Consider the following 72,089-nt stretch of genomic DNA (forward strand, 5'->3'; position numbering starts at 1 on the left):
AATTTCGAAGCTCACAATTTAGTGAAGCATGGTCTTAACCTGAGAGATGTCCGTCATGTATGGTTAGGCCATCCGGAAGACCTGCATTCCGTCCCTGTAAACATTGTGACGAGTTAATAAAGCTTCGCTGGTTATCTAAAATAAGCAAGACAAAGGGAACGCACGCAATACGGTAGCGCGACATGAGCCAACCCAGGTGCGCTGGAGGTCATAAACTCGTTTTCTAGTTTTCCTTCACGTTTTTATTTTTTTTATTTCATTTTAACTTTTTTATTGTCTCAAAAAAAAATATTACAAAAATCACTCTACATAATCATTTGAAAAATGTTGATTAAGTATTTGAGAAATGTTATATATGTATGGGGAAAATGTTTATCACATATACAAAAAATTATTTAAAGTAATAATATGTTTATGAAAAAATTGATCATGTACTTCAAAATTGTTAATCAGGAATTTGAAAAGATGCTGAACAAGTATATGAAAAATGTAAATCAAGCAATTGCAAAATGTTAAATGTGTATAGAAAAAATAGTTTACCATATTGATAAATGTGCTTCCATAGGTTATAAAATAGAACATCAACTGAAACCAGAGTATACAATTATGTATTAATGAATATTCTAATTAGTAGACTTCTTAAAGATAAGGGACGAACCAGGAGATCCTTCTTGTCCACAGAACTCCTAAACCTTGCACAACCTTATGATATATTTCAATATCAACAATTTGCACAATCTTATTGCCGTCTCATCGAGAATAGAGGCTACAAAACACGTCGATTATTCTGAATCTGATCGGCGATTCAGCAAAGAGGCTGCAAAACTACCATACATATTTGCCACTATGGTAACACTACATATATAGGCCTTACCAAAATGGAAAGAAAGAAATGATGGAAAACTTGCATGTATTAATATATAGTTGAACAGAATTGTTTTCCGAAAACTAGACACGGTATCTCCAAAATTGGCATCATAAATGGCAAAGACACTAAATTTGTGATCATTTGTTGAACTTCTAGTCTGGTACATAGCAGTGTCAGTGTCATGGCCAGATCTTCTCTCAAGAAAGTGAAATCCATGTTTTACTTTCTTGCTTGATAACCTAATGTGTCGTCTTCCAGTATCAGAAGATGATGAACTGGGATATAGATAAACAAAAACAGATCAGACTATATATACATATAGTCATCTTAATAAAGATTGCAATAGTTAAAGATCAACAAAACAAATTATCTTATCCCAAAGTTCCATGTCTTGTTTCACCTGGGGATGACATCAAGCAAGTTTTTTCCTAGGGCCGAGAGCTTCTGACGCTACTCTGTATCAATGGATCAATCTTGTGGATCAATGGTACTTTTGTCTATTTCATTAGAACCCATATATAGTTGGTTTGTGTGATCAAAACATTGAACCTTGCTTCTATAATGGACATGGGCGAAAAAACGCAATTGCTTTGCGTTAGCATGATGCAGAGGAGAGGCAAAGTAACCTGCATACTATTTTTGTCTAATTGCTATCTTAGCATACAATGTATATGTGTAGTGTAATCTACAACATTAAATTGACACTGACAGATGCTCCCAAAGTTCTTAGTGTAGCATGCGTCTGACATCCGTGTTTAGAAAAAAACAAAGCGCATGACTAATCTACTTAACTAAGTTCCAAAATATCAGCACTAAAATATAGGCAACCGCACAAAGAACAGAAAATCACTGAACATACTGGTACACATTGAACTCACACAACCGAAGTTTCTACTCCTCTACATTTAAGAAAACTGACTAATGTAGATAGATCTACTGGCTGAAATGTGTAATCTACAGTGGAAATTCCACATATGGTCAGCATGCTAAATTTAGAGTAAATTCATCGCACGCAACATCCATTTGTTTATTATCTCTTATGATTCTCGACCTTTTGTTATACTAAGCAAAACATATCTTAAATTTTGAATTGGTATGTTCATTGGAAGGAACGAAAAACATCTACTATCAAGTATTATTAGAGTCAGTCTCCCCAAGTTCAGAACTACTAAATGGCAATGAAAAATGCCGATAAAATTTGTTTTTACAAAGCAAGACGATGTACCAGGAAACCTAAAAGGGGTATTTCAAAGATAATAATGTAGAAACAATGTTGGGGGGGGGGGGGAGCTATTGGGTGGGACACTAACAAAGTGAAATATATACACCATGTTTAGAAGGCACTCTTGAGTATGATTTTGCATCCAATTCATTAATGAAAGGTTGAACCATCTAAAGGCATATGGAAAACAGAAAACTATCAGGTCCAGAGTTCCTCTGATCCCGTGTGTGTGTGCTTGAGAGCGCCGTGTGTAGTCTTGCTTCTGCATAAATGATTCCAGTTATCAATCGCAGGACAGGGTTGCTTCGTATAGCTGAATCAATCAGCCATTTCTTCAGGATGGAGACCGCACCTTCCTTCAAAGCCACTCACTGTAATGATGTACAATCATTTCAGTATATCCAAAGAAATCTTAGAAAAGGGGTAAAACTAACTTGGGCGACACACATGACCACATATTTTCTATTTTTTAGTGACATCAATAAAATTTTGGTGTGGCGTGCAACAAATAAGTAAACTGCTTCAATCATGTGAAATACATTAGAAGATTTTCTCCCATGGTAGCTGCACCCAAGCTATCACTTTCATGGAATAAATGTCTACCTTTGATAGGATCAATTTGCAGTGATCCTTCCAGCTTGCACGGCCTGAATATAAAGCATGCTTGTTTGCTAGCTCCCTCTCAGGCATAAGCTTTGCCAATGAATGAGATTGTCAGTTTTTGCTGCCATGGCAAGAATACATATTTAGATGTCGCATTCCTGCCAATTAACAAATCTCGTTCCGATGGTGACGAAGCTTGCTGGAAGCAGTGTTAGTAGCGTTAGGAATAAGATGCGGGGAGAAGCACGCCAGGGACGCGCTAAAACGGAGTATGAAATTTTGCACAGTTCAATGATCAAATGGGAAGTACTGATGAACGAATTAACCTTGCATCTGTGCGAACGGTGTCAAAACCACCTGAAGAAATTAATTGGCACCAATGAACAACATACACAATCAAAATCAAAATTATTAATATTAGAGTTCGAGATGGAACTTGAGTTCACCTAAGTAAACCTTTCAACGCACATGGATTCTTCATGTACAAAGCTGCTTGTATATCAAATATGAACGTAGCAACCGAGAAGTGAGAAATATACAATTGAATTAACATCGAAATTTCTCAGCACATGGATCATGTTTTGAATCGAATGGGCTTGCTCATTCACAACATGCATCTCTCTCCATCTCCTTTTATCACTCTCTTCAAATGATTCATGCAGGTCAAGCAAAACTCTATATAGCAGGCGAGAGAACAAGATCACAAATTCAAACTTAATATACTACTATGTATTATCTGCAGCACAAAATAAATTTATTACAACTCCAAAAACATAGAAAACAACGAAAACAGACACCTATGCTGTAGAAATATGTTACCTGAGGTTTGAGGGATGAAATTAGGAGGGTTTGCATGTGAGCGAATTAGAACATGTTTTACAGCATAGTCTTAGTTCCTAATTAAACCTTATATTAGTTAACCTGCACATCTGAACATGTAATATTTAAGTTATTCAAATGGCATCTTAATTGGAGGAGGTAATAACATGCAACATGTATAGTAGACATTGTATCTCGGACTATCAAAGTAGAACTCAAGCACAACACATTGCCATTGAACCAGGGACTCAATTTTTTATGCTACCATTACTATAGATCTTTGCTTCTTTCTTATGTTTGTCGACAAGCCGACGGGCATCACAGGACAATAGGAGGTCCCCAATACTTGCTTTTCGATCTCTTTTAACAGTAAATCGGTCAATATGAGATTAGCATGTTGTGAGAAGATCAGTTTTGTTCAGTAGCTTTTTTCTCTGTTAGAGGAATCTATTTATTTGCCTTACAAATGATAAACTACACCTGACCTCACATCAATTGCCTAGTACTAATCAGCAAACCGGTCAGATGTGCGTGCATGTTTCAACAACTAAAGTCTACTTAGGCAACGATCTGACATACGACAAGCATCCCACAACTAACACGGAGTGGGTGCATACCTTAAAATTCAGAGAAAAAATTATAAGGGAGCAGTTTGTACGAATTTGGTACACAGTTTCCTTTACTTGGCGTGTATTGTGTTTTACCAAAAGAATCAATCAATTGATCTAGTAGCTAGCTTGTATGTGGCTCACCCAAAGGCATGGGCAAGCAACAAATAATTCTGGCCTCTCACAACTCAACTACTTAGGCAACTGGTCCGATCAAGTCGGCACCTAACAAATATTATAGATATACATCAGAATTTCTAGCAGAAATAGTAATGGAGCAGTCCACATACAGTTTTGTTGCAGATCTTCCTTTGCTTGGCCGGCATCACAATCCCTGATGAAATTTCAGGTTTTGGCAGGCTTGCCCTCATCTTCCAATCATGTGCTGGACCTGAGGAAAAAGAGGTGATAGGAGAGAGAACCTTGGTCACAGAAGGTGTCACCATGGATGCAGCGGTGTTCACCTCCATGTTGTCAAGCGAGAGCGAAGATTGATGCGGGCATGAGGAGGAAGGCTGGAAGTGAGCAGCGTTGGTTGCGGAATCGGCACCGAAACGCAGCCACATCCACCAAGTAGGCAGATCAAGAACCAGGCCTAGGGTTTGCGCCTGCTACCCTGTAGCCACTCCGAGGTGGATGAAGGGCAGACATGGGAAGGAATTGCGACTGCGGCGGCATGCAGCCTGCTAGCAGGCAGCGGCGTGGTTGCACTAATGCCAGAGACGGGGACCTGTGGAGGAAGCGGCGGTGGCTCCCCTTTTCACATATCCTTTTTCGTTCTCTCTGTTAGAGTTGTGTCGAATATAGTGTACAAGGTAGGTTACAGTTCGATTTATAACTGCATTGTATTTAGATAAGATATGGAGTCGTGGCCAGGACACTTGTATCCTAGGCCTCTCATATATAGCGAGGGTAGACACACGATGTAACCTATGCCAACATAATAGCACAGGCGCGCAGGGGGAGCCAGCGGCATGTGCCGGCGCTCAGGGCGGCCAGGGTGCGGTATTGTGACGGTGTCACGGTAAGGAGCGCCCGTAGTCACGCCCCAGGAATGTAGCCATGTCGATGAACCTCTTTAACAAATCTCGGTGTCGCGCTCGTGTGATTGCTAGGTCCTCGAATGATCGACGGTGTGCCTTGGATTTATTCTAAAAAGTGATATCATGAGCTAGGTTGTTGAGAGGCCGCAGAAAAGTTGATTTGGAGGAGCTGCATCGGAGATTGACATGTCGTTGAGGGATCGAAAGTTGCTGCCGCGGTGGATGGCGACTGGTTTGATCAGGTCGACAACATGATCGAGCACGAAGGTACGGCCAAGGGCGTACGTGCGCGGGTTAGAGCATCTCGAACAGCCGCCCAACCCGCAACGAGCTAAAAATAACTTTGCAGCGCGTCGATCACCTGTTTTGACGCGGCGGCCAGCGCTGGCTCCAGCAGGCGCGCTAAAATGCAGCGCTCGCGAGCAGCCGACGCTTGCCATATGTTGCATTTTGGACACATTTTGAACACAAAATGAATTTCAAACATGAAAACAAAGACATGGCATAATTTAAATCACACAAACAAGTTCATGATGACATAAAAAGTTCATGCCCACAAGTTCAAATTCATGCCCACAAGATCATCCAACCAAATTCATGCCCACAAGTTCAAATTCATGCCCACATAAAAAGTTCACAACAACGAATGGCCCATCAAGAATCAATCCTCGTCCTCGTCCTCGTCTTCATCTTCCTCTTCCTCTTCCTCTGATTCATCAACTTGTCAACCGTCTTTTGTGCGGCCGCCCACTTTTGACAATCTTGGTTGATTGTCGACCACCGGGAGCGAAGAGATTGTGCCGAGCGGTCAATTTCACTCCTGTTGTGTAGATCAAAGTGCTCCTTCATCTGGTTCCAATATGCATCTCTACTTTGATCACCTCCAACGGATGGATCCCTCGATACTTGCAACCAAGTATTGCATAGCAATATGTCTTCATCGTTGGTGTAGTTGCCTCCTCTTATTTTCGGTGCGTCGACAATGCCCTCACCATCCTCGTCCACCTCGAACTCATGGTCATCGAAATGCATGTCATTGGTTTGAGACCAATGAGAATTGTTGGAGCCAACACCCATAGTTGACATATATGCCTCATTGTTGACACTACAAAGGATATACAAGGAAGCAAATGAGCTATCTATATGTGTGCATTCAAAAAATAAAAACAACAAAAAGTTGGCGATTTTTTTACCTTTGGGGCATTTCCTCGAACACCTTGTGCGCATCGGCCACCGGCTCAACAAGTGAGCTCGCCGGCGCTTCGGTAGCCACCGCGGCCGTCACACGCCCTGCAAGTTTCTTCCTCGACGGCTTGGAGGAGCCGGAGCCGTCCGTCGTCTTGTTCTTCTTCACGGAAACCTTGCCCTTCTTCAGTCGCACCACATTTGGGAGCTTCGAGAGGGGGGCACGTGGCTTCACGGCGGGCGCCGGCGCGAGGCCACCCGCCGCCGAGGTCATTCGTGACGGCATGAAAAGGCCGTGCGCGATGTTGGTGCTTGGAGGAGTACCGACGGAGGCGACGCCAAAGCTCCCCGCAGTAGGATTTGCAGCAGCAGCGGCGGCGGCCGCGGGTGTAGGAAGGGGTGAGGGGGGGTGCCGACGAGGGCATCCATCGGGTCAGTTCGCCGACGGCGGCGCGGGGCAGGGCGAAGGTGGCGCGGTGGTGAGAGTGCGACGCGAGCGCTCGAGTGTGCGGCGTGCGAAAACGGACGCACCAAATACGCAACGCGCGGTGGCCATTCGAACATCACGTTGTACTCTATATGCCGCGCGCGCGTTTATCACACGTCTGCTGGAGCCCATTTTGCTATTGTGTGTGTGCTAAGAAGACCAATTTTACGACGCGACGCTGTTCTAACACGGCTGTTGAAGATGCTCTTAACAACAAAGAGAGCAATCCGGGGTGGCGGAATCGTGCAGCTTGTGAGCGACAGCAGATCGGAACAATCCGATGCGGCGGCTGGCTCGGACGAGGCTGGTGCTGAGTTGTAGGATTTCAAAGGCACGAGATTTGTTTTGAAAAAAGAAAAAGGACCGTGTCCTTGTACATGACGCGAAGACTGGCAGATCAAATCGGCAAAGAAAATTCCAGCGTGATAGCGTACATTGGGATTAGCAAGAACATGACAAAGCAATTAACCAGTATCGGGAGTTGAGTCAAGAGAGGAGTTGCTCACGTGAAGACCAAATAGTATGCGGTTGTTTGTGTACTCGGTTATTGCATGGAAAGCTCAGTTAATTTTTCGCAGGGTCAGCTGTACAAAGAACCATGTCGCCAATGGATACCAGGTTTGACATGAAAAAGTTTGATGGAACTGAAAATCTTAGGTTATGGCAGACAAGGGTGAAAGATTGTTGGCGCAAATACATGCTTGAAGACGTTGTAGGAAGTCATGCAAGCTAAGATGGAGTTATCATGTGATGAATGGGAATTCGTGGAAGATGATTTGCGAGCCTGGAGTGTGTCATACAATTGGACAAGTTCGGGTAGGTCGGACTGAACAGTCTGGCGGATCGACGCAAGTCGGTTGATACAGAAGATGGTGAGCGTGATGCTGATGGTGACCAGCTTCTGGGCGTGGAAACATGCGGCGCGGGCTCTAGGGCTTGTGTGGATTCGACAAAACTATGGCGCGGGGTTGATTCAAGATGGTGTCCACACGGAGCTTGAAGTCGACGGGGCGCAGGGGTGGACTGATCATCTACCATGGAGTCATGTTGAAGGTGGAGCTGGAGTCTGGAGGACTTCACTCGGGAAAAAAGCGAGTGACGCACAATTCGGACTGGATCCCAGTGGTCTGATGGAAGCATGAAACTCGTCATCGGTCGGTGATGATCGATGGTACTCTGCAGTGGGGGTTGAGTGGTGTGTGTTCTCGACCCTTGAGACTCAACCGGGACAGCGGAGGCTCGACGCGATAATAGCGGCGAGGCGTGCGGTACGCATGGGACATGGAGACGGGCCCAGGGCTCTGGTGGTCAAACATGTTGTGAGACAAACTGCGAATTTAACTCGAGATGACTACAAGCAATGGTGAAATTTCTTCAAGTTTCATACGGATGGTCAAGGAAGAGCGGTGATGTTGAATTCAGGTAACTCTTATGTGCGACGCCCAATATGAGTTGTTCACTTTCACGCAGGTCAGTGATCGATGTGTGATGGTGTTGGATACTCTGAAAGTTAGGAGCGCAATTAGAGTAATGTGGAGCTTAATTTCGTTCGAGCGTTGACTATGGCCAGGAAAAGAAGGAACTACAAGTTGTAGGTGGAGTCACATGGAGTCTTTGGAGTAGCAGCGGTACTCATGGGATAAGCTCAAGTCCAATGTACATGAAAGTTTGACGCATGGACGAATTCAATGTGGTGGAGAATATTCTCCAAGGTGAAATTTGTTAGAGTTGTGTCGAATATAGTGTACAAGGTAGGTTACAGTTGGACTTGTAGTTGTATTGTGTTTAAATAGGATATGGAGTCGTGTCCAGGACACTTGTATCCTAGGCCTCTCATATATAGCGGGGGTAGACACACGATGTAACCTATGCCTACATAATAGCACAGGCGCGCAGGGGCAGCCGGTGGCGTGTGCCAGCGCCGAGGGCGGCCAGGGTGCGGTATTGTGACGGTGTCACGGGGAGGAGCGCCCATAGTCACGCCCCGGGGATGCAGCCATGTCGGTGAACCTTGTTAACAAATCTCGGTGTCGTGCTCGTGTGATTGTTTAATCCTCGGATGATCGATGGTGTGCTTCGGATTTATTCTAACACTCTCTTCCTGTCTCTCAAAGGTAGAAGAAAGGAAACGACGGCCCCGTTAAGCGGTAAATCAACAGAAGTAGTAAAAAAATTAAGAAATAACAATAAAATGCGCAGGAATACGTGGCAGTCACGAGAGAGGCCTCGCCTAGAGGAGTAAAACTCCCCGAGAGTCATGACGTCGATGCGAGTGGTGGCAGCAGTGATGAGCGGCTCATACTCGCTGTCGATGCAGTGATGACGACGGTGATGGTGTCGTCGTCTTGCATGGGACGACTGGCGACAGTGAGTTTATCTGCGTTGGCGCAGATCTTGGCGAAGTAGTCAACCATGGAGAGGTTGCCCTTCCTGAAATTCGCCATGTCCAGCTTGATCTGCACAACACTGGCATGACATTGGGTGGAGTACATCTCCTCAAGATGTGCCCAGATGGCGCGAGAGGTGTCAAACCGGATGACTTGATGCAGAACGCCATCGGTGAGGGAGGCAAGGAGATAGTTGAGAACAATTTGGTCCTGCTGGTACCAAGTGGTGTACTCCCGGTTGGCAGCACACACATCCTTGTCGTCCGGCGGTAGGAAGCGCGCCGGAGTGGGTAAGGTGCCGTCGATGTAGCCTGTGACATTGGCGATGCGAAGGGGGGGGAAGAACCTGAGCCTTTCACATCAGATAGTTGGAGGAGGAAAGTTTGGCAGTAACGAGGCTAGCAAAGGGAGGAGGAACCATCGCAGCAGTAGGCGAAACCAGCGCCAGGATAGGAAGGGTAGCAACGGCGGAGGAGGTCATGGCAGAAGCAGAAGTAGACCCCTTCGGTAGATGGCCTCATACCATGTTAGGACGAGAGAGATTGGATTGGAACGGCTCAACCTTCAGGGGTGCCGCCGATCAGTTTATATAGGGGTGCTCTAGGGCACAAGGGTTGTTACAACAGAAAATCAGGGGATACTAACCACCTATACAATATCTAGTGTTTAACAAAAGCCACTTACTTCAGGATTAAGAAAGTGTTCTGCTCGCCAAATCTCAAGAAAAGTGTGGAAGAGTTTGTGAATCAGTGCCCTGTTTGTGAGATCACTGAAGTGGAACACATACAGCCTCCGGGGCTACTTCAATCTTCTCTCGTTCCTGACATGGCCCACAATGGATTTCATCACTGCACTCTCAAATAGCGAGGAGGTCATATTGGTGGTAGTGGACAGACTGACCAAATACTCTAACTTTATTCCCTTGGCTCATCCCTACAAAATACCCACTATTTTTTATGCTCTCATGGACAATATGATCAAACTACATGGTGTTCCTATCTGCATTATCTCTCACAGGGATATTATCTTCACTGCCACATTGTACCAGGAACTTTTCAAGTGTTTCAATGTGGAGATCAGGTTTAGCACGGCCTCTCACCCAAAAACGGATGGCCAAACCTAACGTGTAAATCAATGCCTCGAAGCTGTTGAAATTAGTAGTGGGCTTTAGGCTCATTAGAGAATTTCAGAAATCTCCAAGGGCCCATGTAGGTGGTGGCATGACAAGGTGGTGGTGGGAAGTTTACTCCCACCCCGCTAGTGGAGAAGAAATTGAACCCCTTTATAAGGGTCTCTCTTCTACATGCTATTGGAGAGTGAGAAGAGAAAAGGCCCTCGCGCACTCCTCCTCCGCCGCTCGCCTCGACGCGGGTTGCAGGAATGAGCCGAGTCGAGCCGAGCTCATACCTATATAAGCAGGGCTAACGCCAACCCTAGCCGTCACGAGAATCAGATCACATCTTCCTCACGCGCTCGTTCCTTTGCTGCTGCCGCCGACGACTCCGTCCCATTCCCCGCGTACACGGTCGACGGGAGAGCAGGCCTCCGAAACCCCGCCTCTCCGGTTCCTGTACGGGAGAGAGGCGATTAGGTTTTTGGGGAGCGATCACGCGACTGCTCACCTCCGTCCGTCTGCTTCGTCTACGTCCACGTCATTCTCGTCATAGCCATGGCTGAACCATCCGATGTCAATCGTCTCGCCCTTGAAGCTGAGAAGAAGGCGACAGAGGATGCTGCTGCTACGGCTGCATCCGCCGCCAACGCCGCTGCTACGGCCAACTGGCCTACTGGAGAGTATAACTCGTTTATCTTACTCCTGTTAGTTTCAATCCTAACAGTACTACTTGCATGCATAGATGTATCAACTATATGCGTAGTATGTGCTAGTTTAGTTCATGATCAGTATGTCATTAGTCTAGTCAATGCCATGCTAGTTATTATCTCGCGGTTTAATCTACTCGGAAAATTGCCTATTTACTCAACAATCCAAAAACCTAATTTGTGTACGAATTTTTCGAGTAATGGTTTTGCTGCTGTACTAAAACCGAATAAGTTTACCGGTACCTATTTCAAGCGTTGGCAAACTAAAACCGCCTTATGGCTCACGGCTATGAACGTGTTCTACGCCATCTGAGTATTGAGCAGAACTCGAGAGCAAAGGACTCCAATGGAAAAAGCGGTTGAAAGCTCTTCTGTTGCCAATATGGTACATCAGAGGAACTTCAATTCCCACAAGCCCAAGGGAAAGAATTATGTCCAACAGAATACCGACTTCAAGAAAAAGGGAAAGAAGACCTTCAAGAAGAATAAGAAGTGAGAGGGCTGATTTACTTGTGGTTCAGATGAACATTGGGCGAACAAGTGCCCAAACAAGTACAAGAAACCGGCGCAGGACTCCAAGTCTGCCAGTATGATTGTGGGCAACAATGAAAGTGGTGCATATGGTACGGTAATTTATTTACTGTATTTTCAGTTTGTCAGTCCACCGACTGGTGGGTGGACACGGGTGCAAATATTCGTGGGTGTGCTGACATCTCATTGTTCTCTTCTTATCAGGCCACAGTTCGCGGATCCGTATTGATGGGGAATGGAGAGAGTGCTTCTGTTCTTGGTGTTGGCACGGTCGATCTGAAGTTTACTCCAGGAAGGATCGTGCAGCTGAAGAACGTGCAGCATGTCCCCGCCATCAAAAAGAATCTCGTTAGTGGCTCCCTTTTGTGTAGAGAAGGGTTTAAGTTGGTCTTCGAGTCTAATAAAGTAGTTGTTACAAAATATGGACTTTTTGTTGGAAAAGATTATGTATGCGGAGGTCTGTTCTACCTTTCCCTTGTAGATTTTTGTAATAAAGTCGTGAACAATATTCATTCGAGTGTTAATGAATCTGAAGTTTGGCATTCACGTCTTTGTCACATAAGTTTCGGTGTTATGTCACGGCTAGCAAAACTGAATTTAATCCCGAGTTTCACTTTAGCCAAAGGTTCTAAGTGTCATTCGTGTGTGCAAGCAAAGCAACCTCGCAAGCCTCACAAGGCTGCAGAGGAAAGACACTTGGCACCATTAGAACTCATACATTCTGATCTTTGTGAGATGAATGGTGTGTTGACTAAAGGTGGAAAGAAATATTTCATGACATTGATAGATGATTCCACTAGATGTTGCTATGTGTATCTGTTAAATACTAAAGATGAGGCTCTACACTACTCTAGAATCTATAAGGCAGAAATTGAGAATCAACTTGAAAAGAAAATTAAACGAGTCCGGTCTGATCGTGGTGGAGAGTACTTCTCAAATGAGTTTGATTCTTTTTGTGCGGAACACAAAATTATTCATGAAAGGACGCCTCCCTATTCACCCCAGTCAAACGGGGTTGCCGAACGGAAAAACCGTACTCTAACTGATTTGGTTAACGCCATGTTAGATACATCGGGTTTATCCAAGGCATGGTTGGGGGAGGCTATATTGACCGCGTGTCATGTCCTGAATAAGGTTCCTACAAAAGATAATGAGGTCACTCCCTATGAGGAGTGGGTCGAAGAGAAGGACGACGCTCTCGTACTTACGTACTTGGGGCTGCTTGGGGAAAGTCAACGTGCCGATCCCCAAGAAGCGTAAGCTTGGACCAAAGACTGTGGACTGCGTTAATTTGGGATACGGTAAGAATAGCGTATGCTATAGATTTCTAGTAGTGAAATCTGAGGTACCTGACGTGAAGGTTGGTACAATTATGGAGTCGATGGATGCTACATTCTTTGAGGTATTTTTCCCATGAGAGATATGCAAAGCACTTCTAGACAGGAATCTGAGGAAACTCCTGAGCCTGCCATTCCTATCGAATATTATGAACAAACACATGATGATAATCCTGAGGAGGATGACAAGGAAACCCTTGGTAGGGGCAAGAGACAAAGGACTGCAAAGACCTTTGGTGATGATTTCTTCGTATACCTCGTGGATGATAATCCCACTTCTATTTGAGAAGCGTATGCTTCTCCAGATGCTGATTACTCGAAAGTTGCGGTCCGTAGCGAGATGGATTCCATCATGGCTAATGGGACATGGGAAATTACTGATCATCCCTATGGTTGTAAACCACTGGGATGCAAGTGGGTGTTCAAAAGGAAGCTTAGGCCCGATGATACAATTGAAAAGTACAAGGCTAGGCTCGTGGCTAAGGATTATGCCCAGAAAGAAGAAGAAGATTTCTTTGACACTTATTCACATGTGGCCAGACTGACCACCATTCGAGTACTACTCTCGTTGGTAGCCTCGCATGGTCTTCTTGTTCATCAAATGTACGTTAAGACGGCTTTCCTGAACGGAGAACTAGACGAGGAAATATATATGCAACAGCCATATGGCTTTGTGATAGATGGCCAGGAAGGAAAAGTGTGTAAGTCGTTGAAATCTTTATATGGCCTGAAGCAAACACCTAAGCAATGGCATGATAAGTTTGATACAACTCTGACATCTGTTGGCTTCGCTGTTAATGAAGCTGATAAATGTGTATACTATCGCCATGGTGGGGGCGAAGGAATTATACTGTGCTTGTATGTTGATGATATACTGATATTTGGAACCAACCTCAAGGTGATTGAAGAGGTTAAGTCCTTTATGTCTCAAAACTTTGAGATGAAGGACCTTGGAGTGGCTGATGTTAACTTGAACATCAAGCTCCTCAGAGATGATGAGGGTGGGATTACACTTCTGCAATCCCACTATGTTGAGAAGATTTTGAGTCGCTTTGGACATTCAGACTGCAAAATTTATCAAACACCATATGATCCTAGTGTGCTGATTCGCAAGTTCAAAGGCACATCTATAGATCAATTGAGATTCTCTCAAATTATCGGTTCGCTTATGTACCTAGCTAGCGCAACGAGGCCTGACATCGCGTTTGCTTTGAGAAAACTTAGCCAGTTTGTTGCCAATCCGGGCGATGTTCATCGGCGTGTTGTTCAAAGAATTATGCGCTACCTGAAAGGTACTGTCAACCACAGACTTCACTATATGGGATACCCATCGGTACTTGAAGGGTATAGTGATGCGAATTGGATCTCTGATGTTGATGAGATGAAGGCCACTACTGGGTATATGTTTACTCTTGGGGGTGGTGCTGTTTCCTGGAAGTCTTGCAAGCAAACGATCTTAACGAGATCGACAATGGAAGCAGAATTAACAACATTAGAGACTTCTGGTGTCGAAGCAGAATTTCTTCGAGATCTTTTGATGGACTTACATGTGGTTGAGAAGCCGGTTCCGGCTATCCTTATGAACTGCGATAATCAGACAGTTATTGTCAAAGTGAAGAGTTCAAAGGACAATATGAAGTCCAACAAACATATAAGAATGAGATTGAAGTCTGTCAGACGTTTGAGAAACTCTGGAGTGATAGAATTGGATTACATCCAAACGGCTAAGAATCTGGCAGATCCCTTTACTAAAGGGCTATCACGCGTTGTGATAGATAGTGCATCGAGGGAGATGGGTATGAGACCCACATGAGTTGCCATGACAGTAACCCAACCTATATGATCGGAGATCCCGTGAAGTAGGACCTAAGAAAACAAGCCAGTGGTGAACTGAGGAGAGTAACTTTACTAACCCACTCCGTTGGAGATGCAATGCACTCGGATACTGTATGGTAGGATGACTACTGTCTTAATGTGTTCTAAAGCTTATGTGTAAGCAAGATGTTGCCCTACAGAGCAATCTTTGGAGGAACACACATATATGAGCCTGACTGTTAGTCACAGTCTATGAGAGTGAGGTGATCTTTAGTAAACTCATGAATAGGCTAAGAGTGTTACTAATATGCTCCACCCGAGGGGTCAGCCTTCGGTAGCCTAGTACTAGTAAGACTTGTGGTGAAGCTTCTTTACGTCAAACTGACAATTCAAGGCATAGTCCATTGTTCAGTTGTAAAGGGGTGTAGCTGCTTGTTCTAGGTGAAGCTTAACCTTAACAGGTCTTCACTGAAATGTTGGTATATTAAAACAGTGATTGGAACGAGGGAACACGATGTGCCCTTGAGATCTGGTGGGGGATTGTTGAAATTAGTAGTGAGATTTAGGCCCATAAGAGAATTTCAGAAATCTCCAAGGGTCCATGTAGGTGGTGGCATGACAAGGTGGTGGTGGGAAGTTTAGTCCCACCCTGCTAGTGGAGAAGAAATTGAACCCCTTTATAAGGGTCTCTCTTATACATGCTATTGGAGAGTGAGAAGAGAAGAGGCTCTCACGCACTCCTCCTCCGCCGCCCGCCTCGCCACGACGTGTCGTGGGTTGCGGGAATGAGCCGAGCCGAGCTCATACCTACGCGATTATTTTTGCCAGTCAGGATCGAAGAATACGTAATGGATGCGCCACGATCTGAGACGTCAGATCGTGGGTTGTTACCGACTTGGACGTGGGTTCATCCCACGTCTCTCCACCCGGTCACCTATATAAGCAGGGCTAACGCCAACCCTAGCCGTCACGAGAATCGGAGCACATCTGCCTCACGCGCTCGTTCCTTTGCTGCTGCTGCCGCCGGCGACTCCGTCCCGTTCACCACGTACCCGGTCGACGGAAGAGCAGGCCTCCGAAACCCCGCCTCTCCGGTTCCTGTACGGGAGAGGTGCGATTAGGTTTTTGGGGAGAGATCACGCGTGTGCTCACCTCCGTTCGTCTGCTTCGTCTACATCCACGGCGTCCTCGTCATCGCCATGGCCGAACCATCTGAGGCCGATCGTCTCGTCCTTGAAGCTGAGAAGAAGGCGACAGAGGATGCTGCTGCTACGGCGGCATCCGCCGCAAACGCCGCTGCTACGGCCAGCTGGCCTACTGGAGGGTATAACTCGTTTATCCCACTCCTGTTCGTTTCAATCCTAACAGTAGTACTTGCATGCATAGATGTATTAACTATATGCATATTATGTGCTAGATTAGTTCATGATGAGTATGTCATTAGTCTAGTCACTGCCATGCTAGTTATTATCTCGTGGATTAATCTATTAGGAAAATTGTCTATTTACTCAATAGAAACTTATCTCCGAGGAATGGTTTTCCAAGAACCCCAAAAGCGGATGAAATGGTTGCCTCTAGCTGAACTGTTGTACAACACAAGCTATCATTCGTCTCTCAAGTGCACCCCTTTCCGGGCCTGTATGGATACAAACCCCCCACAAATATGTGAGTTTGCTCAGCCCAATCCTTTGTCTCCTGAAGCAGCTCTTACTATTTCCGAGAGAGAACAAATGATACAAAAACTGAGAGCTAACATGGAGCACGATCAAAGCAGGATCAAACACTTTGCAGACATGAAAAGGACTGATAGATCCTTCAATGTGGGAGACCTGGTTTTCCTGAAGATTCAACCTTATAGAGAAAATGCCTTTGGACTCAGGGGTTCTCTGAAACTCAGACCCAAATTTTATGGCCATTACAAGATCACTAAAAGAGTTGTTCTGTGGCATATAAACTGCTAATACCGAAGGGAACTAACATCCATCCAGTTTTCCACATTAGCCAACTAAAGAAACACGTGGGACATCAAGCAGTTTTCCACTTGTGACTCCTGATGGATACATCAAGACTGTACCGGTTGTTGTGTTAGACAGAAGAGTGATCCAACGGAAATTTTGGCACCAGACGATGCAACGTGGGAAGATGCCACATTCTTGAACAACACCTTTCCGAGTTACAAGCTTTTCCGCCTCAAGGGCGAGGCGCCGGTTATGGCGGCGACATTATGAGGACCAAGGCCAAGGCGTATCTGAAGAAGACAGCTCCTGTCGAAACCATATTCAGTTATCCAACGGCTAGAGGAAAGAGGACTCGGAAAGGAATATCAACGGCTCGGATCGTCCTCACCGTTTTACCTTCAAACTGTCATTGTTACTTATAGTAGCATATGTTGTGTTGTTTTACCGCGCTGACCTGTAAATCCAGTATTTGGCCCCTCCGATCGATCTGAATACGGGTACCCTCTTGTAAGAGCTACCAGTTATGGTGAAATTCCCTATCAATTTCCACTGTGTTTGATCCATCGGTTGATTCCCAAGTTCCCGGTAGTTCGATTCTTACACCACCGGACTGTATCGGGTCGGTGGTTGCCCCGCGGTTGAATAAAAATGCAACAAGTCCAACTAAAAAAATATATGTGTGATTACATATGCATTTGCATTACATATTATCAGGGTCGGGCCCACAGTTGTGCGGAGTGTGCGGCCCGCACAGGGCCCTTAATTTTGAGGGGCCCCAAATTTTTTTTATGTCCATGTATGTATTTTTTAGTTTTCCTGGGTTTGGGTAAGTATTGGCCGTGGGAATTGGGCTGCTACCTGCTGGCGCGCGACTCCCCTGCGTGTGAGTCAGGGCCTCGAGCGTTTTGGGCCGCTGATCGTTGCCTAGATTCCTCGATCGATTCGTTCAAAAAAAAGATGCCTCGATTGGTGGATGCCAGCCGTCAGGTTGGTACTTCATCTTTTCTTAAAAATTAAAAAGCTGATATGTTCGATCAGAACCACGAAACTGAAGGACGGTTTAGTTTTGTCCAATCGATCGACGGTCGCCTCCATTGACACACCCGGTCGACATGGGTACACGGCGCATCCTTCTGCGGTCTTGCTCCTCGCTCCTGCTGCTGTCATCGAGACTCCCAAATTCGGTGCGACGGAGGATGGACGACACAACAACAGATACATACATATATAGGATAAGGAGATGTAGTACGATAATTTTGACATTGCAAATACAATAAAGTTTCTAATTTCTATTTTTTAGTTCACTTTTCATAGTGATCATTAGAGATATAGGTTCTTGCATGATTGCCCCCTCAATTAAACATCACAGCATAGCAGTTCGACCGAACAGGGCACTAGGTGAATTAGATGGCTTGTTTAATTATCAAATATTAACATGTAATCTTCAATTGATATCTGTTGCGGTATCACTTGAGTTTTATTTTATTTACCTTTTTTACATCTTGTGTTTTAAAACTACATATTTAAGTAATCATGGGGAAACATCAGTCTGATTGGCAGTAGCGCAAGAGAAAACAAAATCAACAAAATTTGATTAATAGATCTTATAAGGTGCTATTGATAAGTTTGTTAAATAGGAAGCATCACACACATTATAACTGATGGATGGTTCATTTTTTAACAAGATATAGAGCCCTATTTTTCTAGTTTCGCACGGCCCCAGATTTTGCCGGCCTACATACTGTACAACAGTTCAAGTTACAAGGAGGGGTGTATTTACGCGCAAACGACTCGCATGATACATCCACGCGATGCAGGCAGTAGGGCATTCCTGCAGCGTGACGTGGTACTAGTATTGCGTACAATATACATGTCCGGTCAGGCGTTGCCGGCGGCGACGTGGAACTGCGGCGTGTAGGTGTGCGCCTTGCCCGGCCTCTCTTCCTGCGGCGGCTCGTTGAGGAAGGCCGAGTTGCTCCTCGTCCACCTGGCCACGCATCCAGTCCAAAACAATCAACAGATCACTAGATCAGGATCGAACGAATTGATCACATCAAATCAAAGTATTCGTCACGTACCAGTCCTCGGGGCCGCCAGCCACCGGAGATGACGCTGGTGACCTGCTCTTAGGCGAGCTCCCCAGCGGGCTCTTCTCGATAGGTCGACCAGGGGAGCCAAAAGGCGAGGTGGCGTGGTCGCCGCCGTCCTGGTCCGGCGCCGGCTTCCCGCGCTGCCGCCAGAAGGCCTCCACCTCCTCCTTTGTCAGGGACCGGTTCCTCATCACACGAGCTGGTCACACACACACAGAGTTAATTAATTATTTGGCGATCAAAGCAAAAGGGACACATAGACATGGCTGCAAGGAGTAAGTGAACAGTGTGGGTAGCCGCGTACCTTTGGTGTCATCGCCGAGAACAGGCGAATCCCAGCCGGCCATGAGAGACCCCATCTAGGCTCTAGCTAGCTAGCTAGGATGATCGACTTCTTCTTCTTGAGATGGATGTAGAATCGTCGAACTCGAATATGTAGTTGTAGTTGTAGGGTCGATGAGACGAAGAATATATGTGTAGTTGATAATACCGGATCGAGAGTAGTGATAGCTGATGAGCACCATCGATGGATCTGGTGGTATTTATATATGTCCGCGGCGGGGATACCGGATTAGCACACGGGATTGTCGAACATATCCGGACTGGCACCGGGACTAGTGGAGTGGTTTCAGTTGTAACAAAACCTGGGGCCGAACTTGTGTGCTTATCTTAACCTGCAAGTGGCCATTGGTCAAGGCATCGTTATCAGTGCTTCAGTAGTACTTCCTCCATTCCTAAATATTGTTCTTTTTAAAAATTTCACTACAGACTACATAGAAAATAAAATGAATGAATCTACGTAAAATATTTCTATATACATTCATATATAGTACTTAGTGAAATCTCTTAGAAAGAGAGATATTTTGGAAACGTACTCACATGATCCGTGACATCGAAGACAGAGTACATCCTGAAGCTAGATTAGATAGAATATATACATGCATCGTTATCCAGCGGCGTGCCGGGAGGAGGTGGTGACTATGCGGCGTCGTCATCCGTTCCATTCCTCTCGCCACTGGATAAAAATGGTTTGCTTGAGCACCAGGCAATCAGTTTCAAAAACTGCACTACCAACTCCCAGCCGGTCTGCCAGTGACACAGCTTGATGGAGAGCGACAGTTTCAGCATGCACTGGATCAGTAAGGGGATGTTGGGCACCAGCCGCAGCAAAACAAATGTCCATTGCCGAGTCTCTGCAGATTAGCCCCCAACCACCGGGCCCCTGTTTGTTCCGAGAAAGCTGCATCGATATTAACCTTCACCATGTTGTCTGGAGTCTTCTACCAAGACTTCCCTAGCTGACTTGCAGGTGAAGTCTGTTGATATTCATATACATAGTAAATGGTGAACTTTCGGTGGACATTTGACCTTCCAGATGTCCTGAAAAACTGCAGAATTTTGCTCCTCTGTGTTACGCAATCCAGGGTCCGCTAACACCAACGTTTCCGACCCACATGCGTCAACAGGCCCAATTGGAGAGCAACAGCGACTTATGACAGGCCTTGGGCCCTCTCCCCCCAAAAGATTAGCCTGTTAGGATTTATTCCGGACACCTGGGCTCTGATACCACTTGTTACGCAATCCCGGGTCCGCTAACACCAACGTTTCCGACCCACATGCGTCAACAGGCCCAATCGGAGAGCAACATCGACTTATGACAGGCCTTGGGCCCTCTCCCCCCAAAAGACTAGCCTGTTAGGAGGGGACACCCTCACCCTTATAAGTCGTGTTATGTCTCCTTCCACAACCGATGTGGGACTAAACCCAACACTCTGCTGTTGAGCTTTGCCCCAGCTGTTGAACAACTTCCCTCTTGAGCATTTGAACTTTTATCCTGTAAGCTGATTTAACTGACAAACGGCCTTTGCTATCAAAGTGCCAGGCAACAAAGTCCTCCACTTGCTCACAGATGGGAATGCTCAAGATAAAACAGACGCCGTTCGGGTGGAAACAGCCCGAGACAAGATCATGGTGCCAGGAACCAGTACCCGGGTGAATAAGTTCGGAGACCTTAGAGATCAAATTAATACCTTGATGTGATACCAGTCTGTGAGTAACTCCCCTCAGAATCCACGGGTCCTCCCAGATCGTGACCCGAGTGCCATCCCCTATTCTCCAAATCATCCCTTCCTTTAGCACTTCTAGCACCTTCAAAATGCATTGCGGCACAATATATCTGAAGTGTTTCGCTATATCAATATCCTAATTAGATGCCTCCTTGATCTTCACCAAAATTCTCGTTATCATGGTGGAGGAAACTCGTGCATTGTTCTTGTTTCAAATCTCTCATACCGTGAGCGCCAAGAGGCAAGCGAACACCTTGCTCGATCGGCTGCACTAATGGCTGCTCTAATGGCTCCACGGCTATTTGCCCTTCGGATACCTGCATTAACAAAGTAAGCTTGAAGGGATATAAGTATATAACATACCACCCCATATACGGTATAGCAAATGACGAGAATTGATACATCGGTCACAACAAAGAAAAAACAAATTTTGAAGAAATTTGCACAGAGTTTGATGTATGACTGTTGTATCCAAGCTCAAGAACAAAATCCAAAAGAGGGTATGTACAGATGTTCGTACCAAACAAACGCAAAGAGCAGCAAGAGATGTGTTCGAGTTACTTGACTGGCTAAGCTTCTCATGAATGTATTATCTCCACCGGTAGCTAGCAGTAAATTGCCACAGACATGTACTAACATGCAGCTTGCTTCAGATTTAAGTATTTAATTGAACAAAACAGGGAAGGGTTGCATGCTGGATATATATTTACAGCATTACTCTGTTGAATATCATGTGGGTGCAGACTAATCACCATCAGGACATATTTCTTTAACAAATTACATTGCGCATTATTCAAAATAACCTACCAATGGTAGCAGCTGATCAATTTCATGTTCCATAAGCCACAGATTCAAGACTGGAAATACCTGATAAGATCATTGGATTATTTCTCCAGTTCATTCAGCTAGATATAAAATAAAAGAAAATGGTTAACAAGAAAAGCGCCGGCATAGCTTTAAAATTAAATCATTTACTTTCCAACTTCAAAAAATACAAATAATATGATGGTTCAGTAGTCATTACAAATATAGTTGGTCACAGCACAGAACCAAATGCCCCATAGTGATATGGTTGATGCATTGTCAGTCTGATTATGGTAGAAAGATAATGCAATACAGAGACATTCGTTTTTTTCCTTTTAAAAAATACTTCTACATTTGCTCGTTCACACTATATTAACACTTTCTCATTAACGAAAATTATGAGGAGCCAAGCGTGTTAAAAAAAGCCAAAATACAGAAGTGTGAATAATATGTTGGCAGATCATATTACAACGAAAATAAAAGAATCGGGAAGTTTGGACATACCAAATAGTGCAATCTTTGGAGAGTGGGCGCAGGCACATGGCTATTTACAGATTAACACCAAACAGGCAAACACCATGGAAGCCAAGATATATTGGCCTGCGTTTAGGTTTGACAGATCATATTACAGCTCATGCATCATCATCTATTGACACCTCTTAGCTAATATCTACGTTACAGATATGTGCAATCTTAACCCAATCAACCCCCTTGTTCTTTTGGCATCGCTTCTTGAACTCAGAGTGGCAATTGTTTATTCGCAGAGTCATCAGCGAAGTAGGCATGTCAGGCAAACTCCGGATCAATTTCGCATTGGATATATCTAAGGATTCAATAGAGCTCAGACGGGCCATTTGTGGGGGCAGGCATATCAGACGAGAAGCATCAGAAACGTGTAGGCCTTTAAGTGCCCCATTTAGCAGTAACCACTCCTCAGGTAAGTGTGCCAGTTCAGGACCGCCAAGAATTCTAAGTTTCTTGACACACGAGATGCTTCGTAACGGCTCGCTAAGCAAGAGGGACGGATTGTCAATATCAAGCTCATCCAGGCTAGAAAAACTAGAAGGGTCATGTATCCACCCAACAGAGGGGTCTGCAATAATCTTGGTGCATCCATGAATTTGCAGTGACACTAGTGATGGACTCTTGTGGATCCCATTGATTGAAACTAGCTCTTGGCAATCCCATATCGATAAGTTTTCAAGATTTGTCAATCTTGCGAAGGCTTCACCTGAGGGAAGAGATGTAATTGCACAATTACCAAACATCATATTAGTTAACCCTGACAAACATGCAAACACTTCTGAAGGGAAAACTGACAGTGCACAACCATCTAAAAATAACCGTTCCAACGAATTAAGACCTTCCATTGAATGAACTAGTGGCTGTTCAGCTTCGCCGCACAATCCTAAAGTGATTGTTTTCAGGGTAGGGGGCAACCTGATTTGTCCTGTCACCAAATTTGGGCACTTTAATAGTTCAAGGGTTTTAAGGGAGGCAAGTGAACCAAATGAATCCCCAGGTAGACATGACAGGCTTGCACATTGTTGGATGGACAACTCCTCGAGTGCAGATAGAGAACACCCTTGCCATAAAGTTTCCAGATTTTGACAGTTGGAAATCTTGAGCTTAGAGAGAGCCATGTCCAATGATGGTGACAAGCTTGTATCAGAATCCCCAAAAAATGTTGGCATAACTAGCAGACTAGCATTATGAATTTCAACATATTGAATACTGATAGGTACACTTGGCAGTGTTCTCAGCGCCTCACAGTTACGCACTTTTAGCGTCTCAAGCCTAGGGAATATGTTCTTATCATCCAATCCACCCCATTCCACAAACTTTGGCATGCTTTCAATATCTAGCACCTTTAGATACTGCAATCCAAGCTCATCACTTCCATAAAATGAAGAATCCACACACTTTACTAATTCCAAGTTAATTATGTAAATGTACTGTAGATAACGTAACTGCCCAAGAGGTGGAAGACGCTCCAATTTTTTACAATCACATATGTAAACATATGTCAAACTAGTGAGGGTGGGATTTTGCAGCCAACTTGGAGATCGAGAACCAGGATATCCTTCAATCCTCAGTTTATGTAAATTACAATGTGGTTCAAGTTTGTCAAAAACCAACTCAGTTTGGCCTGGCTTGCATGAATTTGAAGAGTCTCGAGACCAGCTTAACGTTACTGCCGACAGACACTTTTTCTGGTCCAACATAACTTCGGCAGCTTCTTCTGCGCTGTTTACCTTGTCAAGACCAGAAACATATAAATGACGGATGTTCGTCAGATTGTTTAGTTCACCAATAGTGTAACCACCTTGTTGTTTGATGCAGAAACCATATAGCTCATGGAGAGAAGTAAGCCTTCCTACATAAGGAATCATTGGCATTATTCCATAAGATAGTTGCAGATGACGTAAATTAAATAATTTGCACAGTCCCCCCATTTCCCTGTTCTGAGGAGCTGCGAGTTGGGGATCATCGAACTTCATTACTTGTAAATGATAAAGCTTGTACACAAGTGTTAGGCAATCCAATCTGGTCATAGCCTGCCATATTTCGTGCTCCTATATTTGCATATAAATCGGGCCATTATGGTTAGGATTGTATTGATTTGTTTCCATGATTATCTTGTAACCTGTCTATATATATGAGGTAACACGGAACCCACAATTGTGTGGTCAATTACTCTTGCCTTCTGTTTCTATCATGGTATCAGCCAAACGATTCTCTTCCATCCCCATCCACTTCCCCCGCCGCCCTAGGGTGCCGCGCTGCCCCTCCTCTCCACCTCCAGCCGCCGCCGCCATGCCCGACGCCGGTCCTCTCCATCCCCACGCTGCCCTATGGGCGCAAGCCAACTCCATCCAGAACATCAAGAGCCTCATCCCCGTCACCCTCGACCTCAAGGCGTCCAACTTCTCCAAGTGGCGCAACTTCCTCACCATTGCCGTCAACCAGTTCGCCCTCGCCGATCATCTTGAACCGGCACCCCCTCCAGCTGACGCGGAGTGGCTGCGGATGGACTCCACCGTCCTTCGGTGGCTGTACGGCTCCATCAACCCCGACATCGCCGACATGGTCATGGCAGCCGGTACCACGGCTGCCGCTGTCTTCGCCGGCATCACCTCCCTCTTCCGCGACAACCAACAGGCGCGTGCGGGCTACCTCGGCCAGAAGTTCCGCAACATCGTCCAAGGCGACAAGACCGTCACCGCCTACTGCCTCGAGCAAAAGACGGTCGCTGATGCTCTCGCCGACGTCAATGCCTCGGTCTCCGACGACGCTCTGGTGTGGAACACCATCAAGGGCCTCAACGACCACTACAAGGACATCGGCAACCTCGCGCCTCTCATCAAGCCGTTCCCCACGTTCCTTGAATTTTGCAACATGCTTCTTCTCCAGGAACTTAAGCCGTCCTCCCCGAGCTCTACGTCGCCCGCGGTCTTCTACTCCATTCCCGCCAACGGTGGGCCTCGCGGGGGATCTGCGCCTCCACCACCACAACCGGCCGGTCTCGGTGCTCCGGCGCCATATGGTGCTCCCATCGGGTACGGTACCGGCCGCTACAAGGGAAAGAAGAAGAAGACTTGGGGTGGTGGTGCCCCCATCTTCCCCAACATGCAGAACCCCTGGACCGGTGCCATCCACATGTACCCGATGATGGGTCCTGGCGCGCCCACGCACGATCATGCCAGCCCCGTCAGCATCCTCGGACCGGGACCCCGCCCCTCGGCGCCGCTGCATCGCCCTCCTGCTCAGGGCTACATGGCCCTGCCTGCCCCGTCACCTCCAACCCCACAGGCGACGTACTCCTACACCGGCTACCCCGCCTACGGCTCCTCCTCGGCACAGACGTGGGATCCATCCGCCCTCGCGAGCTACTTCAATACCATGAGTCTCCAGGCTCCTACGGAGTGGCACATGGACACTGGGGCCTCCGCTCACATGTCTTCGGACGCCGGTAATCTCACCTCCCTCTCTTCAACTCCTCCACATCAACATGTCATCGTTGGTGATGGTTCTTCTATTCCTGTCACTCATTCTGGACATGTTCGTCTCCCCACCTCTCATCATCTCACTCTTCGTGATGTCCTTGTTACTCCTCGTATTGTTAAGAATTTAATCTCAGTTCGTCAATTTACCACTGACAACTATTGCTCGGTTGAATTTGACCCTTGGGGCTTTTCTATGAAGGATCTCAGGACAGGGCGCGTGATTCTCAGGTGCAGTAGCTCGAGTGACCTCTATCCGCTCACTACCTCGCCGCACGCTCTCACCGCCATCACCGTCGACTCCACCCTTTGGCACCGGCGCCTCGGCCACCCCGGTCATGACGCGTTCCGGCGCCTCGTCTCGTCATCCTCGCTTCCTATAAATAAAGTGCACAAGGATCCTAGTTTATGCCATGCTTGTCAACTTGGCCGTCATGTCCGTTTACCTTTTTTTGCTTCTACCACTCATACTCATAGACCGTTTGAGTTAATTCACTGTGATTTGTGGACTTCACCTATTTAGAGTGTATCTGGCTACAAATATTATCTTGTCGTTTTAGATGATTTCACTCACTATGTATGGACATATCCCATGCGACAAAAATCTGAAGCTTTTGCTCTTTTGTCTAACTTTCGTACTTATGTCGCTACACAGTTCTCTCTTCCTCTCCAAGCGATCCAATGCGACAACGGCCGCGAATTCGACAATCGCGCCCTTCAGGATCTCTCCGTCCAGCACGGGATCCTCCTACGTTTCTCATGCCCATACACCTCTCCACAAAACGGTAAAGCTGAGCGCATCATTCGCACTATCAACGACGTAGTTCGTACTTTGCTTTTTCAAGCGAGCATGCCTCCAAAATTTTGGGTTGAAGCCCTCCATACGTCCACCTATCTTCTCAATAGATTACCCACCAAAGCCCTTGCGGCTTCCTGTCCTTTCTTCGCTCTTTTTAACAAAACACCAGACTACACCCTTCTTCGTACTTTTGGTTGTTTATGCTACCCCAACATCGCATCCACTATGTCTCACAAACTGTCGCACCGTTCAGTCGCATGTGTTTTTCTTGGCTATCCATCTAACCACCGTGGCTATCGTTGCATGGAACTTGAAACTCGTCGCATCATCATCTCTCGCCATGTGATTTTTGACGAAACTCGGTTCCCGTTCGCTCCTCTTTTTTCTGTCTCTAACATGCAGCAGCACGCCTCTACACCGCCCTCGGACGTTGATCCGATCGACATACTCGACTCGGTCGTCGTGCCACCCATGCATGTTGGGTTGCGTCCCTCCGCTGGGTCGTCTCGGTCAGCTGGACAGCGCCTCGCCTCCTCACCGACAACCTCCGAGCCGGCCTCGTCACCCTCGCGCACGACGGCCCACTCGGCACCGTCCACGCCGGTCCACTCGGCCGTGCGGACGTCGGTCTCGCGCACACCAGCTTTGCGCACGCCAGGTCATTCACCGGCCCATCCGGCCTCGCCTGCCTCGGTCTCGCTCGACCGCGGCCCATCTCCAGCGGCTTCTGCCGCCGACTCCGACACCGCGGCTTCTGGCTCCGCAGCCTCCGACGCTGCCTCCTCCACGCCCTGTTCGTCTCCGACAACGACACCGCCGTGTTCGCCGCCCCCGGCACCTGTGGTCGTCCCTCCTCCACCGGTAACGCGTCGACCAGCTGTGGCTGCTCCTCACCACATGGTGACCCGCCGCCAAGCCGGCAAGACCATCGGTCCGCGTGAGCGTCTTAACCTCCACGTCGACACCAAAGCTGCTCCATCACCGGTTCCCAAGTCTGTTCGTGGTGCTCTAAAAGACCCGAACTGGCTCGCAGCGATGACTGACGAGTACGGTGCTCTCCTCGCTAACGACACGTGGGAACTTGTCCTCCCGCCAGCCAACGCCAACGTCGTCTCCGGCAAATGGGTCTTTCATCACAAACTCAAGCCGGATGGCACCCTCGATCGCTACAAAGCTCGATGGGTGTTGCGCGGATTCTCTCAGGAACACGGCATCGACTTCGATGAGACCTTCAGCCCGGTGGTTAAACCGGCTACCATCCGGGTCATCCTCTCGGTCGCCCTCTCCTCCAACTGGAAGATTCGCCAACTCGACGTAAAGAACGCCTTTCTTCATGGGCGTCTTAACGAGGTGGTCTTTTGTCACCAGCCAACTGGCTTTGTTGACTCCGCTCGCCCTGACCATGTGTGCCGCCTCAACCGTGCACTCTATGGCCTGAAGCAAGCCCCTCGTGCGTGGTATCACCGCTTTGCGAGCTTCATCACCTCCTTCGGCTTCACCTGCTCCAAATCGGATACATCCCTATTCACTCTGCATGGTTCCATGGGGACTGCTTATCTTCTCCTCTACGTCGACGACATCATCCTCACAGCTTCTACATCGACCCTGCTTGAGCGCGTCATTACCGCTCTCAGCGCCGAGTTTGCCATGACCGATTTGGGCGAGCTACACCACTTCCTCGGTCTTGCTGTTCGTCGTGACTCCAGTGGGATGTTCCTCTCGCAGACACAGTATGCTCTAGAGATTCTCGAGCGTGCTGGCATGAGCTCCTGCCACCCTGCCTCAACACCCGTGGACACATCGCCTAAGCTGGCCGCTGCCGCCGGCTCACCTGTTGCTGATCCTTCAGAGTATTGGAGTCTAGCTGGTGCTCTACAGTACCTGACGTTCACACGTCCTGACATCGCCTACGCCGTCCAGCAGATTTGTCTTCACATGCATGATCCCCGTGACCAGCACTTGACCTTGGTCAAGCGTGTTCTCCGCTACGTCAAGGGTACCCTGCACCACGGCCTTCAGCTCACACCCTCATCCACGGATCGCCTTGTTGCTTACACTGATGCAGACTGGGCTGGTTGTCCTGACACTCGCCGATCGACCTCTGGCTACTGTGTGTTCCTTGGCGACAACCTGGTCTCGTGGTCCTCCAAGCGCCAGCACACCGTCTCCCGCTCTAGCGCTGAGGCAGAGTATCGAGCTGTCGCTAATGTCGTCGCTGAAGCAAGTTGGCTTCGCCAACTCCTCCAGGAGCTTCACCGACCTCTCCCTGCTGCCACAGTCATTTTTTGCGACAATGTCAGCGCCGTCTACATGTCCACGAACCCCGTTCAACATCAGCGTACCAAGCACATCGAGATCGATCTTCACTTCGTTCGAGATCGTGTTGCGCTTGGGCACATTCGAGTTCTTCATGTGCCTTCTTCCCGACAGTTCGCGGACATCTTCACCAAAGGCTTGCCATCGCCATTGTTCTTGGATTTTCGGTCCAGTCTCAGCGTCCGAGAATCTCCCGTTGTGACTGCGGGGGGCTGTTAGGCAATCCAATCTGGTCATAGCCTGCCATATTTCGTGCTCCTATATTTGCATATAAATCGGGCCATTATGGTTAGGATTGTATTGATTTGTTTCCATGATTATCTTGTAACCTGTATATATATATGAGGTAACACGGAACCCACAATTGTGTGGTCAATTACTCTTGCCTTCTGTTTCTATCAACAAGCTTGGCAAACCAACAGAAATGTGCCATGTGTTTTCGCCCCCACTTAAGAGACAAATAGCGAAGATGAATTAAATCACCCACCGAATCAGGAAGCTTACACGACGAGTTTGTTATTATGGATAACACTCTTAAGCTTCTGGCCACAACTAACACTTTACTGAGCATGTGCACTTGCTCTACCTCGTCCTGGTCTTCAAAATGCATAAGAAGTGTGCGCAGTCTCTTTGCATGAGAGATCTGTTCAATAACAGCAGGGTTTATCATTTCAATGCATATATGACGGACAGTCTTTGGAATACGTCCAGAGAAATTCAAGTCCACTCTTGTGCATTCACTCGCTGACACAGACCGGGCCAACTCATGCAATAGATCATGCATAACAAGTTTTTCTTCGTAATATTCATCATATAAATTGCATTTTATAGCACGACCAAGACGAGGCACTGATTTCATGTCAAAAAAGCACTTTTCAGATAATGTGTTTAAATACTTCATACCAATATCCTCTGGCTGTGTCGTATCATCCACCAATGGTTGGATCAGTCCTGAACCCATCCATAAGTACACCAATTCTTTCTTTGTGAACTCATAGTCTTTGTGAAATAAGCTGCAATACCTGTAACACACTTGCAAATGTGTTGGTAAATGTTGATAACTTAGCCTTAACACCATCATAATCCCTTCACTGCCCTGTTGTATATTATGAAAATCTGAGTCCAAAATTCTGTTCCACGTGCTACTATCCTTGTTGTCATTCAACAATCCACCAAGAACTTTTGCTGCCAATGGAGAACCACTGAGTTTTTTTACCATTTTCTTGCTAATCTGTTGTAGGTTCCTGTAGTCATCTGGATTAGCACCAGAAAATGCATACATGTTCAAAAGAAGCAGGAGGGCAGTTTCTTTCAGCCCAGATAATCTTAAACACCGGGAATCCACCTGTTTTGTAGTTCCCTCTTGCACTTTTGTTGCAGCAACAACAGCTACCGACTGCATTCGGGTTGTCAGCAGGATCTTGCTTTCTTTCTTCCCACGTTTCAATGGAGCTAAAAATTTCACCCAATCCTGCTTTCTCTCATCATTCCACACATCATCTAGTACAAGGAGAAAGGTCTTAGAAATCAACCTCTCCTCAAGTGCTTTGTGGAGTGCATTTAGACCAACCAGGGTTATCTCATTTCCGGTGATGTCTTGAAGGATCTTTTTCGTCAGTGCTTCAATGTCGAAATCGTGAGAAGCACAAACCCAGATGATCAAATCGAAGTGCTCTTTGACATCTGTAGCACTACATATATCTTGAGCAAGTGACGTCTTCCCTATCCCACCTAAACCAACTAGAGAAAACACAGCGATATCACTGGCATTACTTTCAGGCTTGGTCAACCAATGGACTATACTCTTCCTCTCTTCCTCTCTGCCAAGCAGAAGGCCACCAGGCAGTGAGCTTGTCTGGCGCGAGTTTCTGAGCTCCACATCCTGCTTATGGGTCCTCATCTTATCGATGTTCAAGTGGTTGAGAACCTGGAAGAAACGCTCTACACCAGCCACAACATCATCAAGAGTCTTGACTGAATTCCTCAGCCTCTCTAGTGACCCCAGGTTGAATGCACGACTGAACCCTTGAATGACCTTGCGCTTGTACTTACGCACCTTGTTATCTTGCTCTTTCTTCACCTCCTTCTCAAGCCTGTAGTAGTCAAGCTCATCGAGCGCGTCTTCGGCCTCCTCGACGGCATCTCGAAGCTGCCACAGCCATGCATCCAACGCTCTGCTCTGATCTCTGATTTCCTCGGTGTCGACGGCATCGAAAACTACCTCGATCTGGGGGAGTAGCCTCTCTCTGGCGCTCTTCAGCCCTCCGGCTTTGTGGTTGTCCATCAAATAGTCGAAGGCCTTGTTGACAATATTGGAGATGATTGATGTCGCCATAGCTTTGCCTGCAAAAACAGCAGCAGCGGAAGCCATGGCTGGGTTATCGGGGGATCCGCGGCCGGTGAAGGAGAGGGCCCGGCGGTGGTGAGCACGCGCGTCAGGTGGCGCTCGGTGGAGATGCTGGCGGACGGACGGCACAGCCTTGTGGTGGCGCCGGCGGACGGAGTCAGAGGAATCCAGGCGGGGACGGAACGGCGTGAGAGCCGAGCTGGATCTGGAGCGGAGGCTTCGATCGGGGAGATTCCGGACGAGGACTCGCCCTGGCTGCACCAACACGCCTCCGGCACCGATGCGCCACCTGCTCAGTGCTAAGCTCCTTCCTCGTCTGATCCCCTCCGGCGAGGCGGCATCCACCGGACCTCGCAGGCAGTTCCCCGGCGCCGCGCTCACCCTCGGTGCACGGACGCCGACGTGCGACTTGCCCACCTGGTCAGCGCCTCGTCTGATCCCCTCTCCGGCACCCACACCCACACCCAGCGGCTACTTGACTCAGTTTTCTACTCCTTTTTTTTAGACAATCTGAAAAGCTTTTATTATACCGACCGCCACAATGTTTATAAGACGAACGGAAGTTCACGTCTGCCGCATCAACATTCACTTTCATCATGCCTAAAGGTGGTTGGATCCACATTGTTGGCCTCACTGCTTTGAATGCACCGTTGGAGAGTCCGGTTTCTTCAAGACCTGGAAATCGTTCAGATAGAAGTTGATAAAACAGTGCGTGGAAAAAGGCTCTGAAATATATTCTCATACAATGCCTTTCTCCTTGCTGTCCAGATGACCCATAAGGTAGTCGTCAAGCGAACAAAATGATCACTCGTCAATGCATTCTTCATAGCAAAGAGCTAGTCCCTCACATTTTCATTGTCAAACCGACTCATTTGATCCACAATAGCATCATCAGCAAGTGCCCATGCGTTGTACGCCAACGAGCAGTTCAACAAGGCGTGTCTCCATGAATCCCTCACACCACATAAGACACATGCCGCTGATGTTGACATGTTTCTATGTGCAAGAACATCTGCTATTGGAATAGAGCTCCGTGCGAGGTACCAAAGAAACATCTTGATTTTTTATGGTTCTTCTGTCTTCCATAGATCAGCCCACTCATTGCTTGCATGGTCCGCTATCGATGCACCATCATTTTCCTCAATCCAATTCTCCCTCGTGGTTTTTGTTTGCACGATTAGTCTGTAAGCAGATTTGACAGAGAAAGTTCCTCTTGTCTCTCTGCCTGAGGCTCAAAAATCATCGACATTCCTTGTGCACAGGGGAATAGCTAGTACGGCTTCGGCATCAATTGACAAGAAGACTGAACCAACCAACTGCTCATTTCAGCTCGATGTCACCACATTAATCAATTTTGAGATCATCTTGGCGCGTTGGGGATCAATGGCGCAATAGGCCTCATCATACCTGGTCTCAGCAGCCAATTACGTGTCCATATTTCAGTCGTTCACCCGTTACCGATCCTCCGGATTAAACCCGGCCTAAGCATGTCTCTTCCATCTAGGATCGCTTGCCAAATTTGCGAGGGTCTGCTCCCAAGCTCCGCTTCCGTAAGAGCAGTTTCAGGGAAATAAACTGCCTTCAATATTCGAGCAGTGAGAGACAATGGATTATTTAGTACCCTCCATGCTTGTCTTGCTAATAGAGCAATGTTAAAAACCTCCATGTCCCGAAAGCCCAGGCTTCCAAGGTGTTTTGGCCGTGTCAAAATATCCCACGCCACCCATGCTGGTTTATGTTTCCCTGCCTTACTTCCCCACCATAATTGCCGAATTATGGAGGAAATGTTGTCACATAGTCCCCTAGACAGTCTAAAGCAGGCCATAGAATAAACTGGTAGCGCCCGAACCACTGCTTTAATAAGCACCTCCTTTCCCCCTGCCGACAAGAGCTTCTCCATCCATCCCTTCACCTTTTCCCACACTCTATCTCTCAGATACGTCAGTGGGCAAGCCCAAATAGCGCTCATTATGTGACTCATTTTGGACGTTCAAAATTGCCTTGATGTTGTCTCTCAGATGTTCTCGGCATCCTTTACTAAAAAATATTAAAGATTTGTCATGGTTCATGAGTTGTTCCGATGCATTACAATATACGTCCAATAGGTTTGAAACCTCTACTGCCCCCTCTGTACTAGCCTTGAATAACAACAGGTTGTCATCCGCAAAGAGGAGGTGGTTAACAGTTGGAGCTGTGTTTGTTGAAAATATGCCCTAGATGCAATAATAAAGAGACTATTATTATATTTCCTTGTTCAATATAACCGTTATTATCCATGCTAGAATTGTATTGATTGGAAACTCAAATACAAGTGTGGATACATAGACAACACATTGTCCCTAGTGAGCCTCTAATAGACTAGCTCGTTGATCAAAGATGATCAAGGTTTCCTCACCATAGACATGAGTTGTCATTTGATAACGGGATCACATCATTAGGAGAATGATGTGATGGACAAGACCCAAACTATAAACGTAGGATATGATCGTGTCAGATTACTGCTACTGTTTTCTACATGTCAAGTATATGTTCCTATGACCATGAGATCATGCAACTCCCGGACACCAGAGGAATATCTTGTGTGTAGCAAATGTCACAACGTAACTACGTGACTATAAAGGTGCTCTACAGGTATCTCCGAGGGTGTCTCCTGGGTTGGCATGAATCGAGACTGGGATTTGTCACTCCGTATGACAGATAGGTATCTCTGGGCCCACTCGGTAATACGACATCACAATGAGCTTGCAAGCAATGTGACTAAGGAGTTGGTCACGGGATCTTGTATTACGGAACGAGTAAAGAGACTTGCCGGTAATGAGATTAAGCTAGGTATGGAGATACCAACGATCGAATCTCGGGCAAGTAACATACCGGTGGACAAAGGGAATAGCATACGGGATTGATTGAATCCTTGACATTGAGGTTCAATCGATGAAAGATCTTCGTAGAATATGTAGGAACCAATATGGGCATCCAGGTCCCGCTATTGGTTATTGACCGAAGAATGTCACGATCATGTGTACATAGTTATCGAACCCGAAAGGTCTACACACTTAAGGTTCGGTGACGATATACGCATAATTGAGTCATAGTGTTGGTGACCGAAGGTTGTTAGGAGTCCTGGATGAGATCACAGATGTGACGAGGAACTCCGAAATAGTCCGGAGGTGAAGATTGATATATAGGATGAAGGTCATCGGAGTCCGGAAGTGTTCCGAGGCGTACCGAGGGAATCACGGAGTACAGAAATGGGTTTTGGGAGGCCCCAGCAATTGTTGGAGGGCTCATGGGCCAAGAAGAGGGGGCACCGCAGCCCACGAGGGGACTGGGCATAACCCCTCTTCCCAATCCACTTCGGCCGAAGGGGGGTGGGCCTCCTTGGGGAGCCGCCAGCCCAACTTGAGTGACAAGGCACCCAAGTGGGGGGTCACCCTAATCCTAGCCGCCGCCTCCCCCCTCCCTTGGTCGCCGCCCCCTAGGGGGTAACCCTAGGGTTCCCTCCTCCCGCCCTTCCTCCTATATATAGAGAGGTAGAGAGAAGGCAGCCGCACGACAATCTTGCCGCAACACTGTCCCACCTTTCCCTCGTAGTTTCTCTCCTCCATAACCCCACGGCGAAGCCCTGCTGAGATGTCACCACCAACACCTCACCACGCCGTCATGATGCCGGAGGACTCGGTCTACTAATTCACCATCACTTTATGGATCGAGGAGGTGAAGGCGTCACCAAGCTTTACATGTGTTGAACGCGGAGGTGCCGTCCGTTCGGCAGTTGATCGGGAGATCGCGGGACGGTTCATGATTGGATCATGAAGACGTACCACTACATCAACCTCGTTCTTGAATGCTTCCGCTTAGCGATCTACAAAGGTATGTAGATGCACTCCTCCCTCTCGTAGATGTTGATCTCCATAGATTGATCTTGGTGAGCGTAGGAATTTTTTTTGTTTCCCATGCAACATTTCCCAACAGTGGTATCGGAGCTAGGTCTATGCGTAGATGACATCTCAATTAGAACACAAAGGAGTTTGTGGGTGTTGATATTCAGATTGCTTCCCTCCTTTGTCTTTTCTTGATTCCACTGTACTGTTGGATGAAGCGGTCCGGACCAACTTTACTCGTTCACGTACGAGAGACCGGTTCCATCGAGTGACATGCAACTTGTTGCATAAAGATGGTTGGCGGGTGTCTGTCTCTCCTACTCTAGTTGAATAGAATTCAACAAAGGCGATCATTGTAGAAGGTTAAATAGCAACTTGCGTATCACCGTTGTGGTTTTGCGTAGATAAAAAATGTTCTTGCTAGATACACATAGCAGCCACGTAAAATTTGCAACAACAAATTAGAGGACGTCTAACTTGTTTTTGCAGGGTATGCATGTGATGTGATATGGCCAATGACATGATGTGATATATTTGATTATGAGATGATCATGTTGTAATAGTTAATATCGACTTGCATGTCGATGCTACGACAATGGACATGTGTCATAGGGTTGTCCTTAATTATTGTATGACGTCGGTGTCACTCATTAAGCGCTATGTAATACTTTACTTTATCGCTAAACAGTAGCACTAGTAGTACAAGCATGGTTGTCGCGACAACGTCGATGGTAGCACAATGATGGAGATCATGATGATGGATATCATGATGATGGAGATCATGGTGTGGTGCCGGTGACGATGGAGATCATGTCGGTGCTTTGGAGATGGAGATCAAAAGCACAAGATCATGACCATATCATGTCACTTATGATTTGCATGTGGTGTTAATCCTTTTTATGCACCTTGTTTTTCTTAGGACGGTGGTATCATTATAAGGTGATCCCTCACTAAAATTTCAAGATAAAATTGTGTTCTCCTCGAGTGTGCACCGTTGTGAAAGTTCGTCGTTTTGAGACACCACGTGATGATCGGGTGTGATAAAATCTACGTTCACATGCAACGGGTGCAAGACAGTTTTGCACACTCGGAACACTCAGGTTAAATTTGACGAGCCTAGCATGTACAGACATGGCCTCGAAAACAAGAGACCTAAATGTCGAACATGAGTCATATAGTTGATATGATCAACATGAAGATGTTCACCATTGAAACCAGCTCATGTCACGTGATGATCGGACTTGGGATGGTGGATTTGGATCATGTGTCACTCGAATGACTAGAGGGATGTCAGTTTCAATGGGAGTTTTTAGTAGCATGATTAACTAAACTCATTATCTTGAACAATAGTCTAAGTAATTGATGCAAATTTATGTTGTAGATCAATGGCTCGCGCAGTAGCACCCCTGAATTTTAATGCATTCCTAGAGAAAGCTAAGCTGAAAGATGATGGGAGCAACTTTGTGGACTGGGCCCGTAATCTGGGGCTTGTCCTCATGGTTTCCCAAAAGAATTATGTCCTTGATACACCGCTAGGTGACATGTCACCTTAACCGGCGACCCAAGATGATATGAACATCTGGCAGTCGCGTCTGGATGACTACTCAGTAGTTCAGTGTGCGATCTTGTATGGCTTAGAACCGGGACTTCAAAGACGTTTTGAACATCATGGAGCATATGAGATGTTCCAGGAATTGAAGTTTACCTTTGAGAAGAATGCCCGAATCGAGAGGTATGAGACCTCTGATAAGTTCTATGCTTGCAAGATGGAGGAGAACGGGTCTGTCAGTGAGCATGTACTCAGAATGTCTGGGTATGCCAACTGTCTCGCTGAGTTGGGAATTGCTCTCCCGCCAGAGGCGATCACTCACAGAGTTCTCCGATCACTGCCACCTAGCTAGAAAAGCTTTGTGCTGAACTACAACATGCAAGGGATGAATAAATCACTCGTCGAGCTGTTTGCGATGCTGAAAGTCGCTGAGTCAGAAATCCAGAAGGAATATCAATTGTTCATGGTCAATAAGACCACGAGTTTCAAGAAAAATGGCAAGGGCAAGAAAGGTAACTTCAAGAAGAGTGGCAAACTGTTGCCCCTCCCATGAAGAAACCCAAGGCTGGGCCCAAGCCAGAAACCGAGTGCTATCATTGCAAGAGGACTGGTCACTGGAAGCGAAACTGCCCCAAGTATCTGGCCGACAAGAAGGCGACCAACTTTAAACAAGGTATATATGATATACATGGTATTTATGTGTACCTCACCAACTCTCGTTTGTAGTGCCTCGGTATTTGATACCGGTTCGGTTGCTCACATTTGCAACTCAAAACAAGAACCGTGGAATAGACGAAGGTTGACGAAGGATGAAGTGATGATGCGCGTGGGAAATGGTTCCAAGGTTGATGTGATCGCCGTCGGCACGCTCTCACTTCGATTACCATCGGGATTAGTGATGAACCTGAATAATTGTTATTTTGTGCCTGCGTTAAGCATGAACATTATATATGGATCTTGTTTATTGCGAGAGGTTAATCATTTAAATCAGAGAATAATGGTTGTTATATTTATATGAGTAACATATTTTATGATCATGCACCCAATGTGAGGGGTTTATTCTTATTGAATCTCGATAGTAATGACATGCATGTTCATAACATTGATGCCAAAAGATGTATAGTTGATAGTACCACTTTCTTGTGGCACTGCCGCTTGGGCATTATTGGTGTAAAGCACATGAAGAAACTCCATGCTGATGGACTTTTGGAGTCACTTGATTTTGAATAACTTGACACATGTGAACCATGCCTCATGGGCAAGATGACCAAAATTCCGTTCTCCGGAACAATGGAGCGAGCAAGTGACTTATTGGAAATCATACATATTGATGTGTGCGGTCCGATGAGCATTGAGGCGCATGGTGGGTATCGTTATTTTTCTCACCTTCACCGATGATTTGAGTAGATATGGTTATATTTACTTAATGAAACACAAGTCTAAAACGTTTGAAAAGTTCAAACAATTTCAGAGTGCAGTGGAGAATCATCGTAACAAAAAGATCAAATTCCTACGATCTGATCGAGGAGGGAATATCTGAGTTATGAGTTTGGCACTCACTTAAGACAATGTGGGATTGTTTCAGAGTTAACTCCGCCTGGAACACCACAGCGCAATGGTGTGTCCAAACATCGTAATCATACATTATTGGATATGGTGCGTTCTATGATGTCTCTTGCCGATTTGTCATTGTCATTTTGGGGTTACGCATTAGAGACAACAACATTCACTTTAAATAGGGCACCATCGAAGTCCATTGAGATGACGCCATATGAACTGTGGTTTGGTAAGAAACCACAGTCATCGTTTCTTAAAGTTTGGGGATGTGATGCTTATGTCAAAAAGCTTCTGTATGAAAAGATGAAACCCAAAGTGGAGAAATGCGTCTTCATAGGATACCCAAAAGAGACAGTTGGGTACACATTCTATCTCAGATCTGAAGGCAAATGTTTGTCGCTAAAAACAGAACAATTCTTGAGAAAGAGTTTCTCTCGAAAGAATTGAGTGGGAGGAAGATAGAACTTGATGAGGTTGTTGAACCGTTACTTCAACCACAGAGTTGCGCAGCGCAGAAAGATGTTTCCATGGAGCATACACCAATTGAATAGGAAGCCAATGATGATGATCTTGAAGCTTCAGATCAAGTTGCTATCGAACCTCGTAAGTCGACAAGGGCACACACCGCTCCTGAGTAGTACGGTAACCCTATCTTAACGGTCATGTTGTTGGACAACGATGAACCTACGAGCTATGGAGAAGCGATGGTGGGCCTGGATTCCAACAAATGGTTAGAGGCCATGAAATCCGAGATAGGATCCATGTATGAAAACAAAGTACGGACTTTGGAAGAATTACAGGAAGGGCGAAAGTCCATTCAGAATAAATGGATCTTTAAGAAGAAGACGAACATCGACTATAATGTCATCGTCTATAAAGCTCGACTTGTGGCAAAGGGGTTTTCACAAGTTCAAGGAGTTGACTATGATGAGACTTTCTCACCTGTAGTGATGCTTAAGTCCGTCAGAATCATGTTAGCAATAGCTGCATTTTTCGATTAAGAAATTTGGCAGATGAATGCCAAAATAGCGTTCCTTAACGGTTTCCTTAAGGAAGAGTTGTATATGATGCAATCAGAAGGTTTTGTCGATCCATAGAATGCTAACAATGTGTGCAAACTCCAGCAATCCATTTATGGACTGGTGCAAGCATCTCGGAGTTGGAATCAAAGTTTTGATGAGGAGATCAAGGCGTTTGGGTTTATACAAGTTTATGGAGAAGCTAGTACTTACAAGAAAGTGAGTGGGAGCTCTATAGCGTTTCTAATATTATACGTGAATGACATATTGCTGATTGGAAACAATATAGAATTTTTGGGAAGCGTAAAGGATTACTTGAACTAGATTTTTTCAATGAAGGACCTAGGAGAAGTTGCTTACATATTATGCATCAAGATCTATAGAGATAGATCGAGACGCTTATTAGGACTTTCACAGAGCACATACCTTGACAAACTTTTGTAGAAGTATAAAATGGAACATTCCAAGAAAGGGTTCTTGCCTGTGTTGCAAGGTGTAAAGTTGAATAAGACTCAATGCACAGTGACCGCAGAAGATAGAGAAAAGATGAGTGTCGTCCCCTAGCTTCAGCCATATGCTTTATCATGTATGCAATGATGTGCACAAGACCTGATGTCAGCCTTGCCATAAGTATGCGGAAAGGTTTCAGAGTGATCCAGGAATGGAACACTTGATAGCGGTCAAGAATATTCTGAAGTACCTGAAAAGGACTAAGGAAATGTTTCTCGTATATGGTGGTGATCAAGAGCTCACAGTAAAGGGTTAGGTCGATGCAAGCTTTGACACTGATCCGAATGACTCTAAGTCACAAACTGGACACGTATATATTCTCAATGGGGGTGCGGTAAGCTGGTGCAGTTCCAAGCAAAGCGTGGTAGCTGATTCCACAAGCGAAGCAGAGTACATAGCTGCCTTAGAGGCGGCTAAAGAAGGTGTCTGGATGAAGGAGTTCATGACAGATCTTGGAGTTGTGCCTAGTGCATTGGATCCAATGACTCTGTTCTGTGACAACACTGGTGCCATTGCTCTAGCCAAGAAACTCAGGTTTGATAAGAGGACCACACACATAAAGCGACGCTTCAATTCCATCCGCAATTACATCAAGGAGGAGGACATAAATATTTGCAAAGTGCACATGGATCTAAATGTTGCTGACCCATTGACTAAGCCTCTTCCACGAGCGAAACATGATCGACACCAGAACTGTATGGGTGTTAGATTCATTACAATGTAAATCACATAGTGATGTGAGCTAGATTATTGACTCTAGTGCAAGTGCGAGACTATTGAAAATATGCCCTAGAGGCAATAATGAAGAGATTATTATTATATTTGCTTGTTCAAGATAATCGTTTATTATCCATGCTAGAATTGTACTGATTGAAAACTCAAATACATGCGTGGATACATAGACAACACACTGTCCCTAGTGAGCCTCTAATGGACTAGCTCGTTGATCAAAGATGGTCAAGGTTTCCTGACCATAGACATGAGTTGTCATTTGATAACAGGATCACTATAAAGGTGCTCTACAGGTATATCCGAGGGTGTCTGTTGGGTTGGCGTGAATCAAGACTCGGATTTTTCACTTCGTATGACGGAGAGGTATCTCTGGGCCCACTCGGTAATACTACATCACAATGAGCTTGCAAGCAATGTGACTAAGGAGTTGGTCACCGGATCTTGTATTATGGAACGAGTAAATAGACTTGCTGGTAATGAGATTGAGCTAGGAATGGAGATACCGACGATTGAATCTCAGGCAAGTAATATACCGATGGACAAATGGAATAGCATACGGGAATGATTGAATCCTTGACATTGAGGTTCAACCGATGAAAGATCTTCGTAGAATATGTAGGAACCAATATGGGCATCCAGGTCCCACTATTGGTTATTGACCGAAGAGTGTCTCGGTCATGTCTACATAGTTCTCGAATCCGCGGGGTCTACACACTTAAGGTTTGGTGAAGATATAAGCATAATTGAGTCATAGTTTTGGTGACCGAAAGTTGTTCGGAGTCCCGCATGAGATCCCAGACATGACGAGGAACTCCGGAATAGTCCGGAGGTGAAGATTGATATATAGGATGAAGGTCATCGGAGTCCGTAAATGTTCCGAGGAATACCGAGGGAATAACGGAGTACCGAAAGGGGTTACGGGAGGCCCCGACAATTTTTTTTGGGGGGGTGTCATGGGCCAAGGAGAGGGGGCACCGCAGCCCACCACGGGGTTGGGCGCATCCCCTCTCCCCAATCCACTTCGGCCGAAGGGGGTGGGCCTCCTTGGGGCGCCACCATCCCAACTTGGGTGCCAAGGCACCCAAGTGGGGGGGCACCCTAACCCTAGTCGCCGTCTCCCCCTCCCTTGGCCATCGGCCCCTAGGGGGTAACCCTAGGGCTCCCTCCCCTCTCCCTTCCTCATATATAAAGAGGCAGAGTAAGGGTTGCCGCACGACAATCTTGCCGCACGACAATCTTGCCGCAGTGTTTCCCCTCCTCTCCCTCGTAGTTTCTCTCCTTCATAACCCCACGACAAAGCCCTGCTCAGGTGTCACCACCAACACCTCACTGTGTCGTCGTGCTGCTGGAGGATGATGTCTACTACACAACCTTCTCCTTGTAGACGTTGTTGGGCCTCCAAGCGCAGAGGTTTGTAGGACAATAGCAATTTTCCCTCAAGTGGGTGACCTAAGGTTTATCAATCCGCGGGAGGCGTAGGATGAAGATGGTCTGTCTCAATCAACCCTGCAACCAAATAACAAAGAGTCTCTTGTGTCCCCAACACACCCAATACAATGGTAAGTTGTATATGTGCACTAGTTCGGCGAAGAGAAGGTGAAACAAGTGCAATATGGATGGTAGATATAGGTTTTTGTAATCTGAAATTAAAAAAACAGCAAGGTAACAAATGGTAAAAGTGAGCACGAATGGTATTGCAATGCGTGGAAACAAGGCCTAGGGTTCATACTTTCACTAGTGAAGTTCTCTCAACAATGATAACATAATTGGATCATATAACTAGCCCTCAACATGCAACAAAGAGTCACTGCAAAGTCACTAATAGTGGGGAACAAATGAAGAGATTATTGTCGGGTACGAAACCAACACAACGTTATTCTTTCTGATCGATCTATTCAAGAGTCCGTAGTAAAATAACACGAAGCTATTCTTTTCGTTCGATCCATCATAGAGTTCGTACTAGAATAACACCTTAAGATACATATCAACCAAGACCCTAACGTCACCTAGATACTCCATTGTCACCTCAAGTATCCGTGGGCATGATTATACGATATGCATCACATAATCTCAGAATCATCTATTCAACCAACACATAGAACTTCAAAGAGTGCCCCAAAGTTTCTACCAAAGAGTCAAAACGTGTGCCAACCCCTGTGCATAGGTTCCCAATGTCACGAACCCGCAAGTTGATCACCAAAACATACATCGAGTACTCACATGAATCCACGTGTGCCAACCCATATGCATAGGTTCCCAATTGTCACAAACCCGCAAGTTGATCACAGCAGATAGACACGTGCAAGATGATACGTCTCAAACGTATCTATAATTTTTGATGGTTTCACGCTGTTATCTTGTCTTCTTTGTATGTTTTATATACCTTTTTATATCTTTTTGGGGACTAACTTATTGATTCAGTGCCAAGTGCGAGTTCCTGTTTTTTCGTGTTTTTGACTCTTTTCAGATCTGATTTTGGAACCGAGTCCAAACGGAATAAAATCCCCGAAATGATTTTTTCCCGAACGGAAGAAGTCCAGGGAGACTTTGGGCCAGGCCAGGTGGGCCCCAGGGAGCCCACAAGGGCCCACTCCGCCACCAGGGGAGGTGGTGGTGGGCAAGCTTGTGGCTTCCCTGGCCGCCTCCTGGCCTAGGTTTTTGTTGGGGAACGTCGCATGGGAAACAAAAAATTTCCTACGCGCACGAAGACCTATCATGGTGATGTCCATCTACGAGAGGGGATGAGTAATCTACGTACCCTTGTAGACCGTACAGCAGAAGCGTTAGTGAATGCGGTTGATGTAGTGGAACGTCCTCACGTCCCTCGATCCGCCCCGCGAACTATCCCGCGATCAGTCCCCCGATCTAGTGCCGAACAGACGGCACCTCCGCGTTCAGCACACGTACAGCTCGACGATGATCTCGGCCTTCTTGATCCAGCAAGAGAGATGGAGAGGTAGAAGAGTTCTCCGGCAGCGTGATGGCGCTCCGGAGGTTGGTGATGATCTCGTCTCAGCAGGGCTCCGCCCGAGCTCCGCAGAAACGCGATCTAGAGGAAAAACCGTGGAGGTATGTGGTCGGGCTGCCGTGGAAAAGTCGTCTCAAATCAGCCCTAAAACCTCCGTATATATAGGTGGGAGAGGGGGGACCTCGCCTTGGGACGCAAGGAGCCCCAAGGGGGTCGGCCGAGCCAAAGGGGGGAAGGACTCCCCCCCAAACCGAGTCCTACTTGGTTTGGTGGGTGGAGTCCTTCTTTCCTTTCCCACCTCCTCCTCTTTTTTTTCTCTTTGATTTTTCTTCCAATGCGCATAGGGCCCTTTTGGGCTGTCCCACCAGCCCACTAAGGGCTGATGCGCCACCCTCAAGGCCTATGGGCTTCCCCGGGGTGGGTTCCCCCCCCCCCCCCCGGTGAACTCCCGGAACCCATTCGTCATTCCCGGTAACTCCGAAAACCTTCCGGTAATCAAATGAGGTCATCCTATATATCAATCTTCGTTTCCGGACCATTCCGGAAACCCTCGTGACGTCCGTGATCTCATCCAGGACTCCGAAGAACATTTGGTAACCAACCATATAACTCAAATACGCATAAAACAACGTCGAACCTTAAGTGTGCAGACCCTGCGGGTTCGAGAACTATGTAGACATGACCCGAGAGACTCCTCGGTCAATATCCAATAGCAGGACCTGGATGCCCATATTGGATCCTACATATTCTACGAAGATCTTATCGTTTGAACCTCAGTGCCAAGGATTCATATAATCCCGTATGTCATTCCCTTTGTCCTTCGGTATGTTACTTGCCCGAGATTCGATCGTCAGTATCCGCATACCTATTTCAATCTCGTTTACCGGCAAGTCTCTTTACTCGTTCCGTAATACAAGATCCCGCAACTTACACTAAGTTACATTGCTTGCAAGGCTTGTGTGTGATGTTGTATTACCGAGTGGGCCCCGAGATACCTCTCCGTCACACGGAGTGACAAATCCCAGTCTTGATCCATACTAACTCAAGGAACACCTTCGGAGATACCTGTAGAGCATCTTTATAGTCACCCAGTTACGTTGCGACGTTTGATACACACAAAGTATTCCTCCGGTGTTAGTAAGTTATATGATCTCATGATCATAGGAACAAATACTTGACACGCAGAAAACAATAGCAACAAAATGACACGATCAATATGCTACGTCTATTAGTTTGGGTCTAGTCCATCACATGATTCTCCTAATGACGTGATCCAGTTATCAAGCAACAACACCTTGTTCATAATCAGAAGACACTGACTATCTTTGATCAACTGGCTAGCTAACTAGAGGCTTGCTAGGGACAGTGTTTTGTCTATGTATCCACACATGTAAATGAGTCTTCATTCAATACAATTATAGCATGGATAATAAACGATTATCTTGATACAGGAATTACAATAATAACTATATTTATTATTGCCTCTAGGGCATAATTCCAACAGTCTCCCACTTGCACTAGAGTCAATAATCTAGCCCTCACCTCATCATGCGAATTACATTGTAATAAATCTAACACCCATACAGTTCTGGTGTTGATCATGCTTTCGCCGTCGAAGAGGTTTAGTCAGCGGGTCTGCTACATTCAGATCCGTGTGCACTTTGCATATGTTTACGTCCTCTCCTTCGACATAGTCGCGGATGAGGTTGAAGCGTCGTTTGATGTGTCTGGACTTCTTGTGAAATCGTGGTTCCTTTGCTAAGGCAATGGCACCCGTGTTGTCACAGAACAAGGTTATTGGATTCAGTGCGCTTGGCACCACTCCAAGATCTGTCATGAACTGCTTCATCCAGACACCCTCCTTAGCCGCCTCCGAGGCAGCCATGTACTCCGCTTCACATGTAGAATCTGCTACGACGCTTTGCTTGGAACTGCACCAGCTTACCGCACCCCCATTAAGAATAAATACGTATCCGGTTTGCGACTTAGAGTCGTCCGGATCTGTGTCAAAGCTTGCATCGACGTAACCTTTTACGCGAGCTCTTCGTCACCTCCATACACGAGAAACATCTCCTTAGTCCTTTTCAGGTACTTCAGGATATTCTTGACCGCTGTCCAGTGATCCACTCCTGGATTACTCTGGAACCTACCTGCCATACTTATGGCCAGGCTAACGTCCGGTCTAGTGCACAGCATTGCATACATGATAGAACCTATGGCTGAAGCATAGGGGACGGAGCGCATATGCTCTCTATCTTCATCAGTTGCTGGGCACTGAGTCTTACTCAATCTCGTACCTTGTAAAATTGGCAAGAACCCCTTCTTGGACTGTTCCATTTTGAACCTCTTCAAAACTTTATCAAGGTATGTGCTTTGTGAAAGTCCTATCAGGCGTTTTGATCTATCCCTATAGATCTTAATGCCTAGAATGTAAGCAGCTTCTCCTAGGTCCTTCATAGAGAAACTTTTATTCAAGTAATCCTTTATGCTCTCCAAAAACTCTACCTTGTTTCCAATCGCAATATGTCATCCACATATAATATTAGAAACGCCACAGAGCTCCCACTCACTTTATTGTAAATACAAGATTCTCCAACCACTTGTATAAACCCAAATGCTTTGACCACCTCATCAAAGCGTTTGTTCCAACTCCGAGATGCTTGCACCAGTCCATAAATGGATCGTTGGAGCTTGCACACCTTGTTAGCATTCTTAGGATCGACAAAACCTTCGGGTTGCATCATATACAATTCTTCCTTAAGAAAACCGTTAAGGAACGCCGTTTTGACATCCATCTGCCAGATTTCATAATCGAAAAATGCAGCTATTGCTAACATGATTCTGACGGATTTAAGCATCGCTACGGGTGAGAATGTCTCATCGTAGTCAACTCCTTGAACTTGTGAAAAACCCTTTGCCACAAGTCGAGCTTTATAAACGGTCACATTGCCGTCAGCGTCCGTCTTCCTCTTAAAGATCCATTTGTTCTGAATAGCCTTGCGGCCCTCAGGCAGTACCTCCAAAGTCCACACTTTGTTCTCATACATGGATCCTATCTCGGACTTCATGGCTTCTAGCCATTTGTTGGAATCTGGGCCCACCATTGCTTCTTCATAATTTGCAGGTTCATTGTTGTCCAACAACATGATTGATAAGACGAGATTACCGTACCACTTTGGAGCAGCACGTGGTCTCGTCGACCTGCGTGGTTCGACAGAAACTTGAACCGGAGTTTCATGATCATCATCATTAACTTCCTCCTCAACCGGCGTCGCAACGACAGAGGTTTCCCCTTGCCCTGCGCCACCATCCAGAGGGATGAGAGGTTCGACAACCTCGTCAAGTTCTATCTTCCTCCCACTCAATTCTCTCGAGAGAAACTCCTTCTCGAGAAAAGCTCCGTTTTTAGCAACAAACACTTTGCCCTCGGATTTGAGATAGAAGGTGTACCCAACTGTGTCTTTTGGGTAACATATGAAGATGCACTTTTCCGCTTTGGGTTCCAGCTTTTCAGGCTGAAGCTTTTTGACATAAGCATCACATCCCCAAACTTTAAGAAACGACAACTTTGGCCTTTTGCCACACCACAGTTCGTATGGTGTCGTCTCAACGGATTTTGATGGTGCCCTATTTAAAGTGAATGCAGTTGTTTCTAATGCATAACCCCAAAACGATAACGGCAAATCGGTAAGAGACATCAAGATCGCACCATCTCTAATAAAGTACGATTACGACGTTCGGACACACCATTACGCTGTGGTGTTCCAGGCGGTGTCAACTGTGAAACAATTCCACATTGTCTTAAGTGAGCACCAAACTCGAAACTCAGATATTCACCCCCACGATCAGACCCTAGGAACTTGATCTTCTTGTTACGATGATTTTCAACTTCACTCTGAAATTGCTTGAACTTTTCAAATGTTTCAGACTTGTGCTTCATTAAGTAGACATAACCATATCTACTCAAATCGTCAGTGAAGGTGAGAAAATAACGATATCCGCCGCGTGCCTCTACGCTCATCGGACCACACACATCGGTATGTATGATTTCGAACAAGTCACTTGCACGCTCCATTGTTCCGGAGAACGGAGTTTTAGTCATCTTGCCCATGAGGCATGGTTCGCACGTGTCAAGTGAATCAAAGTCAAGTGACTCCAAAAGTACATCGGCATGGAGTTTCTTCATGCGCTTTATACCAATATGACCTAAGCGGCAGTGCCACAAAAATATGACGCTATCATTGTTAACTCTTACTCTTTTAGTCTCAATGTTATGTATGTGTGTATCGCTATCAAGATTCAATATGAACAATCCTCTCACATTGGGTGCATGACCATAAAAGATGTTACTCATAGAAATAGAACAACCATTATTCTCTGACTTAAAAGAGTAACCGTCTCGCAATAAACAAGATCCATATATAATGTTCATGCTCAACGCAGGCACTAAATAACAATGATTCAAGTTCATAACTAATCCGGATGGTAACTGAAGTGAAACTGTGCCGACGGCGATTGCATCAACCTTGGAACCATTTCCTACGCGCATCGTCCCTTCATCTTTCGCCAGCCTTCGTCTATTCCGCAGTTCCTGTTTCGAGTTGCAAATATGAGCAACAGAACCGGTATCGAATACCCAGGCACTACTACGAGAGCCGGTTAAGTACACATCAATAACATGTATATCAAATATACCTGATTTTTCTTTGGCCGCCTTCTTATCTGCCAGATACTTGGGGCAATTGCGCTTCCAATGACCCATACCCTTGCAATAGTAACACTCTGTTTCAGGTTTAGGTCCATCTTTGGGTTTCTTCGTCGGATTGGCAACAGGCTTGCTGTTCTTCTTTGAATTACCCTTCTTGCCTTTGCCGATTCTCTTGAAACTAGTGGTCTTATTCACCATCAACACTTGATGCTCTTTACGGAGTTCAGACTCTGCGACTTTCAGCATCGCAAACAACTCGCCGGGTGACTTGTTCATCCCTTGCATGTTGTAGTTCAACACAAAGCCTTTATAGCTTGGCGACAGTGATTGAAGGACTCTGTCAGTGATAGCCTCTTGCGGGAGTTCAATCCCCAGCTCAGCTAGACGGTTTGAGTACCCAGACATTTTGAGCACATGTTCACTGACAGACGAGTTCTCCTCCATCTTGCAAGCATAGAATTTATCGGAGGTCTCATACCTCTCGATCCGGGCGTTCTTCTGAAAGATAAACTTCAACTCCTAGAACATCTCAAATGCTCCATGACGCTCAAAGCAACGTTGAAGTCCCGGTTCTAAGCCATACAAGACTGCACATTGAACTATTGAGTAGTCCTCCTTACGTGCTAACCAAGCGTTCTTAACATCCTGATCAGCCGTAGCGGGTGGTTCATCTCCTAGCGCAGCATTAAGCCATTAAGGACATAATCCTTCTTCCCAGCTTGTAAGATTAGCTTAAGATTACGAGCCCAGTCTACAAAGTTGCTTCCATCATCTTTCAACTTAGCTTTCTCTAGGAACGTATTAAAATTCAAGGTGACTATTGCGTGAGCCATGATCTACAACACAAATATATTCAAAGTGGACTTAGACTATGTTCAAGATAATTAGAGTTTAACTTAATCAAATTATACGCTAAACTCCCACTCAAAAAGTATATCTCTCTAGTCATTTGAGTGGTTCATGATCCACTTACACTAGCTCAAGTCCGATCATCACGTGAGTTGAGTATAGTTTTCAGTGGTAAGCATCCCTATGCTAATCATATCATCTATATGATTCATGATCGACCTTTCGGTCTCATGTGTTCCGAGGCCATGTCTGCACATGCTAGGCTCGTCAAGCTTAACCCGAGTGTTCCGTGTGCGCAACTGTTTTGCACCCGTTGTATGTGAACGTTGAGTCTATCACACCCGATCATCACGTGGTGTCTCGAAACGACGAACTGTAGAAACGGCGCACAGTCGGGGAGAACACAATTTCGTCTTGAAATTTTAGTGAGAGATCACCTCATAATGCTACCGTCGTTCTAAGCAAAATAAGGTGCATAAAAGGATTAACATCACATGCAATTCATAATTGACATGATATGGCCATCATCACGTGCTTCTTGATCTCCATCACCAAAGCATCGACACGATCTTCTTGTCACCAGCGCCACACCATGATCTCCATCAACGTGTCGCCATCGGGGTTGTCGTGCTACTCATGCTATTACTACTAAAGCTACATCCTAGCAAAATAGTAAACGCATCTGCAAGCACAAACATTAGTATAAAGACAACCCTATGGCTCCTGCCGGTTGCCGTACCATCGACGTGCAAGTCGATATTATCTATTACAATATGATCATCTCATACATCCAATATATCACATCACATCGTTGGCCATATCACATCACAAGCATACCCTGCAAAAACAAGTTAGACGTCCTCTAATTTTGTTGTTGCATGTTTTACGTGGTGACCATGGGTATCTAGTAGGATCGCATCTTACTTACGCAAACACCACAACGGAGATATATGAGTTGCTATTTAACCTCATCCAAGGACCTCCTCGGTCAAATTCGATTCAACTAAAGTTGGAGAAACCGACACTTGCCAGTCATCTTTGAGCAACGGGGTTACTCGTAGCAATGAAACCAGTCTCTCGTAAGCGTACGAGTAATGTCGGTCCAAGCCGCTTCAATCCAACAATGCCGCGGGATCAAGAAAAGACTAAGGAGGGCAGCAAAACGCACATCACCGCCCACAAAAACTTTTGTGTTCTACTCGAGAAGACATCTACGCATGAACCTAGCTCTGATACCACTGTTGGGGAACGTTGCATGGGAAACAAAAATTTTCCTACGCGCACGAAGACCTATCATGGTGATGTCCATCTACGAGAGGGGATGAGTGATCTACGTACCCTTGTAGACCGTACAACAGAAGTGTTAGTGAACGCGGTTGATGTAGTGGAACGTCCTCACATCCCTCGATCCGCCCCGCGAACTATCCCGCGATCAGTCCCATGATCTAGTGCCGAACGGACGGCACCTCCGCGTTCAGCACACGTACAGCTCGACGATGATCTCGGCCTTCTTGATCCAGCAAGAGAGACAGAGAGGTAGAAGAGTTCTCCGGCAGCGTGATGGCGCTCCGGAGGTTGATGATGATCTCGTCTCAGCAGGGCTCCGCCCGAGCTCCGCAGAAACGCGATCTAGAGGAAAAACCGTGGAGGTATGTGGTCGGGCTGCCGTGGAAAAGTTGTCTCAAATCAGCCCTAAAACCTCCGTATATATAGGTGGGAGAGGGGGGACCTTGCCTTGGGGCTCAAGGAGCCCCAAGGGGGTCGGCCCAGCCAAAGGGGGGAAGGACTCGCCCCCAAACCGAGTCCTACTTGGTTTGGTGGGTGGAGTCCTTCTTTCCTTTCCCACCTCCTCCTCTCTTTTTTTCTTCTCTCTTTGATTTTTCTTCCAATGCGCATAGGGCCCTTTTGGGCTGTCCCACAAGCCCACTAAGGGCTGATGCGCCACCCTCAAGGCCTATGGGCTTCCCCGGGGTGGGTTCCCCCCCCCCCCCCCCCCGGTGAACTCCCGGAACCCATTCGTCATTCCCGGTACATTCCCGGTAACTCCGAAAACCTTCCGGTAATCAAATGAGGTCATCCTATATATCAATCTTCGTTTCCGGACCATTCCGGAAACCCTCGTGACGTTCGTGATCTCATCCGGGACTCCGAACAACATTCGGTAACCAACCATATAACTCAAATACGCATAAAACAACGTCGAACCTTATGTGTGCAGACCCTGCGGGTTCGAGAACTATGTAGACATGACCCGAGAGACTCCTCGGTCAATATCCAATAGCGGGACCTGGATGCCCATATTGGATCCTACATATTCTACGAAGATCTTATCGTTTGAACCTCAGTGCCAAGGATTCATATAATCCCGTATGTCATTCCCTTTGTCCTTCGATATGTTACTTGCCCGAGATTCGATCGTCAGTATCCGCATACCTATTTCAATCTCGTTTACCGGCAAGTCTCTTTACTTGTTCCATAATACAAGATCCCGCAACTTACACTAAGTTACATTGCTTGCAAGGCTTGTGTGTGATGTTGTATTACCGAGTGGGCCCCGAGATACCTCTCCGTCACACGGAGTGACAAATCCCAGTCTTGATCCATACTAACTCAACGAACACCTTCGGAGATACCTGTAGAGCATCTTTATAGTCACCCAGTTACGTTGCGACGTTTGATACACACAAAGTATTCCTCCGGTGTTAGTAAGTTATATGATCTCATGGTCATAGGAATAAATACTTGACACGCAGAAAACAGTAGCAACAAAATGACACGATCAATATGCTACGTCTATTAGTTTGGGTCTAGTCCATCACGTGATTCTCCTAATGACGTGATCCAGTTATCAAGCAACAACACCTTGTTCATAATCAGAAGACACTGACTATCTTTGATCAACTGGCTAGCCAACTAGAGGCTTGCTAGGGACAATGTTTTGTCTATGTATCCACACATGTAAATGAGTCTTCATTCAATACAATTATAGCATGGATAATAAACGATTATCTTGATACAGGAATTATAATAATAACTATATTTATTATTGCCTCTAGGGCATAACTCCAACAGTTTTGAGCCTATATATTCCCAAATATTCCGCAAAAAATCAGGGGAGCCTCGAAAATACTTTTCCGCCGCCGCAAGCTTTCGTTTCCGCGAGATCTCATCTGGAGACCCTTCCCGGCGCCCTGCCGGAGGGGACTTTGGAGGTGGAGGGCTTCTTCATCATCATCATCGCCCCTCCAATGACTCGTGAGTAGTTCACTTCAGACCTACGGGTCCGTACTTAGTAGCTAGATGGCTTCTTCTCTCTCTTGGATCTTCAATACAAAGTTCTCCATGATCTTCATGGAGATCTATCCGATGTAATCTTCTTTGGTGGTGTGTTTATCGAGATCCGATGAATTGTGGACTTGTGATCAGATTATCTATGATATATATTTGAGTCTTTGTTGATTTCTTATATGCATGATTTGATATCCTTGTAAGTCTCTCCGAGTCTTGGGTTTCGTTTGGCCAACTAGATCTATGATTCTTGCAATGGGAGCAGTGCTTGGTTTTGGGTTCTGCCATGTGGTGACCTTTCCCAGTGACAGTACGGGCAGCAAGGCACACATCAAGCAGTTGCCATCAAGGGTAAAAAGATGGGGTTTTTATCATTGGTTTGAGATTATCCCTCTACATCATGTCATCTTGCTTAAGGCGTTACTCTGTTCTTATGGACTTAATACACTAGATGCATGCTGGATAGAGGTAGATGTGTGGAGTAATAGTAGTAGATGCAGAAAGTATCGGTCTACTTGTTTCGGACGTGATGCCTATAGAAATAATCGTTGCATAGATATCGTCACGACTCTGCATAGTTTTATCAATTGCTCGGCATTAATTTGTTCACCCACCGTCTACTTGCTTTCATGAGAGAAGCCACTAGTAAACACTACGGCCCCCGGGTCTATTCACATCCATCGTTTACAACTCCGCTTTTACTTTGCTTTGTTACTTTGTTACTTTCAGTTCTCACTTGGCAAACAATCTATAAGGGATTGACAACCCCTTCATAGCGTTGGGTGCAAGCTTTTGTGTTTGTGCAGGTTAGTGAGATACTCTTTCGCCGGATTGATACCTTGGTTCTCAAACTGAGGGAAATACTTACCGTCGTTGTGCTACATCACCCTTTCCGCTTCGAGGGAATACCAACGTGCCGTAGTAGGAGTATTTCTGGCACAATTGCAAGGGGTACACAGCAGACATCACAAGACATACATCAAGTGTTCTCAAAGACTCAATCCGATAAGATAACTCCAAAGAGGAAACTCAATTCATTACAAGAAGGGAGAGGGGGAAGAACATCATACGATCCAACTATAGTAGCAAAGCCCACGGTACATTGAGATCAAGACATCTCAAGAACACGAGAGAGAGAGAGAGAGATCAAACACATAGTTACTGGTACATACCCTCAGCCCTGAGGGAGAACTACTCCCTCCTCGTCATGGAGATCGCCGGGATGATGAAGATGGCCACCGGAGATGGATTCCCCCTCCGGCAGGGTGCCCGAACGGGCTCCAGATTGGTTTTTGGTGGCTACAGAGGCTTGCGGCGGCGGAACTCCCGATCTAGGTTTCTTTTTGGGGGTTTCTGAATTTATAGGAATTTATGGCAGTGGAATTACGTCGGTTGGGCCCCCGAGGAGGTCACAAGCCTGGTCGCCACCACCTAGGGGGGTGGTGGCGGCGTCAGGGCTTGTGACTCCCTCGTGGCCCATCTGGCCTTCTATCAAAGCTTCGGGGGTCTCTTTTGGTCCAAAAAAATTCATCGTAAAGTTTCATTTCATTTGGACTCCGTCTGAAAAAGGTTCAAAAACACGAAAAAAACAGAAACTGGCACTTGGCACTGAGTTAATAGGTTAGTCCCAAAAAAGATATAAAATAGCATATTCATGCATATAAAACATCCAAAGTTGACAAGATAATAGCATGGAACCATCAAAAATTATAGATACGTTGGAGACGTATCAGAGGACTCGGGCTACTACTTCACCATCGCTCGCTAGATCGAGAAGGTGAAGGTGTCACCAAGTTGTACGTGTGTTGAACGCGGAGGTGCCGTCTGTTCGGGACTTGATCGGAAGATCGCGGGACGGTTCGTGATTGGATCGCGAAGACGTACCCCTACATCAACCGCGTTCTTGAATGCTTCCGCTTAGCGATCTACGAAGGTATGTAGATGCACTCCCCCCTCTCATAGATGTTGAGCTCCATAGATTGATCTTGGTGAGCGTAGGATTTTTTTTGCTTCTCATGCAACGTTACCCGGCAGTGTTAGCCACCTTAATCCCCTCAAGCACAGACGACCGAGAATTGGTTTTGAGCAAGCACGAAAGGCCCTCTGCTGTAATCAAGAAAAGGTAGGGGAGATCGGATCTCCCTGTCGGATGCCTCTTGATGGTTTGAAAGGCTCGAGCTTTTGCCCATTAAATAAAATAGAAAAGGATACTGAACTGATCATGCTCATTATAATACATATCCACTGTTGTGCAAAACCCATTTTAATCATGATAGCCTCGAGGTAAGGCCATTCCAATATGTCATATGCCTTTATCATGTCTAACTTCAACGCACAATTACTATTTGATTTGGCCTTGCTTCTCTTCATAAAGTGCAAACACTCATAAGTGCATATAATATTGTCAGTTATCAACCGACACGGGACGAACACAGATTGTTCCTTTGAGATTATATCTGGTAGGATAATCTTCAACCTCTTTGCAACAACTTTGTAAGCAATTTTGTATATGACATTACATAAACTAATGGGACGGAATTGTGTTAGGAGCATGGTATTCATCACCTTGGGAATAAACACATTCTGCACTCTTCTCCCCTTTAATTATTTGCAAGACTGATGTGGTCACCTCATCTCCACATATTTCCCAATGTCTTTAATAAAAGTGTGTTGGGAACCCATTTGGCCTCGTGCTTTGGTCGGACCCATCTAAAAGAGCGTCGTCTTTACCTTCATGGGGACATGTTGGAGGACCTGATCCATATTTGTAACACCCTCTGAGGTGTACAGACTCTTGTACAAACCGGTTACCAACTCCCTCAGCTTGGCTGGGTCAACGACGGTAACCCCCAAGCGCATTAGCCAGTGCTTTGATCATATTTTTCTTCCTCCTCCTCCTGGCTCGGAGATGAAAAAATCTGGTATTTTTGTTTCCTGACACTAGCATTCAATTCTTGATCGTTGCCACCACATCAGCTCTTCAAGATGGTAGAGTTCCACTAATCTTTCATTGATTTTGATCTCAGGGTGTGACGGTCCCGTTCTTGCTGGATCACCACACAGTCGTTCGAGATCAACTGTCAATTGTTTGATCTCCTCCCGGACACTTCCAAACGACTCGCTATTCCACTTGCCCACATTATTCGCCCCGTCGATCAGTTTTTTCCTTATCTCCTCCAGACTTAGAGCCGGGTGATCACTGCTCCAGCAATGCATCATAGTTTCACTCCATTCGTCATGAGTCTCCCACATAACCTCGTATTTGAAGGGAGGTTTAGACGGAGACCTAGCTTGTTCGTCAATCATAGTGAGCAAGACCGGACTGTGATCGGATGTCGCTGCATTCAGATGCTTCAAATATGCAGTCGAAAATCACGCAACCCATTCAACCGATGCAAGTGCCCTGTACAAACGAACACGCGTGTAATCCCCCCCCCCCCCCCCCCCCCCCCCCCCCCCCCCCCCCCCCCCCCCCCCTCAAATGACCTTTTCTCGAAAGTCCAGAAGTTGCCCTGATAGCCTATGTCCTCCAACATGCAAACATCCACCGCATCACGAAAGCCGTGAATTTGGGCATTTCTACGTTCTCCAACTCCATCCTGTTCTTCTGGGAGAAACACTTCATTGAAATCCCCAAAGCATACCCAAGGAAAGCTCGCTCAAGCTTGCAATCCCTTTCATTGTTTCCCACGTCTGGTGACATAGCTGGGTTTGTGTAAAAGCACGTGGCTCTCCAAGGATCATAGCCTGGTTCTTCAACCTTGCAATCTACTCCCTCTGTTCTTAAATATAAGTCTTTAAAGAAGTTTCATTAATGGACTACATACAGATGTATATAGACATACTTTAAAATGTAAATTCACTCATTTTGCTTCGTATGTAGACTCCTAGTGAAATATCTTAAAGGACTTATATTTAGAAACGGAGGGAGTATATGATAGACAGAGTAGCCTAAAATATCAATCTTTATTGGGTCGTTACAAAAAATTCCGAGGCCACCACTGCGGCCCTAACTACTAACAGTAAAAAACATTATCATAACCAAGAGTACCCGCTAGCTTTTCTACCCTAACTCTATCAATCTGAGTTTCAACGATACAAAGCAGAGCAGGGCAAATTTCCGCGCTAGCTCACGGAGCTCTCGGACTGTCGCGGCCTCGCCCGCGCCGCGACAGTTCCAGCTGAGGAGACTGATTGGGCCCGGCGGAACTCCACCAGGGAGCCCGCCGATGTTGCATCTGATGGTATGCCACCTTTCTTGTTGTTTCCCTTGTCCTCGTTACTCTTCTCTCCTGTCAGTCCTGTCTTCGCCCTTTTCTGTTCCTTCTTTGGTGGTGGGCTGAGTGGTGTCTGCGGCGGTGGCAAGGCCAGCACCCCACTGTTATTGGCCCCACACGAGATAACCAACTGAGAGCCCGTCGTTGCATTCCGTTGCGGCCTCTTCCTCTTGAGCTCCGCATCAGACATAACTGCATCAACATTTGTGTCGTAGTCCTCCATTCCAGCGTTACCATCATCATGGTCCGTGCGTGCACCGTTTCTCTGGCCACCACGGCCTCCCCGACGTTGTTTTCTACTCCTAATCATGACCACATTGTTTGCTGCCTAAAGTTCTACTCCCTCCGTATCTTTTTAGTCTTCGCGCTAGTGCAAATGCCCGTGCATCAGGCCAAAAAATATAGCAAAATCTGCTTTGTTTCCGTTATGACATAACATGTCTTATATCCAATTCTGATTATCTTTTTTTGGAGTATAAAGTGTGGATTTGAAGAAGCAACCTTAACATCCTTCATCCGATGAAAGAATAGTTGTGCATGGAATAGTTTGTTATTCGTCTTTTTTCCTTTTCAAGAGAACATGGTTATTTACTTTTTTTTAAAGAACATTTCTGATTTTTTTATCAGTTTTTAAAAGTAGATTTATTTTTTAAGATTCACATTTTTTTCACACATGGTTTTTTAAAACAATTTTGATTTATTTAATGTTTGAGAATTTTAATAAATGCAAACATTCTTAAAAGGTTGTTTCATTTTTGGAAATATTGAATATAAAATGGTGAACATATTTTAAAATGATCACATTTTTGAAATAAAAAACAATTTGAAATAGTCTTTCACTTAAAAAACACACGCTCTATGTCTGCAGTAAAATAAAATATTGTTGGTGTTTGGACCATGTAGTATAGAGTTGAGAAAGTCTTAGTCATGTCCTTCGATGGCGCCTCCTTCGACTTATCACTATAACCGGGTGAAAGAGAAGTGGTTGATGTGTTCTTAGTGGGATATACAAACGGTGCAATTGTTGTATGCAATTTAAAGTTTAATAAATAATCCAAAATTTAATTTAGAGTTTGCAAAAGATAAAAAATGTAAAAGGATTTATAGGATGTTTAATATTTTTAAAGATAACGTTTTATTTTTGTCATTTGGGCTTGGCCCAAACAAAACACTTCATGCACACAAAAATATAATACACATGCTCTTTCCCTAGAAAAACATGCACGCATGAACTTATCTCTCTTCTCTTTCCCTATGCCCAAGTCCCCCTACTGCTCGAAGTGCCAAGCACTGCCGTGGCCTCGTGTCTCCTCGCCGTTCTTGGGATACAAAGCACTTCATGTCGTGTTCTTCCATCATGACCATCAAACTATATTTTTTTAAACCGAATGGGCAACAGAACAGTTGTGGCTATCATCAATTGGACCGTCGGCTCATCGATTTGTTCGTGACAAAAATAACAAGTTATTAAAAATAACCTATATCAAATGCGTACACATAATATTGGATGTAATATAAAAATAACCAAGCATAATTTATATGTACCCCACATATTCAAAATAAAAATATGAATGGTCATTGCCATCCAACCTTTTTGTATGTGAGAAGACAAGTGTCACTCAATTAGGGCATGTGCAAGTGCACGCGTGTTATTTATTTTAATTGCTCCCTCCTCGGCGCCCATGCACATCCAACAACATCATCACGTCCAACAACATCATTGTTGGAGGGATCGAATTAGTTTGTATTTATTGCCAAATTTGAGATGTCATTGTCCATGAGCTAGTGATAACCTGGCTTCTAATGTAAATAAAAATCCAATTCTTTTCCAATTGGATACACAAATTTAGCATATTGCACATTCATCTCTCTTATCATCATTGTTTGGTTCTGCAAAAATCTATATCCATACCTACTATATTAAAGGAATGATTGTTTCTTCTCCTATTAATAATTTTCATCCGTTTCATCCGTTGTCAAAATTTCCGCCCGTCGTCCTTAATGGCCCTACGTATATACACCTGGGTGGGCCTGGATCCACACGTTTTTTTCCTGCAATTGGGTGGACTGCTGGGCCGAGCAGCTCAAAAAATAATTCGTATGGGCGGGGCTCGGACGGGAGCTCCTATGCGCCGCGCATTGCAGCGAGTAGTCAGTGGGACGCACAGGGGTAGCACCCCCGACTGAGCCAGCCCATCTTCGGCTCGCCCCCAACTGGCCCGACGCAGCTTATTTTTTTGTTTGAAAAAAAAATGAATATATGTTTTTCTATTTTGTTTCAAATTCCGGAATATTTTTACAAATTTCGGAACTTTTTTTGCAAATTTCGGAACATTATTTTTTGAAAATTTCAAAACATTTTGATAAAAATTCCAGAACATTTTTCCAAATTTCGGATTTTCTTTAAATTCCGGAACATTTTTCAAATTCTGGAACATTTTTTCCAATTCCAGAAAAATAATTCAATTTCCAGAAAATTTACCAAATTCTGTAACATTTTTTTAAATTCCTGAATACCTTTTGAAATTCCGGACCATTTTTTCAAATTCTAAAACATTTTTTGAAAATCCAAAATATTTTTTAAACAAAAACAGGAAAATAAGAAAAAAAAACTGGTTCAGGAAATCTTCTAGAAAGTTCCCAAAACAGGAAAAAACCGGTTGAAAACCTCTAGAAGTTTCCCAAAACCGGGGTCAATGAAAGTGTTAACGTGTTGGCCCAAACCCAGTCGCTGGCTCGCAGCTCCTATACGTTTGCCCGCCTAGCGACTTCACCTCATAACCCGATTTGTCTAAAAAAAACTCCTAACCCGACTGAGCAAGGTAAGCGTGCTGCTAGATATAGGATTCACTACAAATTAAAGGGAAAATCTAACAAAAAGCGCCGCTCTCCCATGCGGCGGCTCGCACAGCCCATGCGGATGCAAAAATCTTGTATCTCATGCTTACATCATTACATTAGATGTTTTTTTTAATTTAAAAAATGATTTATCTCATAGATGAATAATTTGATTGGAGATTCGTTCTCACCGTTAGGTTCGTCTTGACGAGAACTTCAAAATAAGATCCCATGTTGACATATTTCATTGATTTTTTTCATGGTTCATAGTTGTCACATTTGTATCATCATAGTTGTCATCTTACGTGTCTATAGTTGTCATAAAAATTATACATAATTACCGGGACAATAATTTTATAGTTTTTAAGCATTGCTATGTTATGTGGAGCTAAAAAGTGTGTACTGAAGCACTAACAATGAACAAGTAAATGCATGAACAAGCACAAGTACAATAAATCAAGTTTTTTTGTGGGTTATGTCGACATTCATAAACCTGATAACTAGGTTGATTTAATGTGAGAACTATGTGAAAAATAATGTGACAAGTAAGTGATAGTAATTTGGCAAGTACCGACGAAAACAAAAGTTATCGAAACATGTCGACATGGGATCTAGTTTTAAAAATCTCGTCGCAAAAAAGTCATTGGTGAAACTATTTGGCCGACTCCTGCACCTATTACTATTACTTTATTTTAAGAGCGCTTCTATGCTTGCCTCTCTACGTATTAAGTTCATGACGAACAAAGTAATGCATGGAGTAAGATGACTTGATGTAGACAAAGTAAATTTAAGCAGCATGAATAAAGCCCATCGTTGCCCCCTTAGTAGCAGCAACACAAAGACGCATCTTGCCCCCTTTTGTCACTGGGATATAGAAACTCGCGAGGTTGAACCTACCACAACACACCTCTCTCACCGAAGAAATACCGATCTAGTTGGCCAAACTATTTCAATAGATCGACGAGAATTACAAAGCTATCATAATTGTGCACATAAGAATCATATAAGTATTCAGAAGTGACTCAAATATTTATTATGGATAATCCGAACATAAACCCACAATTCATCGGATTCCAACAAACGCACGGCCCAAAAAAATTACATCATATGGATCAAAGCGAAGATGTGATGATCATTGTATTAAAGATCAAAGAGAGGGATTGTCATCTAGATACTGACTATGAACCCGAAGTCTCTGGTGAACTATTCATACATCATCGTAAGGGTAGAAAGGTTGATGAAGAGGCCCTCCGTGATCAATCCCCCCTCCTATAGGGTGCTGGAACAGAGCTCGAGATGACCTCCCACCGAAAGAGAGACTTGCGGCAGCGTAGAAAGTGTTTCGGGACTCTCTTTGCTGATTTTAGGGTAAATAAGAATTTATAATCCAAAGAACGGAGCTAGGAGGCCACGAGGGGGGAACAAGCTATCAGGCCGTACCTCCCCCTCCCCCCCAAGGGCAGGCCCTGATAGCTTGTGGGCCCCTCGTGAGGCCTCCAGCTATCTTTCGATGTTCGTTGGTCTTCTTTTGGTCCAAAAAAATCATTAATTTTTTTAGGGCAATTGGACCTCATTTGGTATGGAAAACTTGCAAAGTAAAACACACACAGAAAACAGAACTCACACTGCGCACTGGGTCAATAGGTTAGTACTAAAAAATAATATAAAATGTTAAATAAATACTCCAAATGCATAATAGAATGATAATATATCAGCATAGAACAATAACAGATTATATATACGTTCCAGGGGTATCACCTCCCACGACCGGCACCGGCCCCACCTCGAGCTCGCGCTTGCCGAACTTCTCCACGCGCGTGCATCCGCTCCTAGCCGACACGGCCGCCTTGGATCTCGATGAACGAGCAAGGAATTGGGTGGAGCTCTGCGGACGATCGATAAAACATGATAGGATGCGGAAAATTGGTTTGCTTGCTTTGGTTTAATAGAGGGGTGTTTTTGTAAAAACAAAGAATTTTTCTCAGATCCACTTAAAAAGAGACTACGGGTTCAATTATCATAAAGTATAGGGAATTTTTTGTAAAAATGCCGCGACGGTGAGCGGGCATAAGAAATGGCCGCTTTATTATTAGGTAGAGATATATAATTCTTGTCTAAATTCAAAGTGTCTTTACTTTGATCAAATTTATTAAAAAAAAGTATCTAACATTCATAACACCAAATCAATATCATTACATTCTTTATGAAATGTAGTTCATATTATATATATTTGATATGGTAGATGTTGTTGTTTTTAATATAAATTTGGTTAAACTTCGTAAACTTTAGCTTCACACAAATATTTTACGCGGAGTAAAAGGAAACGGATGGAGTACTTATCCGTGCTTTCTCTGGTTATTAGTGCTACTGAACTTGGATGATATACAGTGCTCCCTCCGTTCACAAATACTACAGCTGTACCAAATAGATGTATCTAGGCATGCTTTAGTTTTAAATGCAAGCATGTCTATTCATTTCTGCAATAAGTAGTTTGAATGAATGGAGTATAAGATGTTCGTTTGGGCGAAAATAAGTTAAAAAACCACACATGTGTCTATCCTTTTTATTTTATTATTGATAAAATATCTTTGTATTCAAATCACAAAGTAATACAAACTACTTGACCGTACAAACACACCTAACACATGCACAATAAGCCAGAATGACAAAGAGCATACTAAAAACAACCAGCAAAACATGAAGATCTATGAAGCTCTGTGTCATCATTCTGAACCTTGCGAGAATACTACAGCAACACAAGACTCTGCAACAAGCAGGTTATCATCTTGTTTGTTGCGGTGAAGTCGGAGCTGCGGCGGCGGGGCCCCTGTGGCAACGATGACAGGCAGCAGCTGGTCTGTTCGGTGGTCTTTCACGGCGTCAGCCTGGTATAGTTCTTCTTTGAATCTTTCCTTCAGAGTCGGAGCTGCCTGTCATAGAGTTTTGGAGGCAGGCAGGAGCGGCCTGCCTCGAGCACCCATTCGGGGGAATCACCAGGAGAAGTTACGTAGGTTTTTTTCTGGGATGTTGATCCCTTTTTCCTCTTCTTCTTTTTTTCCTTGATCCTTAGGATCAATCCCACCTTGTTGTAGCCCGTCTTTCTACCTGCTTTGTTCAATATAAGCCAGCCAGCTGCTGGATCTTTCAAAAAAAAAAATCTTCAACCACTGCATAATCACCGCTACACTGCTCTTTTTTTTTCTTTGCTCCAGCGTCGAAAAGACAAGGACACACATGTGTATTCAATAGGCTTGCACCTATCATCGCCATCTATGGCTTTGATTACCGCTATATGTGCCCCTTCGAGAAGTTCAGCTCGCGGCACGGCCTATCGAGCCTCCAACAAACAATCAAGCACGCACAGAGAGCTCCTCCGTCTTGAATGTATTCAACCAATGTCGTTGGTTGTCTCACTGCAGCTTGACGTCGTAGCGACAGGAGTCCCACGATCGAACACCGTGGTAGCTGGCCTTGCTCTTCACCGAGCATTTCGGTGGTGACCGACGACTGGATGAGGGGGCATCGGATTCGGTTGCACGATGATGGTTGAGGTGGCGACCAAACGGGGTGCTGCGGCAACGAGGTAGTGGATGTGTGGCGATTGTAAGAGGGGGGCGACGGATCCGACATTGGAGCAATGCGGTGGGTGGCGGTGGTGATCGGATCCGATCGTATTAGGATGATGGCCTTGAATGTCAACTCTTCGTATGCCGACGTGAAAAACATCGTGCCATCCTTCAGCTGCCAGATGTTGCAGTGGAAGAAAGATGAGTTGACGACGACAGACTATGAGGACGCATCAAAGGTGTACGCAGACATGGAGGCGAACCCGGAGGCAGCCTACACGGTGGCGACGGTACCTCCTTGATCGGGGAGAAGCTGGCTGGTATTGCCGGTCCGGCAGGGCAGAAATGCACGTATTTTTGGACTGGCATTTTTTGGATTCGGGCATGTAAAAATAAGCACATTTGCCTTTCTTTTTTTAATCGGGCATGCGATGTGTGGATCGGATCGGACTATATTTGAATTTAAATTTACTGACGGATATATACGCACTAGCGTTGGATCGATGTGGTACTCCAGCATCCATGTTCACGAACTGGTCCCGTGCTATGGATGCGAGAGGAAATTTACAGGATGGCGTTGAAGATGTCCTTAATACTCGTTCCAGTTAGATAGCAACTCCTTCGTCATTGGCATACTGAACATTCCGCAAATAGGAGAAGCACGAGTGCAACTGATATGATTGTTTCACCTGTCCCTTGTTTTTGGTGCGATTGGATTTGAGAAGCAGACACTAGCTAGTGCAATTGACCTGGGCAAGCACGACCCACGAGTCGAACTGATATGATTGTTTCACCTTTCCCTTCTTTTTGCTGCCATTGGATTGGAGACACTAAACTCACGACCGTGTCCCTGGGTTTTTTCCACTGTTCTAACCCACGTGACTAAAAAAGTCACAGAACGAACTGGATCTAAAAGTATTTTACGATCTGACCTTTTTTAAAAACGCCACAGCCCGTGACGTTGCTGCTAGATGTAGAAACGTCAGTCTACTCTGACGTTTCTATTCCAAATAAAGACGTTAGCCTGCACGATGTTGCAGGCCACGCAAAAAACGCCATAGCATTTGGCGTTTTCGTGCAACCTCAAAACGCCAAGCATCTTGGCGTTGCAGAGCGCAGCAGCTAGAAAAAAGTTGACTGAACTCTCCTTCTTTGTTCGTGTTGTATGCATGCATGGGTGCCCTTAAATGATAAACTGACAAACGGCGGGACGTGATAGCAGCCGCTGAATAGCAGGAAAATGGATTCCCTCCCTTGCGTTGCACTGTGGGAAGCACTGTACACGCGTCTGCATGCAGGTATGGGCACAAAGAAAAGCTAGCGTCCCTGTGACAGGACCGGTCGATCTCCATGCGCAGTCCCGTGTTACAGGACCGCACGATCCCAGCGGCGGTAGTGGAGCGGTGCTGGTCGGCTGGGCTGGCCAAGAGCCGAGCAATCCCAGGCTGTCCCTTGTGGCTGCTACTTTTTCTTCTTCTTATTTATCTGCTTAGTACTACTAAGTCTTTTAAGATATTTCATTAGAAGTCTACATATGAAGTAAAATGAATGGATCTACATTTTAAAGTATGTGTATATATATATATCCGTATGTAGTTCACTAATGAAACCTCTTTAAAAACTTATATTTAAGAACGGCGGGAGTAGTTAGTACTACTAGTTATTGTATTCATCAGGCAGCCACCATAAACATGACCTCTGCACCATCCATCTAGTCATAGCCAGCCAGCCGGCCACTGTTCCGCGCATGTATGCATGCATGCCGCTTGTGCCGTGCATGAAGAAGCCAGGAGGTGTTTGGCTGTGGCGCTGGCAATGTGAGCGCTGTGGCCTCTAGCCTTATCTAGCTACTAGCTAGCTAAGCCTAGCTACATTTTATACTGACTTTTGACTTGTGGAGACGGAGTCTTCCTTACACTGCTCACATCACATCACAGCAAGAATTAGAGCGGCCTGAATAAGATAAAGAAAATGAAGCGCAAGCTAGCCGGCCCATGAGCAAACGCCATGCTCTATGGTGTTGGTGGAAACGCCAACAGCTTAACCACATCAGCATCCAGATTGTCGTGGGTCATTACAGTAACGCAGTGGCGCACGGCGTTTATATATTGGACAACAACGCCATAGCTTCTGACGTTTTTAAGTTGGACAGAAACCCAAGCTAGACCGACGTGTTTAAATTGGACAGAAACGCGAGCTAGACCGGCGTTTTTAAGTACAGTAGCACGCCACGGACTATGACGTTTTTAAAAAGATCAGATCGTGAAATACTTTTAAACTAAATTCATTTTATACACAACATCAAACAATAGATCAAAACAGTGAAAAAAATCCGTGTCCTACGCCCCTACGTCCACTACCATGTGACATGTACGGTGCACAGGTGCTTTTCAGTTTTCTCAGTTCTGGTTGCTCCGCGTGGAAGCCAAGCACCACCAGATGTCAGGATCGGTCCGCTACCCCAAAGGCTGTGACGACCAACACTGAGCACCCTCCCTTGTCTACGATTTTTTTTTTTTGATATAAACGGTCTACAAAATACTTATAGAATTTCCATCCAACGAAAAACTTGCGGATTGTGGTAAGGCCATCTCACCCCTAAACCTGACACCACATACATTCACCACCGACACGGATGCGGAAGCTGGACATTTAAAACTAGCCGCATACATCTATTCTTAATATTTTTCCAGACTGAATTCTCTAAATAGTCGAATATCTCGTTGTTGTTTAACTAAAAAATTATTTAATTATTTAAATATAGCAGTAGTTCTAATTTAAGTATTACTAGTAAAAGGGCTCGTGCGTTGCAATGGGAGAAAAAAATACCACATGATTTTAATCTTTTTATAATCATTTTGATTTATTAAAATAATAAGCTAACTAACTAGGGTAGTCAGTCATATCCTATTTTGTTCAGAAATCAACCCGTTCATTGTTAATTCCATCACGATGAGAAATTGAGCGGAACAAGCAAAGCAAAAACAGAGGCTACGTGAATTGATCAATGAACTGTTATCTTATTTCACTCATGTGGTAGAGAATGTGTGATCAGATGACAAACTGAAGGTGGTGTTCTATTCTCTCTCTCTCTACAACAATGCGATCTTACATTCAATACATTCATTCATCAGCAAACAAATTCTCACAAAACAAGATTTCTTGTCGGTGCTTGGCACACGGTTGGAGGCATGGGGAGGGGATCTCATCAGATGATGAGTTCCTGACGGAGGAGGGGATACGATGAGGGAAGCAAGGGTTAGGCGCCTCCATCTGGCCATAAGGAGTCGCCGTTGCCGCGCCATAACCTCGGAGTTCCCCGTGTGAGCCATGGAGGCCCGCCTCCACCTGCAAGTACTTCGCTCTGTCGCGGCTTATCCGCGCGTCACCGCCGTTCTGCATCGAGCAGACGCATCATCCCAAGTCGCTGTAGCTGTCGCGTTGATTTGATCCAGAAGCTGTGCTCGAGCGCCGAAACGGGGGCAACAAGCGGGCAGATGTACGACCGCGGAGGCGGGTGGGTTGAGATCGACAGCAGTGGTGGTTGAGGTCGGCCGCGGCGGCGAGTAGTGTGGCAGCGGTCTGGGCATAGGCCAGGGTGGACAAGGGTCGACGCGATGCGCTCGAGCGCCGCAATGGGGGCAGTGAGCGGGGAGAGGTACAGCCGCGAAGGCGGGTGGGTTGAGATCGACAGCGGTGGCGGTTGAGGTCGGCCGCGGCGGCGAGTGGTGTGGCGGCGTCCTCGGTACAGGCCAGTGTGGCCCAGGGTCGACGGGAGGAGGCGATGCGCACGGGTATAATTTTGCAGCGAATCGTTTTTCCTTTTGCGTTGCAGATAAATGATGGAGCGCGGGTTGAATAACAAAAATTACTGTTTTTTATAAAAATGTCGTGGTGGGTTTTCCGACGGAAGCAATAGCCGCTTTATTATTTTTAAGTATTATTATCCAGCAAAGTATTCCATTTACAGGGGTTCAAAAATAACTTTGGTAAGCACTTGGTAGTAGTTCTGGGAGAGAATTTGTGGCAGGTCACATGGCACCCAGTTCCTTGGGCGTGCTTTTAGTTTTAGGGCTCCTTTGATAAAAAGGAATTTCATTGGATTTTTGGAGGATTTGGATTTTTAGGATTTTTTTCTATGATGGTCGTTTGATTCGTAGGATTAAAATCCTTTGGAATTTTTCCATAGGATTCGTTTGTACTACATTTTGAAGGAAAATTTTCATCCACTCAAACCTTTTTGTAGAATTCCTTTGTTTTTCCTGTGCTATGGAACACACTTTCAAATCTTGTAGTGTAGAAAAGGACATGTCACTCTATTCCTACATTTTTCCTATTCCTGCATTTTGGGAATCCTATGAATCAAAGAGGCCCTTAGCTTTCAATTTTCATGCTTCTATATCAAAACAAATAGTATAATTTACTTCATTTTTTATTAGGATTTCCCGCTGTGAGGGATTTCAAATAAATGAATTTTTATAATAAATGTTAAGTTTCAAAACATGAAAGTACGCGTAAACAATAAAATCATGATTTATTTGCCTACGACCTCTGTTCAAGAATTCATCCGATTAACCAGTTAACTTGCCGATTAGTCCCTACTCGTTGGGTCAACGAGTAGCCGATGAACTGATAAATCGCTTGATTAATTTATTAATTGAATGGTTAGCCTATTAATCCCTACTCGCCAGCGAACCGAGCAGCTACCAGTTAACGTTTTTCTCAACAATGCCTATGACCGACAAAACACGCATCTTAAAATTTAATCTATGAAACTTGGTAAAATCAAATGAGAAAATCATAAGGTTCAGATAAAAATCATAAGTTTCAATGACTGAAGCTTAAAACTTACTATGTCTTCATACGGGATCCAACTACATCATGAGTCACGAGGCAATTGAGCGCCCACACAAGACTTGGCAAGTACGTGTGCCTGCCAATTTGCGTACTAGCTGTCTACTCAAAGTAGGGACAACAAAAATTAGCACGGGCATGTGAGTACCATGGAGGCGGATGGTACCTATGCAACGGACGAAAGAGATGTGTGGAACGACGACGAAGGACAAGCGGGATAGAGCCTGGATGTAGCATTGGAGAAGACAGAGTTGTCGAGTTCCAACAAGGGTGTGACGTGACGGGTAGGATGGTGGAGCGGCAACAGAGTAAAGACTCAAGAGAGAAAACAGATGCAAAGAAAGATGGATGGATAGAGGCGCGAGGTCTGTGATGGATTTTGGATGGGCCGGGGGTGTTAGAGTCCTACGTGCCTGCCGCCCGGACTTCTATAAAACCCCTATAGTTTGTTTCGACTTTATGGAAAAAAAAAGTGTGTCCGAATCGATCAATGGATCGATACATGCCCGCGTTAGATGACTACACACGCCCGATCTGTGTAATCCGAGTGGTTGCGGGCTGTTTGAGGATCCGCTATTGAGTTGCTTAAGGACCATTTTGTCACATCTCATGGATGTTTCTGCAGGGCTTTTATGTGCTTGAATTTTTTGCGGGTTCAGGATTTTCTGTGATGTGGAGAATCTGAGGCACCGGCGTCCAACCGTGCAGCTTGAACAAAACATCGAAGCCCGCTGACTATCTGTTACGTCTCATGGCAAAACAATGTAAGCAATTCCAACATGCACTATCGCTAACTCCAAGTACAATTGTAGAAATGTCTATCCAAAGAGTGCGCCATGACTCTTGTTTTTGTCACATCATGATCATCGATCTACTCTTTTTTATTTGCGGGGCCCAAGAGTGCACCATCACTCTTATTTTTGTCACATCATGATCATTGATCTAATTAGTGGAAGTTCCATTATCATCGATGTATAGTTGGGGTCTACTAAACCCCACTACGGGTGAATAACATCCCGTGCTAAAAGTATCAAGTACGCACCCATCCATCCTTCAAACGAAAAAACATGAGCTTTGCTACAAGTACGGACGTTTTACATGATTTTTACATGCAAAGTTGAAGTGGGTTGTTTTGATTGGTACTTAGATGAGGCCGGCTCCATCCTGAGAATCAGGGGGGAGATTAGTGAGGGAGAAAACGCATCAATCCGTAACCTTCTGTAAAAAAAGGTCCGTAGGTTTGGCATTTTTGGGTGCACAATTGTATACTCATATATGTTGTTGATTTCTGCCTCTATAGTTTCCCGACCGAGGCACCGACAACAGAAATCTGGTGATCTGCCACTGATAACTTTCCTCCAAACCAACAATCTAAAATCTACAAGCAACATCTTAACCGTTGATCCTCTGCATTGCGTTCCCCTGGTCAGGTGCCTATCACCATTGGCCAAGCAAAGTATCATTGTCCATGTTGCCCTACCACCATCCACTCCAGTTCATAGAGCAGCCTTCTGGATCGTCAAATAGAGCCCACCACGTGTCGCTTATGGTCCTTTCACACTCACTCCATGTCTCCATCCCACTATAAATAGCTGGTGAGCTGCACTAGGAAGATCGCACAAACTCAGACACTGAAGTGGGGAGTAGCATACATTACTTTCTTAGCTCAAGAAATGGCCAAGGGAGCCGTGATGCTTCTTGTTCTCTTCACGGTGCTGTCAGCGGTGAGCGAAGCCCAGCTGCAGCACGGGCCCGGTCACAGGACCTTGTCCCACGGGCATCGCCGGTCCGCCGACCCCGCGGCGCCGACACACCTCCACTTCTTCTTCCATGACACCGTGAGCGGCGCGTCTCCGTCTGCGGTGCGGGTGATCGGTCCGGCGAACCCGTCGTCCCCAACCTTTTTCGGGATGGTGAACGTGATGGACGACCCGCTGACCGAAGGCCCGGAGCCCGGCTCGGCGGCCGTCGGCCGCGCCCAGGGCCTATACATGGGGGCTGACCAGGCGCAGTTAGGTTTTCTGCAGACCATGAACCTCGTGCTCACCTCCGGCCCCTACAACGGCAGCACGCTCGCCGTGCTCGGCCGCAACTGCCCGCTCACCGACGTCCGCGAGATGCCCGTCGTCGGCGGCACCGGTGCCTTCCGCTTTGCCAGCGGGTACGCGCAGGCCCGAACCCACTGGCTCGACAAGACCGGCGACGCCATCGTTGAATACAACGTCTACGTCATGCACTAGCAGGCAAATTTTTTCAAGGGCTTTCGCTTTCAAATGTGATGCTCCGCATACCGTTTATTTTCATTTTTCTCGTCTGTTTACTTTCGGCCATGCTTTGAGATTTGAGCGTTTTCTTTGTCCTAAATATCGGTGCCTTTCTTTAGTTAATCGTCTGGCAAGTTGCAAGAATAAGTGGCCCTTTGTAAAAGGTGTATACCTTTTTTTATTATTACTGAAACTTACTTGTCGTGCCTTTATTTATTTATTTATTTGCTCCAGAAATTCAAAAGCATTGTATTTTGACCTTTTGATGCATGGATGTGTAAGATCGAAGATCATCTACACTTAACAAATTCAATCCCTCCGTAGATGCATTCGGACAATCCTTTATATTTTCTGACTGACAACCAAAAACATGAAATGCAAACTCTTAAATTCATGCAAATCCAAGTGCGTGGATCATATAGCATAAATTCATCACAATTCAACGGTTCAACAAAGCAACAAAATAAAATAAAGCATAGTTCAACATTCCGGAGATGACATAATAAATCATAGTTCAACATTCCACACAGATCAATCGTCCGACGGATCACTGGTCGGACGCCATGCATCTGTGCTGCCTCACCGCACGCTCTGCCTCCATCTGTGCCGCCTGCTCCGCTTCCATCCACGTTGCCGGCTTCCCTACTTCCATCTCCGCTCTCGCCGCCTCGAGCTTCCTGCGTTTGTTTAATCTCCTTCTTTTTCCCAGCTAGCCATAGCTTTCCTTGCTCATCCAAGAGGCTTGCGGCTTACAATATTATCCTTGAATTCTCCGCTTCTCGAGCATGTTGCAACCTTTCCTTCTCGATCTATATTGATCCAAAACCCCGTACCTTCTCGATATCCCGTTTGAGACGCGCATCTTTCTTCTCCAACTATAATCCCTCTCAACTTCAAATGTCAGGGAATTTAAATCCCCCAAATCATAGTCCATTTTGGGTAGCTTCTTCATGGTCATTGATCATGTCCGATATGATATTGTCATAAAATTAGCATGATTGCAAATAAATTAATGGTGTACGCAACTAATTGATCATGTCCGGCATGAGAATGCAAGGTATTGACCGAAAAGGAGCAAGTAAAAGAAACCGTGTCCTCCTGTGTCATTCCATCGAACCTGACATAGGCAAACCTGGTGCCTCCGCTACACGCTTTCTACTCTTCTCTTCTTGCGATATATACCTTGGTATAATGCGCAAGGAGAGGAGAGGAGATGCTTCCATCAACAACTGTCGAACTATTAGTGTGAGAGAATGTCCACCAACATATATACACCATCATAACAGTGTGAGAGAGTGCGCACCAACACACCATGAGATATGAGAGTTATTTAAGGAAAGTCTCGACAGACCGAAAGTCAACAGATATTGAATTAGATCTATTTGGACATGTGTGTACGTATGCTATTGCAGGGAACGCCTCCTAGTTCCTATATTTTGCGGGAATGTTGATTCATTTTCGTTTCGATAATTTTCAGGTGCTCAATATATATATATCTTATTTTAATAATGATCATGTCGAATTTTTGAATCATGAACACAAGAAATGTCTAACGATGATTGGAAGTGTGAACTCTGCGGCGACGATTGGGGTTTGTGCGACACCCCTCACCCGCAAGACGACAGGTTCTTCACGATCTTGTTTGACGAGACCTTCGTTGTTTGTACGGTACACAATGATGACAAGTGTTTTTTCGTAGTTAAGCATGACTTGTATTTCTTTGGTTCAATGTGTTATTTCTTTTTTATACAATTCTAATAGTTCATCCCCTGCCATGCAAGAAGGTATGTCTTGGAGAGCCTCGGTTTTGAAGACCACGAGAGTATGGAGACAAGGAGGGCTAACCTCAGGATGAAACATGGTCACACATTTCTGATCAAAGTAAGGAATGCATTTAATAACACAGAATTGGGGTGCTCAAAATGGCAACTACTAGCCAAGGCATATGGATTTCAGGAGGAAATAACCTTTGATCTTCGTCCTGAAGATCATATTGAAGGTAATATCGACATTTGGGTGGATGTTGATTATGCTTCCTGTTTTACGTCCATGTGAGTTTGTCAACCATATTTGTCAAGTAATTTGCATTTTATATTTAAAAATAGTTGGTTTTCATCCA

At 45.5% G+C, this 72,089-nt stretch overlaps 3 protein-coding genes and 1 long non-coding RNA gene across 6 annotated transcripts; 1 reads left to right on the plus strand and 3 right to left on the minus strand.

Moving 5' to 3' along the window:
- Positions 1 to 2,153: 2,153 nt before the first annotated feature.
- Positions 2,154 to 5,062, minus strand: LOC123399291. Of its 3 annotated transcripts, none has more exons than XR_006610353.1 (4): positions 4,411 to 5,062; positions 3,140 to 3,622; positions 2,694 to 3,050; positions 2,154 to 2,461 (listed from the first exon to the last, which is right to left on the minus strand). It is a non-coding gene; the product is annotated as an uncharacterized LOC123399291 (long non-coding RNA). The 3 variants fall into 3 exon arrangements; XR_006610354.1 differs by having other exon boundaries at positions 3,140 to 3,429; positions 3,513 to 5,061; XR_006610352.1 differs by having other exon boundaries at positions 3,140 to 5,059.
- A 13,374-nt stretch (positions 5,063 to 18,436) lies between these two features.
- LOC123453132 lies at positions 18,437 to 19,315 on the minus strand. The gene is made up of 3 exons (XM_045129898.1): positions 19,079 to 19,315; positions 18,763 to 18,973; positions 18,437 to 18,671 (listed from the first exon to the last, which is right to left on the minus strand). Exons 1-3 carry the CDS (start codon positions 19,131 to 19,133, stop codon positions 18,563 to 18,565), a joined length of 375 nt encoding a protein of 124 aa, XP_044985833.1. The 5' UTR covers positions 19,134 to 19,315; the 3' UTR covers positions 18,437 to 18,562.
- A 2,840-nt stretch (positions 19,316 to 22,155) lies between these two features.
- On the minus strand, positions 22,156 to 31,588 carry LOC123453133 (putative disease resistance protein RGA1). The gene is made up of 2 exons (XM_045129899.1): positions 29,171 to 31,588; positions 22,156 to 24,176 (listed from the first exon to the last, which is right to left on the minus strand). The coding sequence occupies exons 1-2, from the start codon at positions 31,132 to 31,134 to the stop codon at positions 22,304 to 22,306; spliced, it is 3,837 nt and encodes a 1,278-aa protein (XP_044985834.1). The 5' UTR covers positions 31,135 to 31,588; the 3' UTR covers positions 22,156 to 22,303.
- A 37,711-nt stretch (positions 31,589 to 69,299) lies between these two features.
- Positions 69,300 to 70,186, plus strand: LOC123399292 (dirigent protein 22-like). Its single transcript, XM_045093709.1, has one exon. The coding sequence runs from the start codon at positions 69,380 to 69,382 to the stop codon at positions 69,944 to 69,946; it is 567 nt and encodes a 188-aa protein (XP_044949644.1). The 5' UTR covers positions 69,300 to 69,379; the 3' UTR covers positions 69,947 to 70,186.
- Positions 70,187 to 72,089: the final 1,903 nt, after the last annotated feature.

The sequence above is a fragment of the Hordeum vulgare genome, chromosome 5H (genome assembly GCF_904849725.1).
Source record: "Hordeum vulgare subsp. vulgare chromosome 5H, MorexV3_pseudomolecules_assembly, whole genome shotgun sequence".
Taxonomy (NCBI): Eukaryota; Viridiplantae; Streptophyta; class Magnoliopsida; order Poales; family Poaceae; genus Hordeum; species Hordeum vulgare.

Coding starts and splice junctions, on each gene's coding strand:
- LOC123453133 (XM_045129899.1), bottom strand. CDS start 31,134: ATGGCTTCCGCTGCTGCTGTTTTTGCAGGCAAAGCTATGGCGACATCA. Junction 24,177..29,170: donor CATTTCTGTTGGTTTGCCAA/GCTTGTTGATAG, acceptor GGATTGCCTAAC/ACTTGTGTACAAGCTTTATC.
- LOC123399292 (XM_045093709.1), top strand. CDS start 69,380: ATGGCCAAGGGAGCCGTGATGCTTCTTGTTCTCTTCACGGTGCTGTCA.
- LOC123453132 (XM_045129898.1), bottom strand. CDS start 19,133: ATGGGGTCTCTCATGGCCGGCTGGGATTCGCCTGTTCTCGGCGATGAC. Junction 18,974..19,078: donor TCTCGGCGATGACACCAAAG/GTACGCGGCTAC, acceptor GTGTGTGACCAG/CTCGTGTGATGAGGAACCGG. Junction 18,672..18,762: donor GCTGGCGGCCCCGAGGACTG/GTACGTGACGAA, acceptor ATGCGTGGCCAG/GTGGACGAGGAGCAACTCGG.